This window comes from Ascaphus truei, chromosome 12, assembly GCF_040206685.1.
Source record: "Ascaphus truei isolate aAscTru1 chromosome 12, aAscTru1.hap1, whole genome shotgun sequence".
In the NCBI taxonomy this organism is placed as follows: Eukaryota; Metazoa; Chordata; class Amphibia; order Anura; family Ascaphidae; genus Ascaphus; species Ascaphus truei.
The window spans coordinates 14,361,112-14,418,879 of record NC_134494.1 but is presented as its reverse complement, the minus strand read 5'-3'; the positions used below and the strand labels follow the sequence as shown (position 1 = coordinate 14,418,879).

The window sequence follows — 57,768 nt, the reverse complement described above, 5'->3', positions numbered from 1 at the left end:
TGTCGGCCCCGGCAATGCTCTGGGAGGCACACAAAGCCTCCATCAGGGGAGACCTAATCTCAGTTGCGGCTTACAAAAAGAAACAGAAACGTAAACTCCAGAAAGAACTAACAGACAAAATTGTACAAATTGAACAACAGCATAAACTCACAGCCTCCAAAAATGTACTTAAACAATTAAACCTAGCTAGGGCAGCCCTCAAACACACACAACTAGAAGAGGTGGAGCGTGCACTGAGATGGACTAGACAGAAGTTTTTCGATAAGAGCAATAAGGCTGATAAGCTCTTAGCCACAAAACTTAGAGGAGCCCGAGTCAAATCCCAAATCTCGAAAATCCGCACCAAAAATGGACAAATCTCCTATTTAGAGAAAGAGATAGTGCAGGAATTTGCGGAGTTTTACTCCAACCTCTATAATTTACACCCCCCGGACCACGATCCAGTATCCCTGGAAACAATCTGTAACTATCTAGAGCAGTGTAACCTACCAACCCTTACGGATGAGGAATTAGATAACCTAAACAAAGAGATCTCCCAGGAGGAGCTGGCAGGAGCAATAGGGTCCCTAAAATTAGCTAAAACTCCCGGCCCGGACGGCTTTTCCAACGCCTACTATAAAACATTCTTGCCGACTCTATCCCCCTACCTCTTAGAAATGTTCAACTCCATTCTGCAGGGAGAGCCAATCCCCGCCACAATCACAGCGGCAAACCTAGCGATCATTCATAAAGAAGGTAGGGACCCCCTCTGCGGCAACTATAGACCAATATCCGTTTTAAACACCGACCTTAAACTCCACAGCAAAATCCTGGCAAATAGGCTCAATCCAATTCTCCCGAGACTCATTCATATAGATCAAGTAGGTTTTGTGTCAGGCAGACAGGCATCTGACAACACCCGCAAAATTGTGGATATAATAGACCATGTGCACCTCACGGGAACCAAGGCGATGATTCTTAGCCTCGACGCTGAAAAAGCATTCGACAGAATCAAATGGTCCTTCCTAAACCAAACAATGCTGAAATTTGGATTCAGCGGTCCCTTCCTGCAGGGGGTCAGAGCCCTCTATCAAAACCCGACAGCACATGTCAAAATCTCGGGTGGATATTCCGACCCAAACAAGATAAGAAACGGGACCAGACAGGGTTGCCCCCTCTCTCCTCTGTTGTTTGCCCTCACAATTGAACCACTTGCGGCCACAATCAGAGAGGATAAGAGCATTAAGGGCATTCGAATTGGCAAAACGGAATACAACATTTCTTTATTCGTGGACGACGTGATACTGACCCTCGCGGACCCCCAAGTCTCCCTCCCCAATCTCCAAAGGTCTCTCCATCAATTTGGCATGATCTCTGATTATTAAGTCAATATGGACAAATCAGAGGCACTCAACATATCCCTCCCAACCCAAGAAAGGCAGCTCCTTCAAACTAACTTCAAATATCGATGGAGCACCACACATATTAAGTATCTAGGAGTTAGAATATCTAACACATACAGCTCCCTATACCAATATAATTACCCTCCCCTGTTTGACCAAATTAAAAAAGACCTGGAGACATGGAAAAAGTTCCAAATATCCTGGTTCGGAAGAATTGTCTCAATTAAGATGAACATCCTTCCAAGACTACTCTACTTCTTTCAAACACTCCCTATCCCCGTTCCCATAGCAGCTCTAAAAAATATCCAGGCCCTTATGTCCAAATTTATTTGGAACGATAAACGACCAAGAGTACCCAGATCAGTAATGTTGTCCCCTAAAACAAGAGGAGGGGTGTGGGTCCCCGACGTGATCAGATATTATTCAGCAGCCCAGCTTAAACAGGCTGTGGTGTGGAACTATGACCCAGCCACTACATGCTGGCTGGCAATCGAGTCCCACCATGTGGAGCCGGCCACCCTCCAGGTCCACCTCTGGTCCCCGGCAGGAAGGGAGGGGGGACCACGGAGATTTGCTCTGGGGGCAATGAGGTGCACATGGGAAGTATGGCTCAAAAACAAAGGGAAGTATAGCTGGTTAGCTACCCTATCTCAACTTACCCCTATCTTTGGAAACCCGCACTTCCCGCCCGGGTGCTCCAAAAAACAATTCGACCAATTCCAAGGTCTAGGCATAAGCCTGGTTGCAGATCTGCTGAAGAGTGAGGGGATACTATCTTTCCAGGAACTACAAGATAAATATCACCACCAAGGCCTCCACCTATTCAAGTTCCTGCAAATTAGACATTTCCTCCTCTCCATAACCCCGAACGCCTAATTCCCCCCCTTAACCAGATTTGAATCCCTCTGTCGCAAAGGCTCCTATCAGAAGGGACTGATCTCAGAGATCTATAGGGGGATGGAGTTGGCAACAGGGCCCCCAATCCACCAGTATATGCAGAAGTGGTCTGAGCACCTTAACGTTCAGATAGATATGGACGAGTGGGAGGATATCTGGGAGCTTGCTACAAAGACATCAATTTGCACAGTGATCAAAGAGAACATATATAAAATACTTTTTCAGTGGTACCTGACTCCGGCTAGACTGAGCCAGATCATCCCCGGCACCCCAGACCTGTGCTGGAGGGGATGTGGTCAAAAGGGGGACATGGCCCACATTTGGTGGTCATGTCCGGAGATCCAGAGATACTGGACCAAGATCCAGGGGCTCATACAACAGACCACGGGGCTCCTTCTGCCTGTGGACCCCCTGACCTTTGTGCTGAGCAAACCAATAGACGACCTAGACCCGCCCATGAGTAGACTAGTAACAGCTATACTAACTGCAGCGAGATGCGCAATTGCAATTGCAGCGGCCTGGAAAAACACCAAAGCCCCAGCAAAAAACACGGTGCTAAGAAGAATAGATGAATTGATGTCCATGGACAAACTAACGGCAATGCTACATAAGAAAATGCCACAGTTCCGGAATACCTGGGGCCCCTGGAGTGTCCCGACAGGAATAGGCCTATCTTAAACCCCCAAAACCCTATGGTGAGGAAGCCCGAAAACACCGACCACCCCCCCCTCCCCAGTTCGTCTCCCCCCCTCCCCCACTTCATCCCCACCCACTCAGAAAAACACACCCTCATTGAGACTACAACATGCTTTATTTAGTCAAGAATCGTGTCATGTGCCTATGACACTGTTGTATTCATGCAAAATGTTTGTTGCTCTCAAATAAAAAAAATTGAAAAAAAAAAAAAACATTAACTGATTCATGCTGTTGATGGAGTAAATTACCACTTTTTGTCCTTCTTTCTTTTTCTTTGGTGTAGGTGGGGGGGGGGGGAGTTGTTGACAATGCGAAGTTCAGGAGTGAGTGACCAAAAAAAAATATTTTCTCCACAAGCCTGCCTAGACCAATTTGATATTACGATATTCAATCTGTGCTGTATCTTTTGACTGCGACTCTGTGCGTTTGACTGCACATGGTTGATTTGTGTGCTTTTTTTGTACTGTATTTGGGGGTGTAGGGATCAAATTATTATGATGACCTGCCTTTTGAAATTATGTCATTTCTTTGAACTGCAGTACAGCTAATCCTTCATGCTGCTGTACCCTGTACCCCCCTCGGCCACGCACACACACAAGGCTCGCTCAAGGATTTGAAACTCTTATCGACAGACACCTCTACAGAGTCATTCAGTTTCTGAAGCTTGCCATTGTGTTTTTAATCCGTCCCTAGCCGAGCATCACCTCTCTGCTGCGCCTGCGTGTAATCCTCTTTGGGATGGGAGGTAGTTGATGATTACTGCGCATGACTCAATCACCCCCTCCCCCCCGTAACCCTTTGAGGCTTTGTTTACGGTTACGCTTTTGAAAATCCCTTCTCGAATTTGATATGTAAATCTGATTTGCACAGCACTGTGAGAATTGAGAGTTAAAAAACCCATTAACTGATTCATGCTGTTGATGCAGTAAATTACAACTTTTTGTCCTTCTTTCTTTTTCTTTGGCGTAGGTGTGGGGGGGGGGTTGTTGTCAATGATTATGATTATCATGAATGTAAATAAATATTTATTTTATTTTATCAGGAACAAAAACAATCAATATAAAAATAATCATGAATAATACAAAATGCAGTCTTTATTAAGTTCTTCTGTCAGATGGAAATTGAGGGCCGGAGGATAATCATGAATAATGCACATTGATAATAATATTAAGTAATAATATATAATATATATATAGTAATATAATTTTTTCCGTCTTTATCTTCTTCCTCATTCTGTGTACAGTACAGTAGTTCATTGAGAGAGGGGAGGTTTTGTGTACATCATGACTGCATTTTACAGTAGATACTGTACCCTTAACTGTACAAACATTTCACAGACTTTACACGAGACCCCCCCCCTCTCTCCCAGGCCATCCTTTTTTTCTGAAAAGACAAGGACACAAACAATTAGTGTAGTTATGTGAATACTGTATTATGGCATTGTGTGCTGTGTAGTACCGTCAAACTACTCTATACTGGAACTACTGTATACTGTGACTTCTGTAAAATACTTTGTAACCAGATGGCTGGTGCTGCTCTCTTTGGAAAGAAAAAAAATTGAGCAGTTACAGTAGGTGCATACTGTATTATGGCATTGTGTACTGTATAGCTACTCCATATTGGACTACAGTATGCAGTTAGTACTGTCAAACTAGTCTATACTGGAACTACTGTATACTCTGACTACTATGAAAGCAAAAATCTGTGCCATACTTACCTGTATCATACTGTACTTACAATACTACAGTACAGTTACATAGTTACATATAGTCGATGAGGTAAAAAAAAGACATAGGTCCATCAAGTTCAACCTATGCTAAATTTAGACAACAGATACTTTATCCTATATCTATACTTACTTATTGATCCAGAGGAAGGCAAACAAAAAACCCCATTAAGGGGAAAAATTAATTCCTTCCTGACTCCAAGAATTGGCAATCGGATTAATCCCTTGATCAACATCCTTCCCATGTATACTTATTTGGTATATCCCTGTATACCTTTCCCATCTAAAAAGATGTCCAACCTTTTTTTGAACAAATCTATTGTATCTGCCATCACAGTCTCCATGGGTAATAAATTCCACATTTTAACTGCCCTTACTGTAAAGAACCCTTTCCTTTGTTGCTGGTGAAATTTCCTTTCCTCCAACCTTAAGGGATGGCCCCGAGTCCTTTGTACTACCCGTGGGATGAATAGTTCTTTTGAAAGCTCCTTGTATTGTCCCAGAATATATTTGTATATAGTTATCATATCCCCTCTTAGACGCCTCTTTTCTAATGTAAATAAATCTAATTTAACTAGCCTCTCCTCATAAGTTAGAATGTCCATCCCCTTTATTAATTTTGTGGCTCTTCTCTGCACTCTCTCTAGTTCCATAAGGTCTTTTCTTAGGATTGGTGCCCAAAATTGTACTCCATATTCAAGGTGTGGTCTTACTAATGCTTTATAAAGGGGCATAATTATGTTTACTTCCCTTCCATCCATTGCCCGTTTGATGCAAAATAAGATCTTGGTTGCCTTTGCAGCTTCTGCATGACATTGGGCACTATTGCTAAGCCTGCTGTCTACAAGCACTCCTAAATCCTTCTCCATCAAGGATTCCCCCAATATATCTCCATTTAATTTGTAAGTCGCCTTTTTATTCTTGCATCCCAAATGCATAACCTTACATTTATCTGTATTAAACCTCATCTGCCATTTAAATGCCCACGTTTCCAGTCTCTCCAAGTCCTTCTGAACAAAACTGACATCCTGCTCTGATTCTATTACCTTACAAATTTTAGTATCATCAGCAAAGATGGAGACTTTGCTCTCGATCCCAACCTCAAGGTCATTAATGAACAAGTTAAAAAGCAAGGGTCCCAGTACCGATCCCTGAGGTACTCCACTCATGACTTTAGCCCAACCTGAAAAAGTTCCATTTATGACAACCCTCTGTTGTCTGTCCTTTAACCAGTTTTCAATCCAGGTGCATATATTATTACTGAGTCCAACTTTCTTTATTTTGTACACCAACCTCTTGTGTGAAACCGTATCAAAAGCCTTTGCCAAATCTAAGTAGACCACATCAACTGCATTACCCTGGTCTAAATTCCTACTTACCTCCTCAAAGAAACAAATAAGGTTACTTTGGCAAGATCTATCCTTCATAAATCCATGCTGACTATTACTAATAATTTTGTTTTCCATTAGGTATTCCTGAATATTATCCCGTATTAAACCTTCAAGTAGTTTCCCTACTATTGAAGTCAGGCTTACAGGTCTGTAATTTCCCGGTTGTGATCTAGCTCCCTTTTTAAATATAGGCACCACATCAGCTTTACGCCAATCTTGTGGTACTGAGCCTGTGGAAATTGAGTCCTTGAATATTAAATATAATGGTTTTGCTATTACTGATCTTAACTCCTTGAGAACTCTTGGATGTATGCCATCGGGGCCAGGTGCCTTATTTACTTTAATTTTTTCAAGTCGCTTATGAACTTCTTCCCCAGTTAACCAATTGTTCATTAATATGGAGGTTGTGGCTTCCTCTTGCGGCACTACTATTGAACTTGATTCTTCCCTGGTAAACACAGAGGCAAAGAATTTGTTTAATACTTCAGCTTTTTCCTTATCTCCAATAATCTGACTGCCCATCTCACACTGAAAGGGTCCTATATTTTCTTTTCTCATTTTTTTGTTATTAAGGTACTTAAAGAACTTTTTAGGGTTGACCTTACTTTCTATTGCAATCCTTTTTTCATTATCCATTTTTGCTAATTTGATTGCCCTTTTTGTCCTTATAATTCTGATACGATGTCTCTGTCCCTTCTGACTTAAAGAATCTAAACGCCTTCCTCTTCTTGTCCATTTCCTCCCCTACCTGTTTGTTTAGCCACATTGGTTTTGACTTATTTCTTTTATACTTATTACCCAAGGGTATACAATGATAAGTGTGCTTTTCTAACAATGTTTTAAAGACTGCCCATTTATCTTCTACATTTTTCCCTGCAAAAACATCATCCCATTGTATTACTACTAGATTAGACCTCAGTTTATTAAAATCTGCCTTTCTAAAGTTTAAAGTCTTTGTTGAACCCAAGTAATCTGTTTTTTGATAATTTATTTCAAATGAGACCATGTTATGATCACTGTTACCCAAATGTTCCAGGACTTGAATATTTGTTATTACTTCTACATTGTTTGATATGACCAAATCCAGAACTGCCCCTCTCCTGGTTGGTTCCTCAATAATTTGGGTCATATAATTGTCTTTAAGCACCCCCAAAAACCTGTTCCCTTTTGTTGTAACGCTAATCTCATTGCCCCAGTCTATGTCAGGATAATTAAAATCTCCCATTATGCAAACATGACCCAGTTTTGATGCCTTCTCCATTTGCAAAAGTATTTTAGCTTCCTCAATCTCACAGATATTTGGTGGTTTATAGCATATTCCCACAAACATTTTCTTTAGACTTTTACCTCCACTGCTAATTTCTATCCACAAAGTCTCTACATTTTCATCATTCCCTTCATAGACATCATCCCTTATAATAGGTTTTAGATCCGATTTAACATATTAACATACTCTACCTCCCCTTCTACAGTACTACAGAATACTGTACCATACTACCTTCCTGATGCTTGCCCATTACGCGCGATCACAATGGGCAACACAGTCGCAATATGGTCAATATATTTATTGTATCGTTCCAAAAACTCATTATGCCTTGCGCCAACTCATCCTTTTTGGAGGGTTTCACGACTTTTCAGATATGGTCCTTCAGCTGATACCAGACCATTTCGATCGGATTGAAGTCTGGCGATCTGTCATTGGAGGGGGAAAAAAAGGACAATTAGTTAAAGAGATACAGTACACAGTAAAAACAGTGGGAAAAAATGGGACACGGTTACCGCACTTACTCCGCTGGCGTCTTCACCCAGTTGATACCGCGCTCAAGGATATGCGCTGTTGACGCGGTGTGCTTCGGATCGTTGTCCTGGTAGAAACGGTGACCATCTGGGAACTCACGTGTGATGTATTCCACAATCTCAGGCACAATTTTCTCTTGGAAGAAATCTTTATTAATGATTCCTATAACAAGAAAAGAAAAGTGCTCAAAAAACTGCACACTAGTACAGTACAGTGCATAAGGCAAAGGCGTGTGACATACATTTTACTGTACCTTCAAAGATGACGATGCATCCTGGTCCACGCCTAGAGATGGCACCCCACACATGCATCTTCACTGGGTGTTATGGACGCGGCTTCATAGATATGCGACCTTTTTTGTAGAATGCAAAGGTGGCAAATCTCTCCAGCGAAACAGTAGACTCGTCAGTGAAGATGCAATCCTGGAAAGTTTCTCCACTGTCAATCCATGCCTGGGCCTGGACCACTCTCTTGATCTTGTTAACGTCCCTTATCATAGGGTACGCTCTGTAATGGCAAGGAATAATTTTATAGGTACAGTACAGTTTCTTAAACAACACTTTAACCTCCTATACTGTCCAGTACTAACCTCACACGTCCATATTTCCATCCAATTCTGCGTCTCATCTTCTTTATGCTGGTCTCGGATACAGTGAGATTGTGATTTTGCAGCAGAGTGTATTTGACCCTTAAGGCACTCTTCTCATCATTCTCTTCACTTATTTTGTCGACCAGAAGAGTTGTCTCCCTACAGTGTACAGAAAAACAAAAATCCGGTAAGTTACAGTGCAGTAGGCCAGAAGTACAGCACATCATTTACAGTAAAAATAGTATAAAATTTGCTAGATCTATACTATGTAGAATGCAAAGGTGGCAAATCTCTCCAGCGAAACAGTAGACTCGTCAGTAAAGATGCAATCCTGGAAAGTTTCTCCACTGTTGATCCATGCCTGGGCCTGGACCACTCTCTTGAATTTGTTAATGTCCCGAATCATAGGGTACGCTCTGTAATGACAGGGAATAAATAATTTTAGAGGTACAGTACAGTTTCTTAAACAACACTTTTACCTGCTGTACTGTCCAGTACTACTGCTGCGGCAGACTTTATTCTAACAAATCACCGGTTTGTCCCTGGCTGGTTCCTGGAATGCGACACTGTTCACCTGGAGCATGCCGCGTTCCCAGCCAGGGGTCATGCCCGGCTGACGCGTGGCTGATGTGTTAATTTATAATGGTTCAGGATTTAATAGGCTGCAATGCTTCGCGTGTCCGCCAGATGGCATAAAATCATGAATTGTAATGCAGTATATATATATATATATATACTGTATAACAACAACCCCTATAACCCCTAACATACAGTACTGTACACATACAGTACTGTATATGCACATCAATGACACTATGGGCCGGCGGGGGCGAGATGTGTTTGCAGCAGAGAGAGATCCGTTGCTCTCTCTGCGCAAACATCGGCACATTAAAAATGATTTAAAATACATTTTTATTCATAGTGTACATGTGCAGGGGGTCTCCGGAGCTGAACCGCGTTGGTTTCAGGTCGGGGGACCCCCTGCTTCCCGAGATACAGACCCCTTTATGAGGTGCCGGTATCCCTCTGCATTTAAAGGTCCCGATCACGTGACCGTGGCCTGTAAACCAAGCAGAGGGATACCGGCACCCCCTAAAGGGGCCTGTGTCTCGGGGAGCAGGGGGTCCCCGGACCTAAAACCACAGCGGTTCTGCTCCGGAGACCCTCTGCACATCTACAGTATGAATAAAACACATATATAAATAAAAACTCATTCCTTACCTTAGCGGCTATGTGCTACGGTAACGAAGCAGCATTTCTGTATTTTAATAATATTGTACAGTGAGCAGGGGGTTCCCTGAGCCAGAAATTAATGCTCAGGGGACCCCCTGCTCCTGCACAATATTATTAAAAATACAGAAATGCTGCTTCATTACCATAGCGTATAGCCGCTAAGGCAATGAAGGTGTTAACCCACCGTGCCCGCTTTATTGTGGGTAGCGGGGGTGAGTGAAGGGGGTATTTGGCCCTTGGTGTGAGTTTAGGACTTGCGGGGGGGTTGCGGGTGCACTTAACCCCTTCACGACCGTAGCAGTTAATACCGCTACGGTCATGAAGGTGTTAACCCCTCCCGCTACCCCCCGCAAGCCCTAAACAACCACCATTGGGGCTAATACCCCCTTCACCCACCCCCGCTACCCACAATAAAAAAAACTCACACACAGCAGCCGCCCAAAAAATAAATAAATAAATCTAAATAAATAAATAAATAAATGAATATAAATAAATACATTTGAAATACATTTTTATTCATAGTGTAGATGTGCAGGATGTCTCCGGAGCAGAAGCGCGTTGGTTTCAGATCCGGAAACCCCCTGCTCCCCGAGATACAGCCCCCTTTATGAGGTGCCGGTATCCCTCTGCGTTTAAAGGTCCCAATCACGTGACCGCGGCCTGTAAACCAAGCAAAGGGATACCGGCACCCCCTAAAGGGGCCTGTATCTCGGGGAGCAGGGGGTCCTCAGACCTAAAACCACAGCGGTTCTGCTCCGGAGACCCTCTGCACATCTACAGTATGAATAAAACACACACATCAATAAAGAATCGTTCCTTACCTTAGCGGCTATGTGCTACGGTAACGAAGCAGCATTTCTGTATTTTTAGTAATATTGTACAGTGAGCAGGGGGTTCCCTGAGCCAGAAATTAATGCTCAGGGGACCCCCTGCTCCTGCACAATATTATTAAAAATACAGAAATGCTGCTTCATTACCATAGCGTATAGCCGCTAAGGCAATGAAGGGTTAAGGCACAATAAACAATAAATACATTAAATGCATATTTTTAATGTGTGTGTTAAACCTCCCTGCCTTCACTGTAATCTATGTAAAAACCCTCCCCCTATTGTGTGTGTTAACTCTCCCTGCCTTCACTGTAATCTATGTAAAACCCCCTCCCCCTATTGTGTGTGTTAAGATTCCCTGCCTTCACTGTAATCTATGTTAAAACCCCTCCCCCTATTGTGTGTGTTAAGCTTCCCTGCCTTCACTGTAATCTATGTAAAAAACCCTCCCCCTATTGTGTCTGCTAAACTTCCCTGCTTTGACTAATCTGTGTAAGCCCCCCTCCCCTTATTGTGTCAGTTAAATCTCCCTGGCCTGTGTTTCTGTGAGTGCAGTGTACTGTATGTAAATGTGGAGAGGGGGATCCCGTGTAAATAACCACACCCACACCCACTACCCACTACCCACCTGCACATGGCCCCTCTGCTGCTGCAAAAAAGAGACAAAAATGAAAACATACAAAGTAATGTCCCCTAACCCCTTAATCACCATAGCGGTTACAGTCATTAAGGGGTTAACCCACCCTCACCCACCACTCAGGATGCCTACATACCCTTCCACACTACCCCCCCCCGTGAGGCCTAACCACCCTCACCCAGTACCCACAAGGGAGGCCTACCCACATACCGTTGGGGAAACCCCCCCACCACCCCCAGTACCCACAATAAAAACAATACAGTGACCCACAATAAACATCATTCTATTTATTAAATACATTACCCACCCCCTGTGCTCCCCCATAAATACAAGATTTATTCTTTTGCATACAGGGTTCATAACGCAGCCCCACACGAGTCCCCGGTGGGCTGGCGGGGCACCTGGACAGACCTACAGGGTACCAGCAGCCCTTTTTACACAGGGTCTGGAGGCCTGCTGGTGGGTCCCGCCAGCACCATGGCCCCTAGGCGGTCTCCTTGGGTCACCGTGGGCCACAATTGGGTCCCCACGGTAGGCCAGCGGATGTCTGGGAGCCCCGGGTCAGACCCACAGGTGTCTGCGGGGCCTCGGGTGGTTCCCACGGGGGTCTGGGGAACTCACGAGTGCTCACTAGTACTGTTTTTAGTGTGGGTACTGGGGGTGGGGTGTTTCCCCAACGGTATGTGGGTAGGCCTCCCTTGTGGGTACTGACTGGGTGGTTAGGCCTCACGGGGGGGGGGGGTTAGTGTGGGAGGGTATGTAGGCATCCCGAGTGGTGGGTGAGGGTGGGTTAACCCCTTAATGACTGTAGCGGTTAATAACCGCTATGGTGATTAAGGGGTTAGGGGACATTACTTTGTATGTTTTAATTTTTGTCTCTTTTTTGCAGCAGCGGAGGGGCCATGTGCAGGTGGGTAGTGGGTAGTGTGTGTGGGTTTACACATTTACATACAGTACACTGCAGGGAAGTTTAGCAGACACAATAGGGGGAGGGGTTTTTACATAGATTACAGTGAAGGCAGGGAAGCTTAACACACACAATAGGGGGAGTTTTTTTTTTACATAGATTACAGTGAAGGCAGGGAGGTTTAACACACACAATAGGGGGAGGTTTTTTTTACATAGATTACAGTGAAGGCAGGGAGGTTTAACACACACATTAAAAATATGTATTTAATGTATTTATTGTTTATTGTGCCTTAACCCTTCATTGCCTTAGCGGCTATACGCTATGGTAATGAAGCAGCATTTCTGTATTTTTAATAATATTGTGCAGGAGCAAGGGGTCCCCTGAGCATTAATTTCTGGCTCAGGGAACCCCCTGCTCACTGTACAATATTATTAAAAATACAGAAATGCTGCTTCATTACCGTAGCACATAGCCGCTAAGGTAAGGAATGAGTTTTTATTTATATATGTGTTTTATTCATACTGTAGATGTGCAGAGGGTCTCCGGAGCAGAACCGCTGTGATTTTAGGTCCGGGGACCCCCTGCTCCCCGAGATACAGGCCCCTTTAGGGGGTGCCGGTATCCCTCTGCTTGGTTTACAGGCCGCGGTTACGTGATCGGGACCTTTAAATGCAGAGGGATACCGGCACCTCATAAAGGGGGCTGTATCTCGGGGAGAAGGGGGTCCCCGGATCTGAAACCAACGCGGTTCAGCTCCGGAGACCCCCTGCACATCTACACTATGAATAAAAATGTATTTCAAATGTATTTATTTATATTCATTTATTTATTTAGATTTATTTATTTATTTTTTGGGCGGCTGCTGTGTGTGAGTTTTTTTTATTGTGGGTAGCGGGGGTGGGTGAAGGGGGTATTAGCCCCAATGGTGGTTGTTTAGGGCTTGCGGGGGCAGCGGGAGGGGTTAACCCCTTCATGACCGTAGCGGTATTAACTGCTACGGTCGTGAAGGGGTTAAGTGCACCCGCAACCCCCCGCAAGTCCTAAACTCACACCAAGGGCCAAATACCCCCTTCACCCACCCCCGCTACCCACAATAAAGCGGGCACGGTGGGTTAACCCCTTCATTGCCTTAGCGGCTATACGCTATGGTAATGAAGCAGCATTTCTGTATTTTTAATAATATTGTGCAGGAGCATTAATTTCTGGCTCAGGGAACCCCCTGCTCACTGTACAATATTATTAAAATACAGAAATGCTGCTTCGTTACCGTAGCACATAGCCGCTAAGATAAGGAATGAGTTTTTATTTATATATGTGTTTGATTCATACTGTAGATGTGCAGAGGGTCTCCAGAGCAGAACCACTGTGGTTTTAGGTCCGGGGACCCCCTGCTCCCCGAGATACAGGCCCCTTTAGGGGGTGCCGGTATCCCTCTGCTTTGTTTACATGCCGCGGTCACGTGATCGGGACCTTTAAATGCAGAGGGATACCGGCACCTCATAAAGGGGTCTGTATCTCGGGAAGCAGGGGGTTTCCTGACCTGAAACCAACACGGTTCAGCTCCGGAGACCCCCTGCACATCTACACTATGAATAAAAATGTACAGTACTGTATGTTAGGGGTTATAGGGAACGGCTTCAAAGACAACAGCTCGCAAACGCCCCCATGTGTTTTTACACGGCATTGCAGTATTGCAGCCAGCGGGAATAAAATGCTTAAATCACAGCCGGGAAAATAACGCAATACACTCCGGCCGAAAACGATACAAAACCGAACATCACCGGGATATACTGAAATTTGCGGAACTAGCCGAGTTAGAATAAAGTTGGTCGCCTCTGTAACCTCACACTTCCATATTTCCATCCAATTCTGCGTCTCATCTTCTTTATGCTTGTCTCGGATACAGTGAGATTGTGATTTTGCTGCAGAGTGTATTTGACCCTTAATGCACTCTTCTCATCATTCTCTTCACTTATTTTGTCGACCAGAAGAGTTGTCTCCCTACAATGTACAGAAAAACAACAGGTAAGTTACAGTGCAGTAGGTCACAAGCACAGCACATCATTTGCAGTAAAAATAGTATATAATGAGATACTGTAGATATACACAATATATTGTTCTATTAATATGCAGCAATATAAACAAAATACTGTATATACTGTTGTTATATAAATGTACCGAAATGACTATAACATTAGAGAGATCTACACAATATATTGTTCTATTAATATGCAGCAATATAAACACTATACTGTATATACTGTTGTTATATAAATATACCAAAATTACTATAACATTAGATAGATCTACACAATATATTGTTCTATTAAATGCAGCAATATAAACAATATACTGTTATATAAATATACCGAAATGACTATAACATTAGAGAGATCTACACAATATATTGTTCTATTAATATGCAACAATATAAACAATATACTGTATATACTGTTATGTAAATATAGTGAAATGACTATAAAATCAGATAGATCTACACAATATATTGTTCTATTAATATGCAGCAATATAAACATTATACTGTATATACTGTTGTTATATAAATATACCGAAATGACTATAAAATCAGATAGATCTACACAATATATTGTTCTATAAATGAGCAGCAATATAAACAATATATATACTGTTGTTATATAAATATACCAAAATGACTATAACATTAGAGAGATAAACACAATATATTGTTCTATTAATATGCAGCAATATCAACAATATATACTGTTGTTATATAAATATACCAAAATGACTATAACATTAGAGAGATCTACACAATATATTGTTCTATTAATATGCAGCAATATATATTATTGTATTATATAGTTATATAAATATACTTACGCGTTAATTACCGTTGGTGTCCTCGTGCGTTGTCTGGTTTTTCCGTGTGCTTGATAGCACACGGTGGTTGATGGCACAACGAGGCCAGAAGCAGCTAACCAGCGTTGGATATGTGCAATTCGGTGTCCGCTCGTGTACATCTCCTTAATTCTCATGCTGAGATCCTTTGAAATCTTTTTAACAGGCATTGCTCCGGGTAGAAAGAAATACAAACACAAGAATGTATAATCGATGTTTAGTCGATGTGTATTCAATGTGCAGTGAATCCACAAAATGGATGGTGTATTTATACGTTAATGACTCAAATTAGAGTACGCCCACTTTTAACACCTGTACCTCGTCGCCATGCATAAAAGGTTACACACTTTGCATACAGAAGCCCACCACTCGATAATCTGTATCTGAACTTTACCTTGTCCAGATAAGGCCAATAAAGAAAACCTTCTGCTGACCCCAAAGGCTAAGGGTTTTAAAACACGCAAGCCTTATTATGTCAAGAAGAAATACGGTGATGTACACTCAACGCAAAACAAATGGCAGTCAACCCATCGAACCCGCAGGCCACTTCCTCATTTATGCCTCGGCGACTCTGCCACCGCTCTCCCTGAGATCTACAGCCCATCTTCTCCACTACTCGTCCAGGACGCTGCCGCCGCTCTCCCGGAAACCCACAGGCCATCTTCTCCATTGCTCTTCGACGCCGCTGCCGCTGGTGTCCCTGAAATATACGGGTCAATTTCTCCATTACGCTTAGACGACTCTGCCGCTTCTCGCCCGGAAATCCACAGGTCGCTTTCTCCATCCCTCTTCGACGACGCTGCCGCTTCTCCTCTCCCGGAAATCCACAGGTCACCTCCTCCATCATTCTTCGGCGACGCTGCTGCTTCTCTCCATGGAACCCCATCTCATCCTCCGTAGCACCCATCCACCCAGATGTCCACAGACCGCCATGCACAAGAACCAGCTCGTTAGACCGCATGCTGAATGGGTTAAGTGTGGATGTCCCCGGGAACTCTATTGTGCTGGCAAAGATAGATCTGCTTCTGGAGACCATGCTAACTATGGATCAATGGATGCAGAAGATAGAGACTGACATAGCGGGGATACATCATTTGCTCGGTGTTCATGCCCCTGTATCCCCAACGCCGGAGCAGGAGGGTGGCATGGATGTGATGAATGGGACCTTCGACCACCTTCCATCAGCAAGCGCACCCCCTCCACCAGAAGATTTTGTGTACATGTATGCCGTTGAGGAGGAGGATAACATGACAACCCCGTCAAGACCACGCCAGGAGACAACACGGCGACCAAGACAGGAGGAAAGCTTCCTCCCAGACAACCTACCCTCGGCCGCCGCCACAAGCACACCTGCTCACAGAAGCACACACGCTCCCAGAATCCAACCTACATACGCTTGCATCGGTACGGTGCCCGACATCATCCTGCGCGAGCTGCCACCGGCACTCAGAGAGAAGTATAGGGTGATGAGTGCTGGTGTACCCCACAAGTATGCCTTGTTAATTTTTAAGCACCATGTGTCATACTTGTTGTACTGCGAGTGGGCATACAAAGTGAACTATGAAGGAAATCGCGTACAAAGGGCGCTTCCTGAAAATTTAAGAGAGACTATTGTGGAGGAATTGTGGCGCTATTTTTCAATGACAGATCCTGTAATGAAAACCGTTCGAGACTGCATTAATCGCATTTTGCACCATACAAGGCATTGGCCCTGGAAGGACAATCTGGTGGGTATCGCATTTGCGTGACTGTTCAACTGTTGCTGTAAGGAGATGTTGCATGTTTTAACTTGTATGAATAAAGAAATGTTTTTGCTTAAACAAGACCTGCACAACTCCAGTCTTCGAGGGCCGCAAACAGGCCAGTTTTCAAGGTTATCTTGAAAACCGGGCCTGTTTGCGGCCCTCGAGGACTGGAGTTGTGCAGGCCTGACTGACTGTTCTGTACACCATCCCACTGTAAATGTTTTGTCTTTCTGTACTTTAATAAAGAAGATGTTGCGTTTTGTATATTTTATGAATAAAGAATTATTTTTAATAACGCCATGCTGTTGTCCTCTACTGTATATGTTTTGACTTTCTGTACTTTAATAAAGGAGATGTTGCGGGTTTTAACTTGTATGAATAAAGAAATGTTTTTACTTACTGTACACACAGGACCTGCACAATTCCAGTCCCCGAGGGCCGCAAACAGGCCCGTTTTTCAATGTTATCCTGAAAACCGGGCCTGTTTGCAGCCCTCGAGGACTGGAGTTGTGCAGGCCTGACTGACTGTTCTGTACAATATGGACAACCCACCTAGCCCACAAGATAGGGTGATACGCTTTATAGGCACTTTCAACAGAGAGTGGCCCCAGGCACGAGCCATCCTCCATAAACATTGGTACATCTTAAGAGCTGACGAGTTACTAACAGGGGTCACTAAGGACTACCCATCTATGACCAGTAGACAGGCAAGGAATTTGCGAGATCTACTGGTCCACAGTCATTTTACGGAAGAGGCACCAAGGACATGGCTTCCACCCAAACCCATTTGATCATACACCTGCCAAAGATGCAAAGCATGTCAATACATGAAAATCACCAAACAATTCAACAACTTGAACAACACCAAGACATACCAAATATGCAGTTTCATAAACTGCTTAAGCACAGGTGTCATTTACCAAGGCATATGCACGTGTGGAAAAATCTATGTTGGGAAAACCGGACGGTGTCTCAAACAGAGCGTGCTGGAACATATCGGCACCATCAGGAACAAGGTTGACAAACCTCTATCCAGACATGTTAATCTATGTCATGACGGAGATCTGAGGGCTGTGGTCTTCTGTGATATTGACCATCTTATCAGAGGACAGAGAAAGAGGGACTGGGACAAAGTCCTCCTTCAAAAAGAGTCCAAATGGATCTACACGCTCGGAACACTATCACCTAGGGGTCTCAATGAGGGGTATTTGTTTACCCCATTTCTGTAACAGTTCATATCATATTTCTAATGAGTCTTTCCATCTCAGCATTGGAGGGCATTATTCATGTTTACCCTCCATATGCACATACCTCTCCCTCACACTATCTATTACTGTCTGCCATGATCATATCAGGTAGTCACCACATCCTGATATCTATACACTACCACTTAGCTGTGATAATTATCAATATTTAGGGCATCTCTGGACCCTAATTCTATGAGCATTAATATGTATGAACAATTATTAACACTGTGCCATTTAATTTGTACTGCCCTTGAGGTTCAAAGAGAGTGAATACTCACTCTACTTTGTTTGAGTCTGATCAACAAGTAAGCACACACCAATAATTATCAGTCAGACCTTTATGCAGTCATACACCAGGGTATACTTACTGTGTTCATCAGCACAGCTTCCCGCATGCCTAAGCACACCAAGGGTTACTCGTGACGTCACAATCTTGGAGAACCTATATATACCTGTTGACCTGCAGGGTACCCTCATGATCACTTACTATTTCGCCTTGAGAAAGCCTCTCGCGAAACGCGCGCGTCGGCGGCTCTGTCTCCACACGTGCACGCGCAGGGCTCTGATCGTCACCGCATTCATGTTCTCCACCGCGAGTTGATGAGGTACTCTGCCCGTGCGATCAATACAGGCTTCTAATGTGCCCCGACGGACACTCTGAGCCTCATTTATAGGAATAGTTACAGGGAGAGTGCTCTCTGTAGAGTTTAAGTATTTTGTTCAGTGTCCCCGGTGATTGCAACATACAATTAGGTTGCACTGGTCAGTACTGCTGTTATGAGGGATCTCCCTGACAGCAGTCTACGGGTTATTTCTCTGTACCACACAGAGGATCAGTAACAGCTACCTTATCTGTGATTCACTCCTGTGTCATACCTTCCCTGAGAAGGGTTACTACAAGTATCAGTGATAACCTTTAATTAGCTAGTGTTACAGAGTATACAATCTCTGATATTTATCACAAGGGTTACCTGAGGACATTAGTACCTCACCACTGCAAAACTCAGAGGGTCACTCTAGGTCATATTGACACAGTGCTGTGCACACCACAATCATCACAGAGAGGATTAAGCTGAGATCCTATTTGAATTCTGGTTTCATTATGGTATTACATTGTACATGCTCCTAGATACCTTTATGCACCAGCCACTACAAATCCAACCATATACGTTAACATATCGGTTTATACAGTTATCTGCCCTTAGTGATTTGCAGTTTTTTAGTACTTATCTTAGAGCACACCTTGTACGATTCGTTCTCTACACAGATCCTTACAAGGACTGTTGCATAGTGTGTCACCTGAATTTACCTAGGACACACTATTATCTAAGATCCTGAGCCTATATGGCTTTCAGTACTGGGATCTGAATACCTTCAGGTCGTCGTTTGTTTTAACACCCATCATTTTATTTATTTGTTGCAGATTAATAAAGTTTATGTTTTAATTAACACATTCATCACCAGAGGGTGAACTTGAGTGCTATATTTGGGTTCTCTTTCTACCTCATTTCTACCTATGCCTATACCCGAAAGCACCGTAAACCATACACTATCTCTGTGGCAGTAGCAGGGGCTCCCCTATTGCTCTATTCACCATCCTACTGTAAAAGTTTTGTCTTTCTGTACTTTAATAAAGGAGATGTTGCGTTTTGTATATTTTATGAATAAATAATTATTTTTAATAACGTCATGTGACTGTAAACCATACTGACTGACTGTAAATGTTTAGACTTTCTGCACATAAATGTTTTCACTAGCAGTAAACCATACACCTGTTGATGTTTTGAATTGCTGTACACTTAAAATGTTTTTACATTGTACAGTATTTGTAAATAAATGTTTTTGTACTTACTCCACCAATAAAAGAAAATGTTGATTTGTTTTAAATTGTTCCATTGTCTCCTTTAATACTGTAACAAAATACAGTGTTTCTAGAATGTACAGTACTGTCCAGGCATACTGTGCTGTATACTGTAGGCATGCTCAGTACTGTACATCACAAGAGTATTAATACTAATACATGCTGTACGGTAATAGAATACATATATGTACTGGAATGCATGTACAGTAGAATAAATGCATACTTTTTATTTTCTCGGGTTTATTATACAGTATACTGTATGTAACGGGTATTCCCTCCTGTCTGATCCACCCAATCTCACATTGGCCCGTGTGGTCTAACCGGTCCCCATTACGTGATCGTGTATGGTGGTGCACCTGCAAGTAACAGGGCTCCTGAGTCTCCCGCACGATGGTATTAGGGGATGTCATCAGGAACAGGTAGCTGAGGTAGTGGATCCGAGTCCTACCTATATCATGTGCAGCGCCTCCAACTCATCAGGATCTATGCTTCCACAGGGAGATGGTCCTGGTGAGGAACTCCTTCTTGGTGGTGGCATCCACTGTTGAGTAACTTCACACTCACACAGTGGGGGTATCTTTAAACAGGGCATCTTTATTGACGTACTCGATGAAGTAGGCTGCCCCATGCAGCTGTCAGCTCTAGCCGCACATTTCTCCGTGCTGTCCCTTTGCCAGGTACGCCCTCCCAATTGGAGTGGGATCCCCTCTCCCCGTAGGGAGATCATTCCTGTGCCAGGTCCCTGGACACAGTGTGGCCTTGACAGGCTTGATTTGGAAATCCGTGCCACTAGTTACAGCACTAGTGGGCACAAAGCTATCCTGCAATCCCTTTCACAGGAGCCAAAACACATCAGCAACAACAACTAACTCTGACAGTGTTGTGCCTTATATACCTCAGGGGGCAGGCACATCTCTGACGTCACTATCAAGGGACTCAGAGCATGCAGCCACTCCCCCGAGGTACCCTCAGATGGTACCGCAAGCCCCCTGTCCCGCGACTTATTCCCAATTGTGACACTCATAGCGCTAGGACAGTCACTTGACACCGACACTTGTTGTGAAATCCTCCTTCCTCCCACCGATCCATCATCGGACGTCCCCCAGTCCAGGCTCCCAGTCTGTTCCTCAGAAGTGACCCGGAAATCCCCTGACATCCCTAGACTAGAAGTTGACCCAAACGTGAAAACGACTGGGGCAGGGACTTTATCTAAGGCCTTGGGGCTAACTTTGGGGTTGGACGGGGTTTGGGGATAGGGCCGGACAGTTGGTACTGGCAGGGCTACGACCTGCTACTCAGCACTACCTGGCTCAGCTCCGCTACAAAGTCTCTCCTCTTCGCCAGTACTGGGTCTCTTTACTCTCCGTATCGAGCGCCCATTCCTCCTTGAAGTAGGCGACCGGCTTTCGCTGCTCGACAGCAGAGGCGCGATCTTCTCCCACTCGACCCCGCCCTGGTCATCAGGAACAATCTCCGTGCACGCACGTGCCTCGCCGCCATCTTGGGTTGGGTCCCCAATCGAGACCTCTTCTTCCACAAGGACATCCGGCAATGCCCTGCTCCTGCGCGATCCCGGTGGGGCCTTGCTCTGCTTTTCCTTGCTCACCACCCCCGGAGCCTGCGATAGACACGGTTTTGCCTTATTACTCCGTAGTGTTGGGGTGGATCGACCTGTATCCGAACCGCTAGTCACCACGCCCGTGGGACTCCACTGCTTGGGTTGTCGCAGTACTGGCGACACTCGACTCCGTGTCTCCACACCACAGGGGATGGCTATTCGCCAAGGCGTACCACTGGTATGGTACTCTGGCATCAAATCCAGAGCATCAGACAGCCTTGCACACTCCTCGTCCGAGGACTCTAGCTTCGCATTTTGGCGGGGCACGCCATTAGGTGATCGCCGGTGTGCCCCTCTCTTGTCACCCCGTCGATGACTATGTTTTCCTTTCTTGAGAACCGGCCCTGGTCCCGGTTCTTCGGGACCCGTGGTCTCTCTCCACAACGCACCAGGAAGCTCCGCTGCCAACATGGAAACATCTTCCGTTGTCTCCACAGCTTGCACCGGCACAAAGGTCGGCATAGGCCACAGATACTGCAATCCACAATGAGGGCATCGGGCAGCAGTGCCCACGGCTCCGCCCGGCAGTCTGCACTGCAGGCAGAGACACGCCACAGTCTCTACACCCTCTACCCGGAGGATCAGGAAGCCTCCTGGAGCCGAGTAGGGATGCGTAGTGATCAACGGACTCTGATCAGCTTGATCAGAGACACCAGCCATATTCACCAGTGGAGGTACTCTCTTTAAGGGTCTGTACTGCTCACTGGCTCTTCGCAACTGGAGTGCAGGGGCTAGTTTGGAAACCCCTCCTCCTACCTTCTCCATCCGCATCCGGTGGAACTGCAAACCACTCCCCCTGGTTGAAACTTGAGGGAGGTCTCGTAGACTTGTAGGCTGACCCAGCACAGGGGCGGAGTGAGTCATAGTCCATGAGGGCGCGGTTCCAGCTGTCGCGCAACACTCCCCAACAGGGTGGGGTTTTCTTGTTGGCACCACTTCTGGCCAACAATCAGCAAGCTGCAACGTTGCAAGACTTTCTGCAACTGGCCCACGCGGTGTCCCGGGAACGCGGGAACCGCCATCTTGGTTCGTACTGTCTCTTTGATTCACATTTGAGGTAGCGTTTGGTTGTTTGTGTATCGAATGATAAGCAAGTCCATTTCGTTCCTCCCACCTAACAATACTGTCGTTCTCGCTGTCCTCAGGGTTACTGACCCGAGGGCCAAAGCAGGACAAACACGGCGCAGCCACAGCTTTCACGCCATTCCATAACAGGCTCACAAAAGTCTCTTCTGTAGCTTGTTCTTCATACTCGCACCGGACAGGTGCGTTCTCTTCCTCAGCCTCCATCTGCCATCTTGGACCTTCTGCACCTTGCAGATCCTCCAATTTTGCGGTCTCCATTCGGCCACTGAATATTGGATTTTTGTACATGGAGCTCCTCTCTGCGGGGCAGCTACCACATCGATACAATAAAAATGCCTTGTGCACCACCTTGTGTACCTAACGTAGATCTGACTCGTGTTTGCACTACCTCAGGCTAGGCTCACTCTTTCTGTGTCTACTGTATCTCCTTCCTCCCAGTCTGTGCTCCTCTTGGTAAGTGGTCTGGAATGGAGACTAGAGTACTCTGGCTCTTCCATGCAGTAATTTGGGCGTCTACCTACTGTTGGCTAGCCTAGCACGGACCCTTCCAGAATTCCTGCCCTAAGTTACCAGTTTACCCCTTCAGGCATCCCCCACCAGCGCTACCTCAAGGCGACTAGAACAGCAATAGCCCCCTTCTCCAGACCCACTAACCCCTTGCAGGATCCCAGGTCGTCTGTGCGGTCTGCAGCTCCAGCAGCTCTCTGACTACCCCTGGCTCCGTCCCACGTAGCACAAAGTGGCAGCAGACACTCTTCCTGTTTCCTAGTGTGCCTAGGAAAAGCCTGTCCTGTTAACAGATATATCTCAGCAGCTCCTCCAAATGTAACGGGTATTCCCTCCTGTCTGACCCACCCAATCTCACATTGGCCCGTGTGGTCTAACCGGTCCCCATTACGTGATCCTGTATGGTGGTGCACCTGCAAGTAACAGGACTCCTGAGTTTCCCGCATGATGGTATTAGGAGATGTCATCAGGAACAGGTAGCTGAGGAAGTGGATCTGAGTCCTACCTATATCATGTGCAGCGCCTCCACCTCATCAGGATCTATGCTTCCGCAGGGAGATGGTCCTGGTGAGGAACTCCTTCTTGGTGGTGGCATCCACTGTTGAGTAACTTCACACTCGCACAGTGGGGGTATCTTTAAACAGGGCATCTTTCTTGACGTACTCGATGAAGTAGGCTGCCCCATGCAGCTGTCAGCTCTAGCCGCACATTTCTCCGTGCTGTCCCTTTGCCAGGTACGCCCTCCCAATTGGAGTGGGATCCCCTCTTCCCGTAGGGAGATCACCCCTGTGCCAGGTCCCTGGACACAGTGTGGCCTTGACAGGCTTGATTTGGAAACCCGTGCCACTAGTTACAGCACTAGTGGGCACAAAGCTATCCTGCAATCCCTTTCACAGGAGCCAAAACACATCAGCAACAACAACTAACTCTGACAGTGTTGTGCCTTATATACCTCAGGGGGCAGGCACATCTCTGACGTCACTATCCAGGGACTCAGAGCATGCAGCCACTCCCTTCCATACATAGGGCACCTCACCAGGGTGTGAGGGAAAACCTCCATAACTACTGCTGGCATTCCTGTACTTACCAGGGTTTACTGCCAGCAGGGAAGATGTCTGCAGTCCATTATTATGCATGGCTACATACTCCCCCTGGTGAATCCCCACCGTTCCGGCTGGGACCTAATTTTGATGTACCTTGCGCCAGGAAACACTGCAAAAGAACACAAAAATTAGATTTCAAAACATCCTTGATTTTCATAATAATGCAACATATGGCACTCACTGACCAGCAGGGAGCTCTAGGCTAAACACAGACTCTATTTAGGCAACCTAATAGTAGTGTCGAGGGTCTGGCTTTTTCACCTCCCTTCCCGCTGCATCTGTCACCGTGACACTGTACTCCCGGGGCAGACCTCGCTCATTGCGGTACACTACCTTGTGCATGTAAATGCTGCGCCCGATATTCCACACCCTCATCAACTGACAAATTCTCTGCTCAGCCTGAACACCCATAATGGCACCCCCTTTATTAACAATGTAGTATTCAATGTCTGCCCGGAGCCACCTATCCCTGTGATCCTCGATCTCCCTCATTATGGGTTCCGGGACGTATGGGTACTCAAGCCCATGAGACCTCTTATATTTGGCTGTGATAGCTCGCTCTGCACGGCAGGCCCGGGTCAATTTAGCATAACCAGCCCTCCCCGGCAACACCCATGACAGGGGCTCGTCTGGATCCACTGGATCCTCTAATCCATCGGGACCCTTTGGCGTGATTAAGCCTCGCCTAATCTTACCCCACCTCGTTTGCAGCTCCTTTAGGTAAGCCGCGTCATCAAATTCACCTGTAGCCCACCAGTGATCCACCACCCCATCTCTTTCCAGAATGAATCGGGTGCGATCAAGCCACGCTACATATCCCTCATACAGAGGCGCCCACCATCTAGTTTCCCTGAGCTCCTCTTGCCCGGACTCTAAGGATTCCTCTTCTTCGAGCCCCCCAGAAGATACCCTCAGATGGTACCGCAAGCCCCCTGTCCCGCGACTTATTCCCAATTGTGACACTCATAGCGCTAGGACAGTCACTTGACACCGACACTTGTTGTGAAATCCTCCCTCCTCCCACCGATCCATCATCGGACGTCCCCCAGTCCAGGCTCCCAGTCTGTTCCTCAGAAGTGACCCGTGAATCCCCTGACATCCCTAGACTAGAAGTTGACCCAAACGTGAAAACGACTGGGGTAGGGACTTTATCTAAGGCCTTGGGGCTAACTTTGGGGTTGGACGGGATTTGGGGATAGGGCCGGACAGTTGGTACTGGCAGGGCTACGACCTGCTCCTCAGCACTACCTGGCTCAGCTCCGCTACAAAGTCTTTCCTCTTCACCAGTACTGGGAATCTTTACTCTCCGTATCGAGCGCCCATTCCTCCTTGAAGTAGGCGACCGGCTTCCGCTGCTCGACCGCAGAGGCGCGATCATCTCCCACTCGACCCCGCCCTGGTCATCAGGAACACTCTCCGTGCACGCACGTGACTCGCCGCCATCTTGGGTTGGGTCCCCAATCGAGACCTCTTCTTCCACAAGGACATCCGGCAACGCCCTGCTCCTGCGCGATCCCGCTGGGGCCTTGCTCTGCTCTTCCTTGCTCACCACCCCCGGAGCCTGCGATAGACACGGCTTTGCCTTATTACTCCGTAGTGTCGGGGTGGATCGACCTCCATCCGAATTGCTAGTCACCACGCCTGTGGTACTCCGCTGCTCAGGTTGTTGCGGTACTGGCGACACTCGACTCCATGCCTCCACACCACAAGGGATGGCTGTTCGCCAAGGTGTACCACTGGTATGGTACTCTGGCATCAAATCCAGTGCATCAGACAGCCTTGCGCACTCCTCGTCCGAGGACTCTAGCTTCGCATTTGGGCGGGGCACGCCATTAGGTGATCGCCGGTGTGCCCCTCTCTTGTGACCCCGTCGATGGCTATGTTTTCCTTTCTTGAGAACCGGCCCTGGTCCCGGTTCTTCGGGACCCGTGGTCTCTCTCCACAACGCACCGGAAGCTCCGCTGCCAACATGGAAACATCTTCCGTTGTCTCCACAGCTTGCACCGGCACAAAGGTCGGCATGGGCCACAGAAACTGCAATCCACAATGAGGGCATCGGGCAGCAGTGCCCACGGCTCCACCCGGCAGTCTGCACTGCAGGCAGAGACATGCCACAGTCTCTACACCCTCTACCCGGAGGATCAGGAAGCCTCCTGGAGCCGATTAGGGATGCGTAGTGATCAACGGACTCTGATCAGCTTGATCAGAGACACCAGCCATATTCACCAGTGGAGGTACTCTCTTTAAGGGTCTGTACTGCTCACTGGCTCTTGGCAACTGGAGTGCAGGGGCTAGTTTGGAAACCCCTCCTCCTACCTTCTCCATCCGCATCCGGTGGAACTGCAAACCACTCCCCCTGGTTGAAACTTGAGGGAGGTCTCGTAGACTTTAGGCTGACCCAGCACAGGGGCGGAGTGAGTCATAGTCCATGAGGGCGCGGCTCCAGCTTTCGTGCCACACTCCCCAACAGGGTGGGGTTTTCTCGTTGGCGCCACTTCTGGCCAACAATCAGCAAGCTGCAAAGTTGCAAGACTTTCTGAAACTGGCCCACGCAGTGTCCCGAGAACGCGGGAACCGCCATCTTGGTTCGTACTGTCTCTTTGATTCACATTTGAGGTAGCGTTTGGTTGTTTGTGTATCGAATGATAAGCAAGTCCATTTCGTTCCTCCCACCTAACAATACTGTCGTTCTCGCTGTCCTCAGGGTTACTGACCCCAGGGCCAAAGCAGGACAAACACGGCGCAGCCACAGCTTTCACGCCATTCCATAACAGGCTCACAAAAGTCTCTTCTGTAGCTTGTTCTTCATACTCGCACCGGACAGGTGCGTTCTCTTCCTCGGCCTCCGTCCGCCATCTTGGACCTTCTGCACCTTGCAGATCCTCCAATCTTGCGGTCTCCATTCGGCCACTGAATATTGGATTTTTGTACATGGAGCTCCTCTCTGCGGGGCAGCTACCACATCGATACAATAAAAATGCCTTGTGCACCACCTTGTGTACCTAACGTAGATCGGACTCGTGTTTGCACTACCTCAGGCTAGGCTCACTCTTTCTGTGTCTACTGTATCTCCTTCCTCCCAGTCTGTGCTCCTCTTGGTAAGTGGTCTGGAATGGAGACTAGAGTACTCTGGCTCTTCCATGCAGTACTTTGGGCGTCTACCTACTGTTGGCTAGCCTAGCGCTGACCCTTCCAGAATTCCTGCCCTAAGTTACCAGTTTACCCCTTCAGGCATCCCCCACCAGCGCTACCTCAAGGCGACTAGAACAGCAATAGCCCCCCTCTCCAGACCCACTAACCCCTTGCAGGATCCCAGGTCGTCTGAGCGGTCTGCAGCTCCAGCAGCTCCCTGACTACCCCTGGCTCCGTCCCACGTAGCACAAAGTGGCAGCAGACACTCTCCCTGTTTCCTAGTGTGCCTAGGAAAAGCCTGTCCTGTTAACAGATATATCTCAGCAGCGCCTCCAAATGTAACGGGTATTCCCTCCTGTCTGACCCACCCAATCTCACATTGGCCCGTGTGGTCTAACCGGTCCCCATTACGTATCGTGTATGGTTGTGCACCTGCAAGTAACAGGACTCCTGAGTCTCCCGCATGATGGTATTAGGGGATGTCATCAGGAACAGGTAGCTGAGGTAGTGGATCCGAGTCCTACCTATATTATGTGCAGCGCCTCCACCTCATCAGGATCTATGCTTCCGCAGGGAGATGGTCCTGGTGAGGAACTCCTTCTTGGTGGTGGCATCCACTGTTGAGTAACTTCACACTCACACAGTGGGGGTATCTTTAAACAGGGCATCTTTATTGACGTACTCGATGAAGTAGGCTGCCCCATGCAGCTGTCAGCTCTAGCCGCACATTTCTCCGTGCTGTCCCTTTGCCAGGTACGCCCTCCCAATTGGAGTGGGATCCCCTCTCCCCGTAGGGAGATCACCCCTGAGCCAGGTCCCTGGACACAGTGTGGCCTTGACAGCCTTGATTTGGAAACCCGTGCCACTTGTTACAGCACTAGTGGGCACAAAGCTATCCTGCAATCCCTTTCACAGGAGCCAAAACACATCAGCAACAACAACTAACTCTGACAGTGTTGTGCCTTATATACCTCAGGGGGCAGGCACATCTCTGACGTCACTATCCAGGGACTCAGAGCATGCAGCCACTCCCTTCCATACATAGGGCACCTCACCAGGGTGTGAGGGAAAACCTCCATACACTGGCGACACACTTTATTCGAGCTCGGCTAGTCCCACGAATTCGGGTATACCCGGGTGTATTGAGGTTTGTGACTGTTTTCTGCCCGAGTGCATTGAGGTATTTTCCAGACAGGGATTGAAGCATTTTATTCCTGCTGGCTGCAATACTGCACAGTATATATATATATACTGCATTACAATTCATGAATTTATGCCATCTGGTAGACACGCGAAGCATTGCAGCCTATTAAATCCTAATCATTATCATTTAACAGATCAGCCGCCCGTCAGCCAGGCATGAACCCAGGCTGGGAAGGCAAACACAACGGGGCTTGTCAGAGGTGAGGAGCGGCGCATTCCAGGTATCTGCCAGGTACATACTGGGTATTTGCTCGAATAAAGTGTGTCGGTGCAGTAACTACTGCTGGCATTCCTGTACTTACCAGGGTTTACTGCCAGCAGGGAAGATGTCTGCAGTCCATTATTATGCATGGCTACATGTATATAAAACATTATTGTATACGGTCAGAAAACATCAGCATACTGTTTCAGGTATTCTATCCTAATCAATAACAACGGCCACTAAACTGTAGACTCCGGTACAGGCATTGTTACACAAAGCAATATTATCCATCGGAATCCCTCCATTTGCCGTTTTCCACATGAGATGAAAAAGTTTTCATTTCTGAGGGGAAAAAAAAAGGAAAAGTTTTACTGTAATGGTCAGTCCCCTAAAGAAGTTCTCACAGTCAGTCCCACCAATAATTTTCTCGGGGGGCGTCTCCTGTTCACATGCGCATGCGCCTACCGCAGATGTAATGACACGCATATGCGTTTCAAGAAGGTTCCAATATGCATGCGCCTAGCTTTTCACCAATTGTGCAGTATCTACTGTAGAAGCCGCACAGCCAATGATATTGCTTACAGGAGAATCGCTTGACTTTTGAATCGCACTGATATTGATATTTTCACAATAAAAAAAACAGAATAAAATACGGCAACATTACTCACCATAGAATTTCCTAATCAGCTGGCGCCGGGCCACTGCCAGTCCAGTATTCTTGATCACACGCATCGTTGACTGGTGACAGCGGGACTACTACACCTGTAGTCAGCTGATGAGGCTGGAAATCGCTTAGGTACATGCAAGCTTGCTCGAAACTGTACGCGAAATCCGGCTCAGGCTGCAGGTATCCGTGCGTGGACAGACAGCAAGGGTTGTCACTGACGGTTGGACCGTTACCGCTGGTGCTGGCGCATTGCTTGCCAGCGACTGACGTTTCTTACTTGGTTTTAACATGACCTTTCGCCTTTTGCCGTCTGCATGATCATAGATACAGGAAAAACCCGGTGATACACACCAATACCCTCCAATAAATTCGGGATCAATATGAAAAAAACATGGATCGCTACATAACTTTTTCCTTATTGCACGCTTCCACAAGTGAGGATCTAGCGAAAATTTGTAAAAGTCATAGTTTTCGATAAAATACTGATAAATTTGAACTACTGTTGCCATCTTATCATCTGTTGCATTAATCGCGGCCCATATTAAATAAGCGTACGTTCTGCCGAGTTTTTGGAACACGGGCTGCACTTCTGCACTCATGGCGGGAGTCTCTGGACAATAAGCAGACCAGAAACTGGTGCTTGTCTTTCTTTAATATGAAAAGCCTAAATTGATACATTATTGTAACCTCTTCCTTCAGTCCCAAGGCCAATTTACAATAGACCACTGTGGTATTAAACGAAACACCTGCAAGTCGACACATTACTGAAGCGCATGCGCATTACAATTCATGAATATCTGCCATCTGGCGGACACGCAAAGAATTGCAACCAATTAAATCCGAACCATTATCAATAAACACATCAACCGCGCATCAACCACGGCTGTGAATGCAACATGAATGCGGTATGAATGCGGTCAGAATGCGGCATGAACGCGGTGAAGTGCGTGGCATTCGAAAAAAAAATCCCGGAAAAACGCGGTGATGTTGGAGAATAAAAGGGGCCGTGGCTGTATGTGGTCAGCGTTGCCCCTATGGTGTATGTACTCTGTTGGTGCACTTATGATATAGGTACCTGCCGGGGGGTCCAGCACCCAGGTGCGCCGACTGAGGAACAAGGGAATCCGCCGATCAAGCAATGGTCCCCGCGACGAGTCTCCCTCTGTGTGGGGTGGTATGCCGCGGGATGATCCCACATGAAGATAGTCTCTTACTCCTGTTCTGGTGATCTGGTCCCAGACCACCGCTCTCCAGTGCTGCGCAACGTCGCAACTTTGTCCCTGGCATAAACAGCTAATGGGGCAGTGTCCCTACCTAAGGGGCTGTCCCTGTCGCTGCCACACTCTTACCAGGGGAGTCGAGGCCTAGCTGGGGCCTGGGGGGATGTCAGGCCTAGTGCAGGAGTCACAGACCACTGCACACCTACACCCTCCTTTGTCTGTGTCCCAGTTCCGACTGCTTTGCGATTCCCAGCGCGCAAATTGTATCTATCTGCAGCAGGAGATCCTCGCAGCCCTATTGGCTGTGTGTCATCATGTGTGTGCCTGCTCCTAAGCATTATGAGGCTTGTTGTCCCTGCGGAGCAACTTCCTATCTAATGGCTGCCGCTCCGGGGACCTATCTGCGCATGCGCGACTAGGTAATGGCCGCCGGCTGATAGTCTGCGCATGCACGAACTTGCGCAAGATGGCGGCGCCATGTGGAGAACCGCCGGACCCTCCGGCGAGTCCGTCACCCGCCGCAACGGCCCGCAGCAGCGGAGTTAAGTGGGGGGCGTGGGGGGAATGGAGGACCGGGAAGCCATGGGAGACCTGGCTACATATATATATCTATACTATATATATACTGTATATATCTTTTTAGAGCTGCATCCCAATGGCTCATTTCCCTCTTACCAGTGCCTGATATTCCTTATACACTTATTAATTTTATTTATCACTTAATAATTTTCACTTAGTGTTAGTCCTAGCGCTGATTTGTTTTTGTATGTATATATATATATAAAATGGTTTTTGAAGCATAAAGTGGCACTGTGTGCTCATTTGCATGTAATTTCCCAGAATCCCTTGCTGCAGTGAAAGTGCTGTGTGCTGGGTGATAATGGGGAAAGGCGGGGTTGCAGACCTGCCTAAGACATGCAGATGAGCATACAGTTGTATTTACATTTGCATATATATATATATATACAGTGTTCGACAATCCTATACATTTACACGCCCGGGGCGGGTGGATTTAACCCCCGGGCGAGTAAATATGGGCCCAAGCAGAACACGTGCTTGTTTTTTTAAATTTCCCCGCTAGCGCTGAATTTTCCCTGCTCGCGCTGAAAAAAAAAAAAACTCCCCCTACCTGACAGCTGATTGGCGCGCGCTCCCAGGATTTGTGGGCGTGCGGCCAGGCTCTTTATGAGCTCGCCCCCAACGAGCGGCCATTTTTTCTGGCCAGAGATCTGTTGGAGAGTACTAGAGTAAGTACTCTCCAATCCTCCATCCCCTCTGCTCCTTCCCTGCCTCCTGCAGTTCCCCCTTACTCCCCGCTTCCCCCCCCCAATACCCGCGCGTGACTGGAGATGGTAGCGAGGGTGTTCTCTCCTTCTCTCCCCGGCCCCCGCTTATCCGCGCGGGGCATAGGTGTCCCCCCCCCCTTCTTCCCCCCAGCTTCCCGTGCCACTTCCAGCTTTCCCCGATCCCCGTGCGGGGTGGGTGATGGTAGTGGGGGTGTTCCCCGCTTACCCCAGCTTCCCGCGATCCCCGCGGGCGGGTGATGGTAGTGGGGGGTGTCCCCGCTTACCCCGGCTTCCCGCAATACCCGCACGGGACAGGTAGTGGGTGTTATCCTGGCTTCATGCGCCACTTCTCGCTTCCCAGATCCCCGCGTGGGGTGGGAGATGGTAGCAGGGGTGTTCCCCCCTTACCTCCTTGGTCTCCGCATCCCCACGGTCCTGTGGCTGTGCGCGCAGGGCGGGAGATGGTCGCGGGGGGGGGCGAGCAGGGCAGTGGTGGTGGTGCTCGGTCGCGCGGCCTTTCCTCTTCTTCCCCCTGTCGTGGGTGTGTGTGTGTGTGTATGGGTGAGTGTGTGTGTGTGTGTGTATGCATGCATGTATGGGAGAGTGTGTGTGTGTGTATGCGTGTGTGTGTGTGTGTGTGTGTGTGTGTGTGTGTGTGTGTGTGTGTGTGTGTGTGTGTGTGTGTGTGTATGCATGCATGGATGGGAGAGTGAGTGTGTGTGTGTGTGTGTGTGTGTGTGTGTATGCATGCATGGATGGGAGAGTGAGTGTGTGTGTGTGTGTGTGTGTGTGTGTCTGTGTATGCATGCATGGGAGAGTGTGTGTGTGTGTGTGTGTGTGTGTGTGTGTGTGTGTGTGTGTGTGTGTGTGTGTGTGTGTGTGTGTGTGTGCATGGGAGAGAGTGTGTGTGTGTGCATGGGAGAGAGTGTGTGTGTGTGCATGGGAGAGAGTGTGTGTGTGCGCATGGGAGAGCGTGTGTGTCTGCGCATGGGAGAGTGTGTATGCATGGGAGTGTGTGTGTGTGTGTGTGTGTGTGTGTGTGTGTGTGTGTCTGTGTGTGTGTGTGTGTGTGTGTGTGTGTGTGTGTGTGTGTGTTGGTACTGGATGGGTATCAATGGCGCTAGACACAAGGGAAATAAATAAATAAATAAATAAATATACAACCAGATGGGGTGAAGAGATGTTCTCAGCCGGCGTGATTCAACCATGAAAAAAGAAAAGGAAATACATAGTGTGATACTGTTAAGACATAAACCAACAAACAAACAAACAAAAAATGGCAATGTTGCTGACCACACACTGAACTAAAAATGATGAATTTAATACATATAAAAACATACAAGGCAATTAAGCATGAATGGACAAAGTTAGGACCCAATCGATAACCAGCTGAATTGCCCGCTTACCGGAGCCAAGATGTAAAATCGCAGTGGATACTTATAGAGAGTACCCGCTCTCACAATGGCTAGCACAGCTCCCAGATCAACCGGTCGATTCCCGGTGTTTGCCGCGTGTGGAAGTGTGGTAATGGAGGACGCGTTCATACACGCTGTAGCAGGGGCAGGAAATCACTGTCTGTAGGTTCAGCATGCGCAGTAGCGCCCGGCACAGTGTAGATGGTACCTCCAAATCCCCTGCTTCTCGCGGTCGCGTATGCTCCAAAGGCGGCAATTTCAAAAGTGCTTTTGAGTCACAAAGCCGCACGGCAGGGCTGGCAATAGGTAACGGCAGCTGATGGCAACGCAGGGGTATCGGGGACCACCCAATGCGTTTCGGAAGCTGCTGCCTCCTTCCTCAGGGGTAAATTGAATAAAGAAGTCCCTGTGTGTCCGTTTATTTATGGGAGAAATTTAAAGATACATGTACCATAATAAAGTCCCGGTCATGCGCAGTAGTGCAAATTCAATACTGCAGCATGTATCAGCAACATCACGGAAAATGCTAAAAACTATTGGTTAGCAGACAGATAGTAACCACATATATACAAACATAAAAACATGAAAACATATAATCCAAAAGCATTATAATGATACAAATCATCAATATTAGTATTACCATTGAAAACATTAGAGATAGACAGCATGCAATATATGATATCAGGTGCAAATTGACACTAGCCCAATTGATTGCCAGTAATAAATATAAGTGTTAGAGACAACATATATTGAATGAGATGCACTGTCTAGGTGATAAATATTAATAAACTACATTAATATTGCAAATAAACCTACAGTGACTACATATAAGTGACTTACCTAGTGTATTATTAAATGAAAAGTGTAAAAGAAATGATGTCAAATATTAATGACAAAAAATGTGAAGATTATGTAGCTTAACATATAAACCAATATGTGTCAAGAAACGTGTGTGATTAGTCATAAGTAATTAGTGTGTATATACTGTGACTAGTAAGTGTGGTGAATGATAATTTAATTTTAATTCATATATATAGTGAAAATATACATGCTGTGAACATGTAACTTAATATTATATTTAATGAAGTGTAGTGATGTCTATTAGTCCAACATAAATGGTTTAAGGTCAAACTCAACATTAAGGCCTTGTGGAGCCAAAGTGCAGAGTTCGTAAATCCAAAAGGATTCACGTCTCCCTAATTGGATTGTGATGTTTCCTCCACGCCAATTTGGTGTAATAGCTTCTATGGCAGTGCATTTCAGACCTACGGGACTTCTACCATGCACCTGGAGAAAATGACTCGAAACGCTGTGGGTGATCAAACCTTTTTTTATATTGTATATATGTTCATAAAGGCGGCGTTTGATGGGCCTAGTTGTCATACCCACATACTGCAGACCGCAAGGACACTCAAGGAGATAGATCACATTTGTACTATTACAATTAATTAACTGTTTGATATTGTATATTTTTGTTGTAATTGTGGATTTGAACGTAACATTTCTAGTACTGAATTTGCAGGCTGTACAGGAAATACAAGGAAAATACCCATTTATTGTTTTATTACTACGAATCTTTTGACGAGTTAAAGGACAACTGGGAGCTAGTTTTTGGCCAATATTCCGAGCTTTGGTGAATATTATCTTAGGATTTAGGGGTAAAAGATCTACCAGATCCCTATCCTTTCTCAGAATCGGCCAATATTTACATAAGGTTTGTTTGATGGCTGGAGCCATCTGATTGTATTGAGTAATAAACGGTATATTTATGGAAGAACTATCTTTATTTCTTTGTTTATATTGAAGAAGAGTACTTCTATCAATTTGATCTACTTCGAATATAGCTTGATCTAGGTTATTGGAAGAATATTTTCTATTGATAAATTTGTCTTTTAAATCATGTGCCTGCTGATGGAAAGTTTCAGTAGTTGAATTGTTACGCTTCAATCTAGTGAATTGACCTTTAGGGATGTTGTTGATCCATGTAGGGTTGTGATGACTGTTGGCATGTAAATAATTGTTTGCCTGGACCTTCTTAAAAAACGTTTTTGTATGTAATTTATTATCCATAACATAAATAACCAAATCTAAAAATTCAATAGATGTATTACTAGAATTAAAAGTGAATTTTAAATTAAAAGGATTGTCATTCATATAAAGCTGAAAAAATTCTAATTGCTGAGTGGAACCTGACCAAATGAAAATGATATCATCTATGTAGCGCCGCCAGAGTACCAGGTTTGCTCCAAAGGGACAACCTGACCAGATATATTGATTTTCCCAGTTGCCCATGAATAAGTTGGCATAACTAGGAGCAAACCTGGTACCCATAGCGGTGCCACATACCTGCAAATAATAAGAATTATTAAAATTAAAAAAAATGTGAGTTAGTATGAATTGAATGCAAGAAATTAGAAATGTTTTAAATGAATCTGTAACTGAAGAATCTGAGTCCAGGAAACGGCTAACAGCACCACAACCCTGACCATGGTCAATGACTGTATACAATGAGGTAACATCTGCTGTTACCAGATGATAATGTGACTGCCATTGAGTGTCGTTGAGGGTCTGCAGTATGTGGGTAGTGTCCCTGAGATATGATGGAAGCTGATTGACGTACGGTTGAAGATGATGATCTATATATTGGGACAAGTGGGAAGTGAGTGATTTGATGCCAGATATTATAGGGCGACCTGGTGGATGTTGTAGTTTTTTGTGAATTTTCGGTATAATATAGAATATTGGAATGATGGGGTGTGGATTGTATAAAAACTCAAACTCTTGTTTTGTTAGGATCTGATGATCAAGCCCTGTACTTAAAAATGTCAATAATTGTTTTTGGTATGTTTCCGTGGGATTTGAGGAGAGGGGTTGGTAAGTGGACCTATCTCCGAGGATGCGCAAAGATTCCTGGATATAGAAATCCTTGTCCATAATTACCAACCCCCCTCCCTTATCAGCAGATTTAATAACGATGGAATCATTTTCTCCAAGTGCACGCAGAATTCCCTTTTCTTCAATAGAAAGATTGTCTAGTTTAATCTTAAATTGACGACTTTGTGTTTCCAAATCGTCGGACACCATCTTTGCAAATGTGTTAACAAAGGGGCCGCCGACAAATCTGGGAAAAAAGGTTGAAGGATTTTTGAACTTGGAACCTATAACAGGTGCTGGACTGATAGGTAAATTAGAGTTTGGATCTAGTCTTGAAACTGCATCTTTATTGAAATATTTTTTAAGACATAGTTTCCTAACATATCTTTGCACGTCTACATATAGTTGGAACCTATTTGGACCTGAGACAGGGGCAAAAGAAAGACCCTTAGATAACAATGATCTTTCTTTGGCTGTAATGGGGTGTTTGCTAATATTAAAAATATTAGTATGATCACATTTTAATGCTTCATGATTTTTCCTCCCCTTTCTATCTGCTCTTTTTCCTCTGGTGTGTTTTTTCTCTTTCTGTCTCTTGAAGTCCCTTCTCTTCCCAGGAGGTCTCTTATTGCTTCTCGTGCCTGTTGCTGCTCTTTTGTTTTCCTCCAATCTAAAAAAGAAAATGTTTGCTTGTTATCCTTTTCCCCATCCACAACACGATGTTCCTGCTCAAATTCCACTAAAGGCTGATACTTATTATTATGATGATATTTCTCAAAAATGCTATCAATTTCCTTTTCTAGATGGATACTGTATGGCGCAGGTGTGGAAGGTTCTATAAACGCACTACTGCTGGAACGATGCATTTTTGGTCGTGTATCGCCTCTTTTGGGTTTAGGTGTAGTGGAGGGGGCGGGATCTTGTGTTCTCTCTTTGGTGTTGGGGATTACTTTCTTATAATGACTAGGTATTTTGTGAGAAAAATCACCAGGTGTAGTTTCTTTCTGACTATTGTATTTGTCATTAACCCGTGATGTTTTTTTCTTCCTCCAATTTCTATACTAACCACTTTGGTAGTCAATTTTGTCTCTTTGGAATTTTTGTTGTTTGATACTAATCACCTCTTTTTGCATGCTGTCTATCCTAAACTTGATCTTGGATTCTAACATCGGTAATTCACCATTATTTTTAAAAGGTTCAAATTGCTCCTTCATCTCATTAATCTCAGTGTCTAATCTCTGAAGAGATGTTTTACGTCTAGAGATCAAGAGACGCATGAGCTCAAAGGAGCAATTGTCTAAAATGCGGTTCCATTCTAGGGTGAAGGCATCACTCTGGAAATCAGTTGTAATTGGAACAAAAATTCTCAAACCACGTGGGATTCGCTTTTGTTCAACATATTTTTCCAGAGTGATTGCATCCCAGAGTTGCTTGGTCTCTCTTATAAGAAATTTTTCTAATTTGTCTACTAGTTCAAGCATATTACTCTGGGGGTTATCCACTTCAATAGGTAAAGGATCATCTGAAAATATTTTATTAATATCTATATGTCTATTTGCCCGCATGGCAAATAGCTGAGACATATTGCTCTACAAAAGCTGCTAACCTTTACAGGGGGAGGAATACATAATAAAAAACAATAGGTAGCGCTAACACTATTATCTAACAAAACTTATGCTCTAAAAATAATGAGATAAATGAACAAAAAAAAGGGGGGGTGTAGCAGCCTAGATACACTTCTGACCCCTGGTCAGACAAGAGTAATGGTACTGGATGGTATCAATGGCGCTAGACACAAGGGAAATAAATAAATAAATAAATATACAACCAGATGGGGTGAAGAGATGTTCTCAGCCGGCGTGATTCAACCATGAAAAAAGAAAAGGAAATACATAGTGCGATACTGTTAAGACATAAACCAACAAACAAACAAAAAATGGCAATGTTGCTGACCACACACTGAACTAAAAATGATGAATTTAATACATATAAAAACATACAAGGCAATTAAGCATGAATGGACAAAGTTAGGACTCAATCGATAACCAGCTGAATTGCCCGCTTACCGGAGCCAAGATGTAAAATCGCAGTGGATACTTATAGAGAGTACCCGCTCTCACAATGGCTAGCACAGCTCCCAGATTAACCGGTCGATTCCCGGTGTTTGCCGCGTGTGGAAGTGTGGTAATGGAGGACGCGTTCATACACGCTGTAGCAGGGGCAGGAAATCACTGTCTGTAGGTTGAGCATGCGCAGTAGCGCCCGGCACAGTGTAGATGGTACCTCCAAATCCCCTGCTTCTCGCGGTCGCGTATGCTCCAAAGGCTGCAATTTCAAAAGTGCTTTTGAGTCACAAAGCCGCACGGCAGGGCTGGCAATAGGTAACGGCAGCTGATGGCAACGCAGGGGTATCGGGGACCACCCAACGCGTTTCGGAAGCTGCTGCCTCCTTCCTCAGGGGTAAATTGAATAAAGAAGTCCCTGTGTGTCCGTTTATTTATGGGAGAAATTTAAAGATACATGTACCATAATAAAGTCCCGGTCATGCGCAGTAGTGCAAATTCAATACTGCAACATGTATCAGCAACATCACGGAAAATGCTAAAAACTATTGGTTAGCAGACAGATAGTAACCACATATATACAAACATGAAAACATATAATCCAAAAGCATTATAATGATACAAATCATCGATATTAGTATTACCATTGAAAACATTAGAGATAGACAGCATGCAATATATGATATCAGGTGCAAATTGACACTAGCCCAATTGATTGCCAGTAATAAATGTAAGTGTTAGAGACAACATATATTGAAGGAGATGCACTGTCTAGGTGATAAATATTAATAAACTACATTAATATTGCAAATAACCCTACAGTGACTACATATAAGTGACTTACCTAGTGTATTATTAAATGAAAAGTGTAAAAGAAATGATGTCAAATATTAATGACAAAAAATGTGAAGATTATGTAGCTTAACATATAAACCAATATGTGTCAAGAAACGTGTGTGATTAGTCATAAGTAATTAGTGTGTACAGTATATACTGTGACTAGTAAGTGTGGTGAATGATAATTTAATTTTAATTCATATATATAGTGAAAATATACATGCTGTGAACATGTAGCTTAGTATTATATTTAATGAAGTGTAGTGATGTCTATTAGTCCAACAGAAATGGTTTAAGGTCAAACTCAACATTAAGGCCTTGTGGAGCCAAAGTGCAGAGTTCGTAAATCCAAAAGGATTCACGTCTCCCTAATTGGATTGTGATGTTTCCTCCACGCCAATTTGGTGTAATAGCTTCTATGGCAGTGCATTTCAGACCTACGGGACTTCTACCATGCACCTGGAGAAAATGACTCGAAACGCTGTGGGTGATCAAACCTTTTTTTATATTGTATATATGTTCATAAAGGCGGCGTTTGATGGGCCTAGTTGTCATACCCACATACTGCAGATCGCAAGGACACTCAAGGAGATAGATCACATTTGTACTATTACAATTAATTAACTGTTTGATATTGTATATTTTTGTTGTAATTGTGGATTTGAACGTAACATTTCTAGTACTGAATTTGCAGGCTGTACAGGAAATACAAGGAAAATACCCATTTATTGTTTTATTACTACGAATCTTTTGACGAGTTAAAGGACAACTGGGAGCTAGTTTTTGGCCAATATTCCGAGCTTTGGTGAATATTATCTTAGGATTTAGGGGTAAAAGATCTACCAGATCCCTATCCTTTCTCAGAATCGGCCAATATTTACATAAGGTTTGTTTGATGGCTGGAGCCATCTGATTGTATTGAGTAATAAACGGTATATTTATGGAAGAACTATCTTTATTTCTTTGTTTATATTGAAGAAGAGTACTTCTATCAATTTGATCTACTTCGAATATAGCTTGATCTAGGTTATTGGAAGAATATTTTCTATTGATAAATTTGTCTTTTAAATCATGTGCCTGCTGATGGAAAGTTTCAGTAGTTGAATTGTTACGCTTCAATCTAGTAAATTGACCTTTAGGGATGTTGTTGATCCATGTAGGGTTGTGATGACTGTTGGCATGTAAATAATTGTTTGCCTGGACCTTCTTAAAAAACGTTTTTGTATGTAATTTATTATCCATAACATAAATAACCAAATCTAAAAATTCAATAGATGTATTACTAGAATTAAAAGTGAATTTTAAATTAAAAGGATTGTCATTCATATAAAGCTGAAAAAATTCTAATTGCTGAGTGGAACCTGACCAAATGAAAATGATATCATCTATGTAGCGCCGCCAGAGTACCAGGTTTGCTCCAAAGGGACAACCTGACCAGATATATTGATTTCCCCAGTTGCCCATGAATAAGTTGGCATAACTAGGAGCAAACCTGGTACCCATAGCGGTGCCACATACCTGCAAATAATAAGAATTATTAAAATTAAAAAAAATGTGAGTTAGTATGAATTGAATGCAAGAAATTAGAAATGTTTTAAATGAATCTGTAACTGAAGAATCTGAGTCCAGGAAACGGCTAACAGCACCACAACCCTGACCATGGTCAATGACTGTATACAATGAGGTAACATCTGCTGTTACCAGATGATAATGTGACTGCCATTGAGTGTCGTTGAGGGTCTGCAGTATGTGGGTAGTGTCCCTGAGATATGATGGAAGCTGATTGACGTACGGTTGAAGATGATGATCTATATATTGGGACAAGTGGGAAGTGAGTGATTTGATGCCAGATATTATAGGGCGACCTGGTGGATGTTGTAGTTTTTTGTGAATTTTCGGTATAATATAGAATATTGGAATGATGGGGTGTGGATTGTATAAAAACTCAAACTCTTGTTTTGTTAGGATCTGATGATCAAGCCCTGTACTTAAAAATGTCAATAATTGTTTTTGGTATGTTTCCGTGGGATTTGAGGAGAGGGGTTGGTAAGTGGACCTATCTCCGAGGATGCGCAAAGATTCCTGGATATAGAAATCCTTGTCCATAATTACCAACCCCCCTCCCTTATCAGCAGATTTAATAACGATGGAATCATTTTCTCCAAGTGCACGCAGAATTCCCTTTTCTTCAATAGAAAGATTGTCTAGTTTAATCTTAAATTGACGACTTTGTGTTTCCAAATCGTCGGACACCATCTTTGCAAATGTGTTAACAAAGGGGCCGCCGACAAATCTGGGAAAAAAGGTTGAAGGATTTTTGAACTTGGAACCTATAACAGGTGCTGGACTGATAGGTAAATTAGAGTTTGGATCTAGTCTTGAAACTGCATCTTTATTGAAATATTTTTTAAGACATAGTTTCCTAACATATCTTTGAACGTCTACATATAGTTGGAACCTATTTGGACCTGAGACAGGGGCAAAAGAAAGACCCTTAGATAACAATGATCTTTCTTTGGCTGTAATGGGGTGTTTGCTAATATTAAAAATATTAGTATGATCACATTTTAATGCTTCATGATTTTTCCTCCCCTTTCTACCTGCTCTTTTTCCTCTAGTGTGTTTTTTCTCTTTCTGTCTCTTGAAGTCCCTTCTCTTCCCAGGAGGTCTCTTATTGCTTCTCGTGCCTGTTGCTGCTCTTTTGTTTTCCTCCAATCTAAAAAAGAAAATGTTTGCTTGTTATCCTTTTCCCCATCCACAACACGATGTTCCTGCTCAAATTCCACTAAAGGCTGATACTTATTATTATGATGATATTTCTCAAAAATGCTATCAATTTCCTTTTCTAGATGGATACTGTATGGCGCAGGTGTGGAAGGTTCTATAAACGCACTACTGCTGGAACGATGCATTTTTGGTCGTGTATCGCCTCTTTTGGGTTTAGGTGTAGTGGAGGGGGCGGGATCTTGTGTTCTCTCTTTGGTGTTGGGGATTACTTTCTTATAATGACTAGGTATTTTGTGAGAAAAATCACCAGGTGTAGTTTCTTTCTGACTATTGTATTTGTCATTAACCCGTGATGTTTTTTTCTTCCTCCAATTTCTATACTAACCACTTTGGTAGTCAATTTTGTCTCTTTGGAATTTTTGTTGTTTGATACTAATCACCTCTTTTTGCATGCTGTCTATCCTAAACTTGATCTTGGATTCTAACATCGGTAATTCACCATTATTTTTAAAAGGTTCAAATTGCTCCTTCATCTCATTAATCTCAGTGTCTAATCTCTGAAGAGATGTTTTACGTCTAGAGATCAAGAGACGCATGAGCTCAAAGGAGCAATTGTCTAAAATGCGGTTCCATTCTAGGGTGAAGGCATCACTCTGGAAATCAGTTGTAATTGGAACAAAAATTCTCAAACCACGTGGGATTCGCTTTTGTTCAACATATTTTTCCAGAGTGATTGCATCCCAGAGTTGCTTGGTCTCTCTTATAAGTAATTTTTCTAATTTGTCTACTAGTTCAAGCATATTACTCTGGGGGTTATCCACTTCAATAGGTAAAGGATCATCTGAAAATATTTTATTAATATCTATATGTCTATTTGCCCGCATGGCAAATAGCTGAGACATATTGCTCTAAAAAAGCTGCTAACCTTTACAGGGGGAGGAATACATAATAAATAACAATAGGTAGCGCTAACACTATTACCTAACAAAACTTATGCTCTAAAAATAATGAGATAAATGAACAAAAAAAAGGGGGGTGTAGCAGCCTAGATACACTTCTGACCCCTGGTCAGACAAGAGTAATGGTACTGGATGGGTATCAATGGCGCTAGACACAAGGGAAATAAATAAATAAATAAATATACAACCAGATGGGGTGAAGAGATGTTCTCAGCCGGCGTGATTCAACCATGAAAAAAGAAAAGGAAATACATAGTGTGATACTGTTAAGACATAAACCAACAAACAAACAAAAAATGGCAATGTTGCTGACCACACACTGAACTAAAAATGATGAATTTAATACATATAAAAACATACAAGGCAATTAAGCATGAATGGACAAAGTTAGGACTCAATCGATAACCAGCTGAATTGCCCGCTTACCGGAGCCAAGATGTAAAATCGCAGTGGATACTTATAGAGAGTACCCGCTCTCACAATGGCTAGCACAGCTCCCAGATTAACCGGTCGATTCCCGGTGTTTGCCGCGTGTGGAAGTGTGGTAATGGAGGACGCGTTCATAAACGCTGTAGCAGGGGCAGGAAATCCCTGTCTGTAGGTTGAGCATGCACAGTAGCGCCCGGCACAGTGTAGATGGTACCTCCAAATCCCCTGCTTCTCGCGGTCGCGTATGCTCCAAAGGCGGCAATTTCAAAAGTGCTTTTGAGTCACAAAGCCGCACGGCAGGGCTGGCAATAGGTAACGGCAGCTGATGGCAACGCAGGGGTATCGGGGACCACCCAATGCGTTTCGGAAGCTGCTGCCTCCTTCCTCAGGGGTAAATTGAATAAAGAAGTCCCTGTGTGTCCGTTTATTTATGGGAGAAATTTAAAGATACATGTACTGCTGCGGCACAGTTTATTCGAGCATTTGCCCGTTCTGTGCCGCAGCAGTAGCCTGGCGCGCGCCCGAGAGTGACGGGCGCGCGCCGAAGCAGCGGAAGAGCGCCCTCCGATCGGGGCGCTCTCCCTACCGCTGCCGGGTCCGCCGGGTCCCCCGGAACCCCCTGCCGCTGTCCCGCGATCGCGGGACACCAGGGCTCCCTCGGGGAGCCCCTGGACGCGCGTGCAGGGGGCGCACGCTCCCGAAGATGCGTGACCGCGCGTCTATGACGCGCGGCACGCCGAGGGGCGGCCACTAGCAAGCCGGGAAATCTCCCGGCTTGCGGATCTGGCCGCAGTGTAATAAACTGTGTCGCCAGTGTACCATAATAAAGTCCCGGTCATGCGCAGTAGTGCAAATTCAATACTGCAGCATGTATCAGCAACATCACGGAAAATGCTAAAAACTATTGGTTAGCAGACAGATAGTAACCACATATATACAAACATGAAAACATATCATCCAAAAGCATTATAATGATACAAATCATCAATATTAGTATTACCATTGAAAACATTAGAGATAGACAGCATGCAATATATGATATCAGGTGCAAATTGACACTAGCCCAATTGATTGCCAGTAATAAATGTAAGTGTTAGAGACAACATATATTGAAGGAGATGCACTGTCTAGGTGATAAATATTAATAAACTACATTAATATTGCAAATAACCCTACAGTGACTACATATAAGTGACTTACCTAGTGTATTATTAAATGAAAAGTGTAAAAGAAATGATGTCAAATATTAATGACAAAAAATGTGAAGATTATGTAGCTTAACATATTAACCAATATGTGTCAAGAAACGTGTGTGATTAGTCATAAGTAATTAGTGTGTATATACTGTGACTAGTAAGTGTGGTGAATGATAATTTAATTTTAATTCATATATATAGTGAAAATATACATGCTGTGAACATGTAGCTTAGTATTATATTTAATGAAGTGTAGTGATGTCTATTAGTCCAACATAAATGGTTTAAGGTCAAACTCAACATTAAGGCCTTGTGGAGCCAAAGTGCAGAGTTCGTAAATCCAAAAGGATTCACGTCTCCCTAATTGGATTGTGATGTTTCCTCCACGCCAATTTGGTGTAATAGCTTCTATGGCAGTGCATTTCAGACCTACGGGACTTCTACCATGCACCTGGAGAAAATGACTCGAAACGCTGTGGGTGATCAAACCTTTTTTTATATTGTATATATGTTCATAAAGGCGGCGTTTGATGGGCCTAGTTGTCATACCCACATACTGCAGACCGCAAGGACACTCAAGGAGATAGATCACATTTGTACTATTACAATTAATTAACTGTTTGATATTGTATATTTTTGTTGTAATTGTGGATTTGAACGTAACATTTCTAGTACTGAATTTGCAGGCTGTACAGGAAATACAAGGAAAATACCCATTTATTGTTTTATTACTACGAATCTTTTGACGAGTTAAAGGACAACTGGGAGCTAGTTTTTGGCCAATATTCCGAGCTTTGGTGAATATTATCTTAGGATTTAGGGGTAAAAGATCTACCAGATCCCTATCCTTTCTCAGAATCGGCCAATATTTACATAAGGTTTGTTTGATGGCTGGAGCCATCTGATTGTATTGAGTAATAAACGGTATATTTATGGAAGAACTATCTTTATTTCTTTGTTTATATTGAAGAAGAGTACTTCTATCAATTTGATCTACTTCGAATATAGCTTGATCTAGGTTATTGGAAGAATATTTTCTATTGATAAATTTGTCTTTTAAATCATGTGCCTGCTGATGGAAAGTTTCAGTAGTTGAATTGTTACGCTTCAATCTAGTAAATTGACCTTTAGGGATGTTGTTGATCCATGTAGGGTTGTGATGACTGTTGGCATGTAAATAATTGTTTGCCTGGACCTTCTTAAAAAACGTTTTTGTATGTAATTTATTATCCATAACATAAATAACCAAATCTAAAAATTCAATAGATGTATTACTAGAATTAAAAGTGAATTTTAAATTAAAAGGATTGTCATTCATATAAAGCTGAAAAAATTCTAATTGCTGAGTGGAACCTGACCAAATGAAAATGATATCATCTATGTAGCGCCGCCAGAGTACCAGGTTTGCTCCAAAGGGACAACCTGACCAGATATATTGATTTTCCCAGTTGCCCATGAATAAGTTGGCATAACTAGGAGCAAACCTGGTACCCATAGCGGTGCCACATACCTGCAAATAATAAGAATTATTAAAATTAAAAAAAATGTGAGTTAGTATGAATTGAATGCAAGAAATTAGAAATGTTTTAAATGAATCTGTAACTGAAGAATCTGAGTCCAGGAAACGGCTAACAGCACCACAACCCTGACCATGGTCAATGACTGTATACAATGAGGTAACATCTGCTGTTACCAGATGATAATGTGACTGCCATTGAGTGTCGTTGAGGGTCTGCAGTATGTGGGTAGTGTCCCTGAGATATGATGGAAGCTGATTGACGTACGGTTGAAGATGATGATCTATATATTGGGACAAGTGGGAAGTGAGTGATTTGATGCCAGATATTATAGGGCAACCTGGTGGATGTTGTAGATTTTTGTGAATTTTCGGTATAATATAGAATATTGGAATGATGGGGTGTGGATTGTATAAAAACTCAAACTCTTGTTTTGTTAGGATCTGATGATCAAGCCCTGTACTTAAAAATGTCAGTAATTGTTTTTGGTATGTTTCCGTGGGATTTGAGGAGAGGGGTTGGTAAGTGGACCTATCTCCGAGGATGCGCAAAGATTCCTGAATATAGAAATCCTTGTCCATAATTACCAACCCCCCTCCCTTATCAGCAGATTTAATAACGATGGAATCATTTTCTCCAAGTGCACGCAGAATTCCCTTTTCTTCAATAGAAAGATTGTCTAGTTTAATCTTAAATTGATGACTTTGTGTTTCCAAATCGTCGGACACCATCTTTGCAAATGTGATAACAAAGGGGCCGTCGACAAATCTGGGAAAAAAGGTTGAAGGATTTTTGAACTTGGAACCTATAACAGGTGCTGGACTGATAGGTAAATTAGAGTTTGGATCTAGTCTTGAAACTGCATCTTTATTGAAATATTTTTTAAGACATAGTTTCCTAACATATCTTTGCACGTCTACATATAGTTGGAAGCTATTTGGACCTGAGACAGGGGCAAAAGAAAGACCCTTAGATAACAATGATCTTTCTTTGGCTGTAATGGGGTGTTTGCTAATATTAAAAATATTAGTATGATCACATTTTCATGCTTCATGATTTTTCCTCCCCTTTCTACCTGCTCTTTTTCCTCTAGTGTGTTTTTTCTCTTTCTGTCTCTTGAAGTCCCTTCTCTTCCCAGGAGGTCTCTTATTGCTTCTCGTGCCTGTTGCTGCTCTTTTGTTTTCCTCCAATCTAAAAAAGAAAATGTTTGCTTGTTATCCTTTTCCCCATCCACAACACGATGTTCCTGCTCAAAATCCACTAAAGGCTGATACTTATTATTATGATGATATTTCTCAAAAATGCTATCAATTTCCTTTTCTAGATGGATACTGTATGGCGCAGGTGTGGAAGGTTCTATAAACGCACTACTGCTGGAACGATGCATTTTTGGTCGTGTATCGCCTCTTTTGGGTTTAGGTGTAGTGGAGGGGGCGGGATCTTGTGTTCTCTCTTTGGTGTTGGGGATTACTTTCTTATAATGACTAGGTATTTTGTGAGAAAAATCACCAGGTGTAGTTTCTTTCTGACTATTGTATTTGTCATTAACCCGTGGTGTTTTTTTCTTCCTCCAATTTCTATACTGACCACTTTGGTAGTCAATTTTGTCTCTTTGGAATTTTTGTTGTTTGATACTAATCACCTCTTTTTGCATGCTGTCTATCCTAAACTTGATCTTGGATTCTAACATCGGTAATTCACCATTATTTTTAAAAGGTTCAAATTGCTCCTTCATCTCATTAATCTCAGTGTCTAATCTCTGAAGAGATGTTTTACGTCTGGTTTATATGTTAAGCTACATAATCTTCACAATTTTAGTCATTAATATTTGACATAATTTCTTTTACACTTTTCATATAATAATACACTAGGTAAGTCACTTATATGTAGTCACTGTAGGTTTATTTGCAATATTAATGTAGTTTATTAATATTTATCACCTAGACAGTGCATCTCATTCAATATATGTTGTCTCTAACACTTACATTTATTACTGGCAATCAATTGGGCTAGTGTCAATTTGCACCTGATATCATATATTGCATGCTGTCTATCTCTAATGTTTTCAATGGTAATACTAATATTGATGATTTGTATCATTATAATGCTTTTGGATTATATGTTTTCATGTTTTTATGTTTGTATATATGTGGTTACTATCTGTCTGCTAACCAATAGTTTTTAGCATTTTCCGTGATGTTGCTGATACATGCTGCAGTATTGAATTTGCACTACTGCGCATGACCGGGACTTTATTATGGTACATGTATCTTTAAATTTCTCCTATAAATAAACGGACACACAGGGACTTCTTTATTCAATTTACCCCTGAGGAAGGAGGCAGCAACTTCCGAAACGCGTTGGGTGGTCCCCGATACCCCTGCGTTGCCATCAGCTGCCGTTACCTATTGCCAGCCCTGCCGTGCGGCTTTGTGACTCAAAAGCACTTTTGAAATTGCAGCCTTTGGAGCATACGCGACCGCGAGAAGCAGGGGATTTGGAGGTACCATCTACACTGTGCCGGGCGCTACTGCGCATGCTCAACCTACAGACAGTGATTTCCTGCCCCTGCTACAGCGTGTATGAACGCGTCCTCCATTACCACACTTCCACACGCGGCAAACACCGGGAATCGACCGGTTGATCTGGGAGCTGTGCTAGCCATTGTGAGAGCGGGTACTCTCTATAAGTATCCACTGCGATTTTACATCTTGGCTCCGGTAAGCGGGCAATTCAGCTGGTGATCGATTGGGTCCTAACTTTGTCCATTCATGCTTAATTGCCTTGTATGTTTTTATATGTATTAAATTCATCATTTTTAGTTCAGTGTGTGGTCAGCAACATTGCCATTTTTTGTTTGTTTGTTGGTTTATGTCTTAACAGTATCACACTATGTATTTCCTTTTCTTTTTTCATGGTTGAATCACGCCGGCTGAGAACATCTCTTCACCCCATCTGGTTGTATATTTATTTATTTATTTATTTATTTCCCTTGTGTCTAGCGCCATTGATACCCATCCAGTACCATTACTCTTGTCTGACCAGGGGTCAGAAGTGTATCTAGGCTGCTACACCCCCCTTTTTTTTGTTCATTTATCTCATTATTTTTAGAGCATAAGTTTTGTTAGATAATAGTGTTAGCGCTACCTATTGTTTTTTATTATGTATTCCTCCCCCTGTAAAGGTTAGCAGCTTTTTTAGAGCAATATGTCTCAGCTATTTGCCATGCGGGCAAATAGACATATAGATATTAATAAAATATTTTCAGATGATCCTTTACCTATTGAAGTGGATAACCCCCAGAGTAATATGCTTGAACTAGTAGACAAATTAGAAAAATTACTTATAAGAGAGACCAAGCAACTCTGGGATGCAATCACTCTGGAAAAATATGTTGAACAAAAGCGAATCCCACGTGGTTTGAGAATTTTTGTTCCAATTACAACTGATTTCCAGAGTGATGCCTTCACCCTAGAATGGAACCGCATTTTAGACAATTGCTCCTTTGAGCTCATGCGTCTCTTGATCTCTAGACGTAAAACATCTCTTCAGAGATTAGACACTGAGATTAATGAGATGAAGGAGCAATTTGAACCTTTTAAAAATAATGGTGAATTACCGATGTTAGAATCCAAGATCAAGTTTAGGATAGACAGCATGCAAAAAGAGGTGATTAGTATCAAACAACAAAAATTCCAAAGAGACAAAATTGACTACCAAAGTGGTCAGTATAGAAATTGGAGGAAGAAAAAAACACCACGGGTTAATGACAAATACAATAGTCAGAAAGAAACTACACCTGGTGATTTTTCTCACAAAATACCTAGTCATTATAAGAAAGTAATCCCCAACACCAAAGAGAGAACACAAGATCCCGCCCCCTCCACTACACCTAAACCCAAAAGAGGCGATACACGACCAAAAATGCATCGTTCCAGCAGTAGTGCGTTTATAGAACCTTCCACACCTGCGCCATACAGTATCCATCTAGAAAAGGAAATTGATAGCATTTTTGAGAAATATTATCATAATAATAAGTATCAGCCTTTAGTGGAATTTGAGCAGGAACATCGTGTTGTGGATGGGGATACATATATATATATTCTGGCACTTTCCTAAAGTGGGGGTCTCTCCTTCCTCCCCCTGCGGAGTGAATACAGCTACCCTCTGTCTCACTGGGAGGCAGAGGAGGAGTCCTGAAGCCCTGGTCTGGGCCTCAAGCCCTAATCAGTGCACTTTGATTAGGGGAAGCTAGGAGAAGGATGCGTCAGTTTTGTTTATGTCATCTGCATGCAATAAATACCATTGAAATATAAAGAAGTGTGATTCACTGTCTGGCTGCTGAAAGAAAGGTGTCAGTCTGGGCCATCCTGCTGCTATACAGAGGATCCAAACTGACTGGAGGCGCTGCACCAATGAAGAACTAAGGTAACCCTGAAAACCTGTCCTGTCCTGTTCTCCCCACACCATTGTGGAGCGCTCAGCCCTCCTGTTTGCCCACAGGTACCCAGCCCAACACCTAAGAAGTAGTCAGAGAAGCATACCCACCCCAATCTCACTTAAGTGGGGTGGTGGGGGGGTACAATGGCTACATATATGACAAATCTCCCAAAAATCTACTCGCCGAACCAAAAAATCTACTCGGCACCTAGCCCAGCCCCTAGCCCTGCCCCCAGCCCCGCCTTTAAAAAAAAAGAAATTGAATAGAATTGTGAGAGAGTGTGTGAGAGAGTGTGTGTGTGTGAGAGAGAGAGTGTGTGTGTGAGAGAGAGAGAGAGTGTGTGTGTGAGAGAGAGAGAGTGTGTGTGAGGGAGAGAGAGAGTGTGTGTGTGAGAGAGAGAGAGAGAGAGAGAGAGTGTGTGTGAGATAGAGAGTGTGTGTGAGAGAGAGTGTGTGTGAGAGAGAGAAAGTATGTGTGAGAGAGTGTGTGTGAGAAAGAGAGTGTGTGTGAGAGAGAGAGTGTATGTGTGAGAGAGAGTGTGTGTGTGAGAGTGTGTGAGAGAGAGTGTGTGTGAGAGAGAGAGTGTGTGTGAGAGAGAGAGTGTGTGTGAGAGAGAGAGTGTGTGTGAGAGAGAGAGTGTGTGAGAGAGAGAGTGTGTGAGAGAGAGAGTGTGTGAGAGAGAGTGAGAGAGTGAGAGAGTGAAAGAGGGAGAGGGAGACAGAGGGTGGTGACGGAGAGAGAGATAGAGAGTGGTAACGGAGAGAGAGAGAGAGAGAGGGTGGTGACGGAGAGAGAGGGTGGTGACGGAGAGAGAGGGTGGTGATGGAGAGAGAGGGTGGTGACGGAGAGAAAGGGTGACAGAGAGAGAAAGGGTGACAGAGAGAGAGAGGGTGGCAGAGAGAGAGAGAGGGTGACAGAGAGAGAGAGGGTGACAGAGAGAGAGAGAGGGTTACAGAGAGAGAGAGAGGGTGACAGAGAGAGAGAGGGTGACAGAGAGAGAGAGGGTGACAGAGAGGTTGACAGAGAGGGTGACAGAAAGGGTGACAGAGAGGGTGACAGAGAGGGTGACTGACTGACTGGGGGGGGACTTCTGGCGTCCTACACACACACTACATGATGCAACTTTGGATGTGAGTGATGAGGGGAGGAGAGAGAGAGGAAAGGCCGGCGATCTGAACAGGCAGCTTCCCGCCAACCCCTGCACCCACCGCCAGCCAGCCGCGACCGCACACCGCCACTGCCCCGCTCGCCCATCTCCCGCAATGGCATCCAATGGGACCAGGGGCAAGAGAGCGCCGGGAGGCAAAGGAGTGCATAGCCCCCTCCCGAGGAAAGGAACACCCCCAGCCCCTCGGCGGGCGCACCCCCCCCCCCGCAACCTCCCAGCCCGGGCAGGCAGCCGCCAGAAGACGGAGGGGCGAGAAGCCGCAGCCGCACTCGCACCCCCCCCCACAAATGTGGAGCCATAGGTTTTAAGTGTAGTTGCAGGGGGACAAGCCAGCGGCAAGTCAGAGGAACCGCACGGAGGACCGCATGGGACACACCAGCGGGACCGCACGGGACATGCCAGCGAGACCACACGGGGGGCAAGAAAGGACCGCATGGGAGGACGCAGGCACTGGAGGCAGACAGTAAGGCAGTTGATGCATTTTTTATGTTGAGCAAGTTTTTCACCCATCCACAGAAGGGCTACAAGATTAACATTCCGAATTTCTTAAACGGTGAGTCCAGATTTGTGGTATATATTATCAAATGCCCTTGCGGACTACATTATGTGGGCAAAACATCAAGAATGCTCAAAGAGAGAATAGCGGTCCACAGATCAACAATCCGTAAAGCTCTAGCTGAAACCTCAAGCATCTCCCGGTGGCCAGGCACTTTAAACAAACGCAGCACGGTCTTGCAACATTCCGCTGCATGCCAATTGCCCAAGCACATGTTCCACACAGGGGCGGCAACACACACAGACTACTCCTACAGTCGGAAGCCAAGATGATTCACAAACTGGACACTATCACACCAAGGGGTCTCAACGAAGACCTAAACCTGGGGTGTTTCCTCTAAACCATGTCTCAGCCATTTTGGTCTCCCTGCGGCCATATCTACATGGCACCTATGTGCCATTCTCTGGGTGCCTCACACCAATATACCAGGAGCACTACACTGGTACTATACACGCAACAGCATATTTTGCTAAGGACATTGGTCCATTTTTCTGCTATGGTCATCTATCCGCATTTCATCCTACGCCAACTACCCCCAACCCCCCCCCCGTTTGGTTTTGCATTTCCTCCTGTCTACCACATCACGCATCCTCCCTATTTGGGTGTTGTCTGAAATTTCCACACAGTCTGCTATTGAATAACATCGGGACACATATTTTGTTCATCAAAGGTCTAACAGGACCATCCGGTCTTTATTGGTCTTACCCTCTACCTATGCTGAGGGGGCCCTTGTGGGATGCTGTTGTACTGACCCTTGCCACCTCCGTCTGAGCGGTCTCCAGAGCCACCAAGTCTCCAGCGTCACTATTTCAGTAATACAGGATTGGACTCCATTTCGCAGGTATCACTACTTATAACCTTTGGGTCTTGAAACTGCCAATGATATACAGTATTACTAGCACTAGCAGGCCAGACCGCTCAGAAGCAATGTGGAACCTTTAACCCCTCCACTCCCAAGTAACCCACATCGGTAGACAGCTACACAGCTTTTGTGCAGCAGACTCTGGACACTGACACCGCTGGTTGAATGGTTGCTATGGTCACCCAGACACATACTTCACTGACTAGTGGTCACGTGAGCAGTCCTCCGTCAGCTGCATGATCCCCCTGGCTTTCGGCTACATTATGATCTGCATACCACAACAGCTACTGGGCTGTTAAGACACCAAGGGGAATTCCACCTTCTTAGAGCAGCCTTGGGACATACTTTTACTCCGGCTCAACTCACACACAGCTGTCTGCTCGAGTGGCAACTGAAGGACACTGACAGATGCACTGCGCATGTGCACAGGGATTACCATGGTAACCGGGAAGCCAGCACACAGTCAGCAGGAACGGGACTGCAGCGCACGCCCACAATCAGCTGCAGGCACTTTGGCTCACCTGATGGACATGTAACACAATCAGTGGACTCATATATAATATAGGCAAAACAGTTAGAAGCAAGAAGGCTGCACATCATGGGGCATGGGGAAATGGGGGCCATTTGTCAATCTGCACATTCATTTTATACAAATGCCTACATGTTGTAAATGTAACCCTTTTATCCTACCCCCCTCCCCACCCCCCTACCCCTAAATGAGATGGGGGGTATGCTCCTTGCTGGTTACTTCAAGTGGTCTGGGTGCTGAAACTTGCTAGCAACAGGAGGGCTGAGGGCTCCGCGGTGGTGTGGGGAGAGCCAGGACAGGGAATAGGGGGGGGGGGAGGGGACAGATTACCTTGATCTTGGTATCTCCTGATGGTGCAGTGCCTCCAGCCAGTGAGGATCTCCTGTTGATCTTCAGGGGAAGGACCCCCAATGACACTCCTTCATACCCAGAGACATGCATCCACACAGCAATGTCTTTTCTCTCCTCTTTATTCAGCAGACTCCATCACAGAAAAACACTTCTCTCATGCAGTACTCATCATCATTCCTGCTTCTCACTCTCTTGGCCTACTGTAAGCTGCATGATATCTTCTCCCTTCCCCTGGTAGCATGGGGGAAGGGAGAGACAGTTTCTTCATAAGACCTCTTCTCTCTAACTTTCTCTCTTGTCTCACTGAACTAACTAATTTAGGAGGCATGTCCCAATTTGAACATCCTTGGGGAGTGTCTCTAATTCTGACTCATTACAAGCCAGAGCCGGATACAGATTGGCCCACACACAGCAGGGGGTGTTCCAACCAATATCCACCCCTTAGATTGACAGCCTCAGAGTTGCCAGGCCCGCCCTCGAATATTGATACAACATTCAAGGCTGAAATACACATACAGGCCTAATAATGGATTTAACCTTTCCACTGCCTGCACTAACAGGACTGACAGAGGAAAGGCCCAGAAACAGAAGTAACTGCCGGGAGGCTATGTTACATAAACATAAATATCTTATTGTTGTCTTGTATATGTGTCTCTGACTGGTATCTGTGCATACAGAGGCGGCACATTTTATTTGAGTGCGGCTAGCTCCGCAAGCCTGGGGATGCCCCGGCATGCTAGCCGCACTCCCTCGGCGTGCCGCGCGGTCACGCGTCATCGGGTGCCTGCGCCCCCTGCACGCGTGTCCAGGGCTCCCCGAGGGAGCCCTGGTGTCCCGCGATGTGGGGGACGGCGGCAGGGGGTTCCGGGGGACCCGGCGGACCCGGCAGCGGGAGGGAGAAAGCCCCGATCGGAGGGCGCTCCTCCGTGTCTTCGGCGTGCGCCCGGCACCCTCCGGCGCGCGCCAGGTTACTGCTGCGGCCGAGAACGGGCAAATGCTCGAATAAACTCGGCCGCAGCAGTACATGCGTACACAATTACTGTATGATAAAGACTCATACAGGATTTGATTCCGAGGTTTGGAATTCCCTTAACCATAAACAGTGATAGGGGAACTCATTTTAATGGACTTATTATGACAACACTTTGTGAAGTTTTGAAAGAACATCAACATTTTCACTGTGCATATAATCCTCAAAGTGCCGGCCCAGGGGAACGCCAGAATGGTGTTCTAAAGAATTAAACTTGTCAAACTCTGTGCAGAGACTAATATGAAGTGGCCTGATGCACTTCTTCTTGTTCTTATGAGCATGCGCTCAATGTGTAACAGAAAGACTGGACTTTCCCATCAGGAGATTCTAATGGAGAGACCTATGAGGCTCCCTAGTACTCCTCCTATTCCAACCTATTGTCAAAGTTTAACTATGATTGATGATGTGACTGTCTCTTATTGTAAATTGTTTCTGACATATATCAAAGCATTTCATTCACAGGTGCCAGAGGCCTTACCATACCAAGACCAAGAAGTTTGTCATGATCTGCAACCCAGTGATTGAGTCTATGTGAAGGTGCACAAAAGAAAGGGTGCATTGGTATAACACTTGGAAGGTCATTTTGAAGTCCTACTCATGACCAACATCACAGTTAAATGTCAAGGCCGAGACACCCTGATACATGCTTCCCACTGTACGAGGTCTTCACTACCGACAACACAGAATAATTCTACACCGCCTGCAACACCTGAGAGGGTGTTCCTCCTGGAACATGGATAAAGTAACCCAGAGGCTCTCCACGGAAAGAATTGAAGAGCCTCAAGTGTAACAGTGATCCAATCTTCAACCAAGGAGAAACAAATAAAATATTGTAAAGCCCACCATGGACCATCCACGCAGACCACCATGATGTCGTCCCTGGAACAGGTAACAATGAATGCCTGTATTAGCGATGTTTACTCTGGTGGGGGTGACAATCACATACTGCACCGACACACTTTATTCGAGCAAATACCCAGTATGTACCTGGCAGATACCTGGAATGCGCCGCTCCTCACCTCTGACAAGCCCCGTTGCATTTGCCTTCCCAGCCTGGGTTCATGCCTGGCTGATGGGCGGCTGATCTGTTAAATGATAATGATTAGGATTTAATAGGCTGCAATGCTTCGCGTGTCTACCAGATGGCATAAATTCATGAATTGTAATGCAGTATATATATATATACTGTGCGGTATTGCAGCCAGCGGGAATAAAATGCTTCAATCCCTGCTTGGAAAATAACTCAATGCACTCGGGCAGAAAACAGTCACAAACCTCAATACACCCGGGTATACCCGAATTCGTGGGACTAGCCAAGCTCGAATAAAGTGTGTCACCAGTGTATTTGGTCTCCAGAGATGATCCGCATATGGGTGGCAGAACTATTAGGGCCACCAACCCCCTTAACAGAATAAGAAGGGAAATAATTCACCCATAGAAACAGTATCCCAACAGTTATCTCCAGGCCGCCTACGCATATGCTAATATACTGAATGTCTCTAACTGCTGGGTATGTGCTCATCTCCCTTTCAGCAGCCACAAATATGTACCCATACCCATACAATACCCTGGAACTATACTGACTTTTTATGACGGATATGGGATAGGAACAGGACTGTTTTGCATCGTTGCCGAAACACAGGTATTGATATATCTGACTGTTTCCATAGGCCCAAACCCTCATATGGGCAAGGCAGACCTCCAATCAATACAGCTTGCAACGCCAGCTCTGGGACTTCTCTGTTTTACCAACAATGGTTCAAAATTCATGGGACAAAGTCAGTGCAATTATACTTTGTCAAGTAAACAAGACATTATGAGCATTTCTTTCAACAGTTCATGATCTTGTCAAATACATTAAGGATGCAGTTGCCAACTTTTAACAGAAGAAGCATGGAGCCATATCCCTTGGTTTGCAGGACTGTTTTCTTCCTTGTCATTCTGGTTAATACAACTCTTATTGTGTGTTTTGGCCTTATTGATCTGTGCTATCGCCATATATGTGCTGTATAGGTTAGGATGTGCTGTGTAGGTTGATTGAAACTACCCTTAAAAAAGTGGAATCATGGCACAGAGTATGAGGTAAGAGACAGAGAGGTAAGAGAAAAATAAGAGTCTAGGTTAAAAGAAGAAAAGGAAGAAATTAGGAGGTTAATAGAAATACAGGTCTGAAATTGTGGAGGATTGTAATGTTATATTGGAACCATAAAATAGGTATTTCATTATTGCTGGTTATTATCAGCAATTCTGACTAGTTAGTATATCTGGAGGATTATAATTTTAGATTATAGACCCTCGCTCAGCACAGAATGGGATTGTGGTTAAGAAAGGCCTTTAGCACCATAAGATAGGTATTTCATTATTGATGGTTTACCTTGGAAACTGCTGAATATACAGTCCGCTTATCTAATAATAAACTGTCTCATTCTGCTCATCCATTTCTGTTATATTTTCCCATTAGACGCCAGGCAGGGCATATGCCCTTGGAAAGAAAATAAACATTTGTTTCTTTTAGGATATTTAATATTCAATTTAACTCAGCTTACAAATCTATGTAGCGAATAACATTTGAATTGTAGGAATGTGAAGTATAGTGTTTGGTAGTCAGTGAGCGCCCTAATTTAGAAGCCTCCCAAACTGCTAATGAGCTGGCCATCGAGGAGAGCGGTTCTCGCATGGACTTATGCGTCCTTTTGGGTGGCCAAATTAGGTCATGAAGCTTCAGAGGGGCACACATATCCCTCTCCGCTGCCACCCAACTTTTAAGCGCAGGGTCGTCATGCCAGTGTGCAATTTGACATAATTGAGCACTTTGTAGTACGATAACAAGTGAACTAACAAATAAACACTACCGGCGCCTCTAATGATATAACCTGGTGAATATGTGACCAAGTACAGAGTCCAGTCATTGGAATCAAACAGTTCCTAGGAGAGCTCTTGATTGAAGTCTCACAAAAAGGACGAACAGACA

General features: G+C 44.7%; 1 long non-coding RNA gene across 3 annotated transcripts; it reads right to left on the bottom strand.

Moving 5' to 3' along the window:
- Positions 1-33,246: 33,246 nt before the first annotated feature.
- On the bottom strand, positions 33,247-54,066 carry LOC142463911 (uncharacterized). Of its 3 annotated transcripts, none has more exons than XR_012787525.1 (4): positions 53,747-54,066; positions 46,936-47,051; positions 41,633-41,748; positions 33,247-36,802 (listed from the first exon to the last, which is right to left on the bottom strand). It is a non-coding gene; the product is annotated as an uncharacterized LOC142463911 (long non-coding RNA). The 3 variants fall into 3 exon arrangements; XR_012787526.1 differs by lacking the exon at positions 53,747-54,066 and adding an exon at positions 53,082-53,397; XR_012787527.1 differs by lacking the exon at positions 33,247-36,802 and adding an exon at positions 38,080-38,457.
- Between the last annotated feature and the right edge of the window lie 3,702 nt (positions 54,067-57,768).